Source organism: Lissotriton helveticus, chromosome 7, assembly GCF_964261635.1.
Source record: "Lissotriton helveticus chromosome 7, aLisHel1.1, whole genome shotgun sequence".
Classification (NCBI taxonomy): domain Eukaryota; kingdom Metazoa; phylum Chordata; class Amphibia; order Caudata; family Salamandridae; genus Lissotriton; species Lissotriton helveticus.
In genome coordinates this window covers 1,291,630,097-1,291,702,185 of record NC_136068.1, presented here as the reverse complement: position 1 = coordinate 1,291,702,185, position 72,089 = coordinate 1,291,630,097, and the positions used below count along the sequence as shown (strand labels likewise).

General features: G+C 45.4%; 1 long non-coding RNA gene across 1 annotated transcript; it reads right to left on the bottom strand.

Moving 5' to 3' along the window:
- Positions 1–17,306: 17,306 nt before the first annotated feature.
- On the bottom strand, positions 17,307–56,511 carry LOC144767352 (uncharacterized). Its single transcript, XR_013598161.1, has 4 exons — positions 56,205–56,511; positions 23,776–23,894; positions 18,657–19,035; positions 17,307–17,946 (listed from the first exon to the last, which is right to left on the bottom strand). It is a non-coding gene; the product is annotated as an uncharacterized LOC144767352 (long non-coding RNA).
- Between the last annotated feature and the right edge of the window lie 15,578 nt (positions 56,512–72,089).

Here is a 72,089-nt window from a genome sequence, read left to right as displayed (position 1 = left end):
TGCGTAAGTTCTTCCCAATTTTGCAAGCTTTTATCATAGCAATCAATTCGGCTACTTGTGCAGACTTGATGTTATATAGGTAACCTGCTTCTTCAATTTTTGTTAAAGAGACTACTGCATAAGCAGCACTCAGGCCTCCTAGTTCATGTCTTAGACAGGAACCATCCACAAATAGTTCTTTATCATGTTCAGGCAATGGCACTTCTTTTATGTCTGGGCGTGGTTTAGTACTGAACTCTGTCAGGTCAATGCAATCATGTTCATCATCATCCCCACCTTCCATTTCCAAGGGGTCGGGGAGCAAAGTGGCAGGGTTCAGAATACCGCACCTAACAATGCTTACATTTGCTGCACCCACAAGAATCCTCTCGTATTTAGTCAGCCGACTAGGGGTGAGATACTGCGTTTTAGTTCTGGTCAATAGAATTACTACTACATGCGAAACATACACAGTCACAGGATGTCCCATGACAATGGACTCACTTTGTTCTAAACTTGCACAGGTAGCAGCTACCGCTTTCAGACATCCTGGTAACCCAGCAGCTACTGGGTCCAAAGTGGCAGAGAAATAGGCCACAGGCCTTCTGGTCGTGCCATGTTCTTGAGTCAGGACTGACAATGCGCAATTATCGCGAGTGTCACAGAATAAGGCAAATTCTTTGGAATAATCAGGCATTCCCAGCGCAGGGGCTGTACACAGACAGTTTTTCAGTCTTGTGAAAGCCATTAGGCTTTCATCGTCCCACTCTACAATATCTGGCATTCCTCTCGTGGTCATTTTTATTAAAGGCCTGGCTAAGGCTGCAAATCCCAGAATCCACTGCCTGCAGTACCCTAGTACACCCAAGAACATTCTGACGTCTTTTTGAGTACGGGGCAACTGCATCTTTTGAATTATTCTCACTCTTTCTGATGTGACTTTTCTGACACCCTTTTCTATCTGGTGTCCTAGATATTTCACTGATTTCGCGCAGAACTGTAGTTTGTCAGGGGCCACTTTATGCCCTTTCTCACACAGATGATTTAGGAGGGCAATGGTGTCAACTACACAGTCCCTATGACTTTTAGACGCCAGTAGAAGGTCGTCTATGTACTGCACTAAGACCGAATTCCCAGGTAAGATCAAAGTCTCTAGACATTTTTTCAAGATCTGATTAAAGATAGAAGGGCTCTCTGTATACCCCTGAGGGACCCGGTTCCAGCAATACACGTGACCTTCGAAGGCAAACGAGAAAAGAAATTTGCTGTCGGGGTGCAGGGGTATCGAAAAGAATGCATGACATAAATCAATCACAGTGAACCACTCAGCATCCCAAGGAATCTGGTACAATATCACTGCTGGGTTCGGGACAATAGGGCAGCAAGGAACTACAATTTTGTTTACCTTTCTTAGGTCTTGCACTACCCTATACTTGCCACTAGGCTTCTTGATGCCCATAATCGGTGAGTTGCATGGGCTGCTCATTACTTCCTGTATGATGTCTCCTTCTAATAATTTTTGAATTTCCAGAGTGACACCTGCTTTCACTTCAGCATTCATTCGGTAGGGCTTAGTGTTAGGATATACTGCATTGTCCTTGATGGCTATCTGTATGGGGTCCACATCTTTCATTAACCCCACATCTTTTCCAGTGAAATCCCACACCTCTGGCTTTACTACTTCCTGGAGTTCTTGGGGCAAGTCCTGCAGGGTCAATCTTTTAATTTCTGAGTCAGGTCTAAGTAACAATAGTTTATAAATGCCATCTTCATCCGGGGTCTGTATTTCAACACCCTTTGGTGTGCAAAAGATGGTACAGTTCATTTTGCACAGCAAATCACGACCCAGTAGATTCACTGGACTGGTGTCACAGACGACAAACCTATGCATCTGTTTAAAATTTCCAATTGAAATCTCCATTGGTTCGGTAACAGGAGTACTAATCAATTGATTAGATACACCCACTACTTGGATATTTTCTCCCGAGAGGGGTAGGTTTGGAACGTCCACTGTTCTTACAGTAGAACGGGTAGCGCCAGTGTCCAACAGAAAGGTGACATCATTTCCGTCAACCTTTCCTTCAATGTATGGTCCAGACTGGTCTACCGGCAAGGAAGCGCCAAGTACGCACTCCTCGTCCTCCCCTCTCAGGCCCCGTCAGTCCTGATCATTACAAAGGAAGGTATCATTTAGCAGATACTGCGAAGTTGCTGTATTTCTGTTCTCCCCGCTTTCCCAAACTTCTATCTCCTCACCCTCTGCCTGTCTTCCCCTGTATACCTGCTTGGGTGCTCGAGGCACCTGGACTGTTTTTACCTGGGGTTGAGTCTTTCTTGGTCTTTCTTTCTGCGTCTGTGGAGTTAAATCAGGAGTTTTTGCATTATCATCTAATAATTGGGGACACTCGTTTCGCCAGTGTCCAATTTCGCCGCACTGATGGCAGGGAAATTTCTTTATAGCCTCTTCCCTGCTAAATTTGGGCCGGGGCTTTCCTCCACCCCCTCCCCCAGGACTTTTGTTCTCAGCATTCTTAACTATGTTACTCAATTGTTTTTCCTGCTGTTCTGCGAGCTTCACCTGAGCCCACATCACTTTTTCCTTAAGGGCCTTTTTCTTTTCTGCCATCTCGTCCTCGCAGTACTTAGCATACCGCAGGACCTCATCCATCTTCTTTGTATGCCAACAGATTTTATTATCCTTTATCCACTGACAAATTTCAGGTCTTAAACCATTTACAAACCTGTAAATAAAGTGTGTCATGTCCTTCAAATCGATGTTATCAATACCACTGTATGTTTTAAATACCTGCAATAACCTCTCATAGAAGGAGTGCACTGTCTCGTCCCTTTCCTGTGTTGTTCTATCTATTTTTGTCCAATCAGTTTCCTTTGCGGGCACCTTTTCTTTCAAATGCTGAATTACCTGCTCATATTTTCGCATGACATCCTTTGATGGCTCCCCTGTTTCCTTATTTCTTGGGTACTCTTCAGTAGGCCAGTCTATGTTTATTTTACACTGGGTCCATAAATCTACCGGAACCACAATGTCGAAAAACCCATCCAGGTCTTTCCACAGACATTTCTGTACCTTCACGAACCTCTCCACCTGCCTGTACCAGTCTACTGGTTTCTCTCGTAATTTTGGAAAATCGTTCGTAAAGGACACAATATCCTGTCTAGACCAGGGGACATGCACATATTTCCCTCCTGGAACTTCGCGCATGGGGCATAACTGCTCAGGTTTTTCTACCTCCCTTAAAGCAAATTCAGGAGTCACTTGTCGGGAACGAGCCTCTTCCCTCTTTTTCGCCCACCTGCTTCTCCATCTTTCCACATCCCCCCATTTCTGCAGTACCCCCATTAATTCTTTAATCTGCAACTTTTTCCCCGCCACATTCAGGTGCTCTATATCTTTGTCTGAGAAGTCTGCTCTGTACGGTTTCTGTAAGGGCTTGGATTTTGAGATATCTACCCCCATACTAACTGCTGTTTCGGTCAGTTTTTCGTGGAGCACTCTGGTGTTCCTTGTAAAGCTTTTACATATGAACGACAATTCTTCTTCAGAGTAAGTGTTCAATCGATCCAACCCCACATTCCCTGCCATTAATTCTTCTATTTCTACCCTCAGCTTGTAAAGGTCTAAAGGTTTCGTTTGCGGAGTTTGTTTTTCTAATTCACGACTCCAACTCTCAATTTCATCCGGAGTTACCAGAGAGACATTCCTAGTACCTGTTGCTGACTCTAATTTAATTTCTTTTGTATTAAAAGGGTTATGCCTCTGCTGCATTCCCTTTCCGGTCTGTTTGTTTGGCAAGTCCAAGAACGCAACTTCAGACTCGCACTCACTGGACTGATCATCTATGATTATCGGTTCCTGTCTCGGGGGTGCCATGACTGGGGTCATAACTGGAGTAATCGGATTTCCCTGACCATTTCCGTATAACGGGACCACCGGTCCAATAGTTACTGGAATAGTCAATGCCTCAGGACTGGTATTTAACTGGGAGATTTTCTGAATTATTTCTGTCCTTTGTCTAGCTAGAGCCTCTTGCTCCTTTTCCACTAGTATCCTTCTTAAAGTTGTGTCATGTAATATCTGTGGGGTCAGTGGAGGAGTAAAACTCGGGGCAGTGGGATGCGTTTCACTTGGTCCTCCACCATAATTTGGTTTCGGGAATAAAGTTCCAGTGTTAAAGGACCTGCGTTCTTCCTCATATGGAGGCTGAACAAAAGGCAGTCCTGAATTCAATGGTTTCTCTTCCTTTTCATACAGGGATCTGGGAAGGAACATTTTTGTGCGTGAATATTTTTCTTCCTGACTTGCGGGCACTTTGGGATATATATCCCTTGTTTCCGTTGGTTCGGGTTTCTCAAAATAGGGTAACCCTTGACCACCCCCTCCCAGTCCTAGGGACCTGTCTTCTTCCTTGAGGAAGTGGCGTCGGGGAGCATCTCCTACACTGGAAGGTCGGGTTCCCTCATTATAAGGTGGCGGACTCCTGGTACAGATGTCATCTATTAATTCATCATCTGATTCCCCCGGACCCCCCCAATGTTTACACTTTTCGGTGCTTTTCTCACCTGCTCCAACGTTATGACATGCCGGCATCATGGGAAACAGACCCTCAACAATCATGCTCTGCCTCCACTGTTTCATCCTTTTATCCCTGGACTCCTGTTTCTGCCTGGGGTACCACTTGGTCAAACCCTTGTCCATTCGGGGTCTTTCTCTTTCAAAAGCCTCAATCTCCCATTCCTCTAATGCCTCATACTGCGTTAGTCTCGGTCTGGGATGCAGTTCATTCATTCGGGTTCTTAAATTAAATAAGATCCTACCAGTGAAAGTACCATCTAACGGAAAAGCCAATACTCCGTCATCTTTTGTGTACTTCACCCAATTCTCCAACCACACACAGGTATTGTACCCACGGTCAAACATCATGAATGAGGCGGGAGTATTGGGTGGTGGGACAAGAACACCTTCTCTAGATTTGATTGGTTTGTCCGTTTTAAAATAATTTTTCACCTTACTTACAAGGGACATTTTTCTCTTGGTTCCGTACATAATATCGTATCTATTAGTCTTCCACTGATCCCTTTCAAACCCTAGGTGCCTTGGATCAGGTCGAGTTCCTGTAGTCTGCGAGTGCCACATACGACTTCTACGCTAAACTTTGTTTACAAACTACCTCCAATCAGAACGCGCTTCAGAAATTCGTGCAACCAATGGGTGTACGAGCTTAAATATTCTCCGCCAATGGGTGCGCGGCCCCTTCGTGAGACAGTTCCCACGTTCTGGCGCTCACCCCTCCTTTACAAACTCAGCTCCGCTACCCGCCCGCTGCTTCTACCAATCCCAGCGCGGCACAAAGTGACGTCAGAGGCGCTTCGCGGCTGACCCCCTCCCTTCACAAGGTAACGGAAACTTTCTTTCTTTCTAAAGTGCTCAGTGCTTGGTTATTTTACAACAAAAACACATTCGCCACAGTGCTCAAGTGTCTAGACAGAGAAAGAATTGTTTTACTGCAAGTAAACTACTTCCATTTACTTTTCACTCGCTGCGGGCAGATCTCTTCCGCCTACCCTTCACTCTAGCATCGGTGAACCTGTTATTCCCCTAAACTCATCCACTTCTTTCCGGGATATATTCCGAGTTTAAGGTTTCTCAGCGGACCCCTCTGCTTTCACGCTAGCTCCGAGGAACCTGCTACTCTTCCGATGTGACCCTTACTAGGTTACGCCACTATGGGAATTTTGCCAATGAACCCCGTTACTGTCATTTATTCACACATGTATTCAGAAAACCCTAGTTAGTGCTTCCCGGTTATCCTAACCTGCACCTAACTTTCCTCGAGCCTGTGACCTCAGGACAATGGATTCTATTCACCACTTGCCCTTTCAATTCCCCGGGGAGTTCGGACAACACGAAACAATACGGTTTACAAATGCATGGATTAGTACATATAACAATATAAGAACAAGAATAATAACAATGCAAAAATTCATGAGTTTCAGCAGCGTATTCACAAGAGAATGATCAGGTCTCTTAGAACAGCCGCTCTTCTAGCAGCATCAATATACTAGCAGCTTCCGACTCAACTTGTCCAACTAATCCCTGCCTTACTCTCAACTAGTCCCTAACCATCCTCTAGCTACCAGTAAAACTGATAGAGCGCGCGAGGCCACCCGACCAATAGTTTTCGCCGTTTCCGGCTTCAGGGCCCATATACTTTCAAATCACCATATACATCGATCAGGTGACTTCACGAGCTCTACCAATTTGTGTGTGTGTGTTCCCTGCTAATATTTCTCAGTGCACCCGACTTACCATCCACCGATGCGGGTACCTAATGACCACAATGAATCAGGGAGCTAGCTGTAAAAGAAAGGCAGCAAAATACAAACCCAACCAATAACATTCAAATACTGTTTAAATGACCACGGACAACTGGAAGTTTTAAAATGTTTATCTAAAGTTCGTTTTCTTCATGCATCAAGTATACAAGAATAAGACAATCAATGACCAAGATAATGTAAATTATGTAGCTATATAAAAATAATGATAGGGTAATCATTGAAATACTGATATAAAATGCAAGAGAAAAATACTATGCAATTCAGTAATATCTAAACATGGGCAGACTAAGTATGGATAACTATAGGAGGGCCTATAATGAGTAACACGCTTCACTTAAAGTAAAGGGGCCTTTGAACAGTCTAGGCAATGAAGTTCTAGACCATATAAGAAAATTACAAACTGCAATGCAAAATATAATTTCTAACCAATGAGAAGACATAGGAACAAACTTATGAAAATATGTAGTTTGACTTTCAATAGTTGCGGAAAGGCATGGAAAATATAACATATGCAATGATGAACTTTATTAAAGCAAAAGTTAGAAATTCAGAAGGTGCAAGATTTTAAGAGTTTCAGAGCAATATTTACCTAGAATGGTGTGGAAACCAAACCCTGGCCACGGGTCAGTTAAGGACAGGAAACCCTCAAGGAAGGATAACCCTCAAAGGACAGCAGGTGCAGAATAGACACCCAAGACAGAACAGGATACCCTCGGAATAGGAATCAGGACAGGACCCTCAGGATAGGACAGCAAACCCTCAGGACAGGACCTCTTCAGGACAGGACCGGAACCCACAGTTCGGAAGCAACGCCTGCGCTCCACCCGCTCTGCAGCTATCGATCAAGACCCCGATTGGGTCAGCGAACTCCCAGCTAAGTGCTTCGCCAGCACTTTAAGGTTCAGTAGAACCTTAGTCTATGGTCAAATTCGGACAGAGTGCTTCGCAGCGCTCTGTATCTTCAGTCACCTATTGAGTGCGTTGGGTCAGTGACAGGTCAGCTAAACCAGACAAGTCGGACGACTCCCCAGGGGAACCCAGGGTAGATATACAGTTTGGGGACAGTGTACCACCCCCCAATGTTGCAAAGTGTCAGAATCCCTCAATTTCGATTGGTCCTAAGGTAGGATTTGGGTAACACACCAATCATAACAGTCTATTTGTATGCCACATTAACATATTTTGGTACCGCCTAGTAAGATAGGGGTTCCCATGAGAGACTACACGGCAAGCAGCAATACAATTACATTGTAACATATAAGGAGCCACATTCGCTGTTCTCGCAGGGCAGAGGTGACTTTCTCAGGAGCATCTCGCCCATCGCTGCCAACTGGCTATGTTCCATCAGTCAAGGTCCCCTGTGCTGCCGAATGTCGCGCAGGCGCAGAAGGGACCTCCAATATGGCTCTCCTCTCACTCAGACCCCCATTTCCCGCGGTACATGAAAAGTAAGCGAAAACAAATTAATACATAATAATGTCATCATGAAAACACATCACAGGGTTTGTACTTTTAACTCATCATCAAGAAATAAACTTATGCGTTTCTAAATGTTAGCTACATTGATACGGCACAAGAGCAGTGGCACGAGCAGTACCACATGATAAGCACAGCTATGAATTACGCATGCGCATAACTTTCCCTCCACTTCTGCAGACGCGTCAGGACACGTGAGTGTGGCTGACGCATGCGCAGTAACTAAATACAAGCGGCGGCCATTTTATAAACACGGATTAAAATAGTTAGAAATACACATAGGCAAGCGTCATAAACTTTACTCAAACTTAATATAAATGTTAGTAAGACGTACATTGATTACCTTGTTATACATAAACGAGGTTCTTGACTTCGGCAAGCCGCAAAATATGCGAAGCTTTGCTTCATCAGCATCAATTAAAAAACAACTTCTCCGACACATTACAGTGTCATTCAAGGTGTGGAATTTTGAGCATCTTATAAAAAAGCTGTATAGCAGACCAAAAGTGAACACACTGAGAGGTTCTCGGCGATACTGCTCCACACTTGTAAACCAGGTAGCAGCAGAGCATTTTGGAAAATAATCAATGGTGTAGATAACCACAACACCATCTTTAATGCTAATATACCCGAGAAGGCCCGGTACAGCATTTAAGAACGCATTACCAAAACACCTCAGTGCCATCAGCTCGAAACAATGAATACAACAACGCTTGTGTGGATATTAACCCCTTCGCTGCTAGGCCTTTTCCCCTCCTGTGCTAAGCCTTTTTTTGGCTATTTGGGGCAGTGCCCCTGTAACTTTTTGACCACATAAGTGACCCCCTCCCCTAGCAAAACCGAGTCGCTGTGACAAAATTAGTTGTTTAGTTCTGCAGCGTGACAATTTTGGCACAATATTGCAAGGAAAATGTGACAGACAATGTGAGTTTTGCAGGATATTGTTGATAAAATAACTTGTTAGAATTCACCGGAGAGACATCACCATGTACTCCCATGGGTTTTCAACAATATCTACAATTGGGGGCAGATGTATCATCCGTTTTTTTGTCACAAACGCTGCGATTCGCAAAAAAGCAGCGTTTGCGACAAAAAAAATCGGCAAATGCCATGTATGAAGAAAAGCGCATCGCAAAATGAAGAAATCGCTAAATTTGCGATTCCTTAATTTTGCGCAAGCATTTAAGGAATCGCAAAAAGCGATTCCTTAAATGCTATATAAGAAGCAATCAAGTTTTGCGATTTCACATTAAGAAATCGCAAATTTCCACCAACTTGTAGTTGGTGGTAATTTGCGATTCCTTTTACAAATGCACCTTTTGGCATTTGTAAAGGTGCCATGTGGCGCTCATACATGCCCTTGGGGTATGTATGTGTGCCATATGTGCACACATGTAAATTTCACGGGTGCAGCAGGGTGTCCTTAACCCCTTCGACGCTGATGACGAGCTGGGCTCGTCATGAGGTAGCCTCCTCGCACGCTCATGACGAGCCCAGCTCGTCACGTAACATGCGAATCCGTAAAACCCAGCGTACGGGCGGAAATCCTACCGCACGCATGCGGTTAAGACACCTTGCACCCTTGAAATTATTCTCAATTTGCAATTAGCAAATTGCGAATTGAAAATTGAGAATAACTTCTCATTCCTTCCTAAGGGCCTCCTGGCCCATAGAAATGAATGGGAAAAAATTCCTTAATTGCAATTCGCAATTTGCTAATCGCAATTAAGGAATTTTAAGAAATCGCAAAAAAAATGCGAATTTCTACATACATCCCTATTTGCTAATCTCAAATAGCGATTTCTAAAAAATCGCTATTTGGGATTCGCAAATCAGGATGTTGATACATCTGACCCTTGGTAGGTTATTCTTAGGTGGAATGTACACCTTGGTAGAGAGACTAAAAAGACAAAGATTCCTGCACAGCCATCTATTCCTCAAACACACACACATACTGGTTGGATTTGGCACGAGGACGAGTGATGGTTCAGTATATCAAATTGTATTAACAAGAGATTTCACAAAAATGAAATGCACTGTCAATTAAATGGACAAAAAAAACGAACCAATGACTCGCAGCTCGTGAGCTGTAAAGCCACTTCAAGGCACCAACCGCTTTACAGGCCCTTCACACACCTTTCATACTTGATACACAGAAGACCATTCACACCACCAGGCACAAAAGCAACACATCACAACATTCACAAAAAAGGGACAAGGGGCACCCTGCTTCAAAAATTAAAAATATATATATATTACTGCACAGCCATCGATCCTCAAACACACACACACATACTGGTTGGATTTGGCACGAGGGTGAGTGATGGTTCAGTATATACAATTGTATTAGCAAGTGATTTCACAAAAATGAAATGCACTGTTAATAATTGAAAGGACGAGAAACTGAACCATTGACTCACAGCTCGTGAGTTGTAAAGCCATGACAAGGCACCAGCCGCTTTACAGGCCATTCATACACCTTTCATACGTGTGACACATACAAAACATTCACACCGTGGGCACATCACATTACAACACTTCCACCAGCAGACAGCGCCATTCAAGGGCCCATCACTTTCACACGCCCACATTCCTGACACAGCAACTACACAAACTGATGGATTACATGGAGTGGCGCTCAGCTAGCAGTGTGTGCAGTGACCAGCATCAAGTCACTACTCACACACCGCCAGCCGATCGCCAGTCCAGGCACACCGCCAGCCAAGCACCAGTCCACGCACACCGCCAGCCAAACACCAGTCCACGCACACCGCCAGCCAAGCGCCACTCCACGCACACCACCAGCCAAGCACCAATTCATGCACACCGCCAACCAAGCACCAGTCAATGCACACCGCCAGCCAAATGCCAGGCCACGCATACCGCCAGGCAAGCGCCAGACCACACACACCGCCAGCCAAACGCCAGTCCGCGCAAACCGATATCACATTTAAGAATTTTTTTAAATATAACTGAGAAAACACAAATAAATCGCAAATTGATACAAATCTACTAACACAACAACTAAAACTAAATACACTACACAAATGCCAACTTTGAAACTGAACAAAAATTATTAAAAAATAGAGGCCAGGCAGTTCACTTTCCACTTGGATGCTCCCAACAATTCTTTTGCGTGTGGTACATTCTAAAACAAGCAGGCACGCACAGCCCAGGGTTAGAAGGACACTCGGGGCAGTACATACGAACCTCCTTCCACAAATCTCTTCGCCAACAGACTCTACATCTCCTACGGGGAAAGCCTTTTGAGGATGTAGGAGGAATGTGATCAGGAAATTGGCGCTCTTTCAATCTAGCAACATCCTCCAACACTCCAACTCTAGGAACACTTGCCTGTTCCACTAAAACAAGGCTGCCTATTACAGACTCCTGAAACTTTACAAAAGTCATCTTTGACTGAGGACAAGATTCCTGGAACACAACAAAAGCATTAAAGGTTGCCAAGTGGAAAAGATGGATAGCCAACTTCTTGTACCAAATGTAAGCCTTACGAAGAGCAGCATACGGTTCCAACCTCTGATCTACTCTGTCAACACCACCCATGTGCCTATTATAGTCTAAAATGCACACAGGTTTGCGCGCTTCAGCAACCTCACCCTAAACAGTCACCGGTTCAGTGCTTTCATCATGGATGGTAGTCAACATGTAGACATCTCTCCTGTCTGAAAACTTCACAGCTAGAAGCTCCTCGCAACACAATGCACTGCACTGTCCCCGGACAAGCTTTTGACAAACAAGTTCTTTTGGGAAACCTTTACGGTTAGAGCGGATTGTGCCACAAGCAAAAGTGTCCACTTTGGCCAATTCCCTGAACAACCGCACACCAATGTAGAAGTTATCTACATATAAATGATGGCCTTTGTTCAATAATCCTCTACCAGGTTCCCACATAATTTTCTCAGTCACTCCAAAAGTAGACGGACAACCAGGGGGGTTAATCCTGGATTCCTTACCGGTGTACACTCTGAAATTAGAGACATATCCAGTCTGACAGTCACACAGTATATACAGCTTAATTCCATAGCGTGCCCTCTTACTAGGAATGTATTGCCCAAAAACCAAGCGGCCCTTGAACACCACCAAAGACTCAATTTCTTTCCCTGAAGCATATATCTCAGAAAATCGATCAACAAAGTGATCAATTACAGGCCGAATCTTGAAAAGACGGTCACAATCAGGGTGATCTTGTGGCAAAGCCAAACCATTATCGACAAAATGCATCATTCGAAGCAGAAGCAAATACCTATCACGACTCATGACTGACGGAAATATAGCAGTTGCCATCAGGGGACTAGTAGACCAATATGAAGCCATTGATGGCTTCCTTAGAAAGCCCATCAAAAAAGTTAAACCCAAGAACTTCTTCATCTCTTCCAGATTTGTGGGAGTCCACCTGGTAGCTCTAGAGTGGGACTTAAGGCTGGCACTGTTCTCCCTCAAAAACTGTTCGGCTTACAAATTAGTCTGCTCAATAATCTCTGCCAAAAACACATCATCCATAAACAACTGAAAAAAATCAATCGGCAAAAAGTTTTCAGTGTTCACCCTACACCTCGGAACACCAGTAAAGTCTGGCAATGCCGGCTGCACCATGCCTGGGGCAACCGAGAGGTCAGCACTTTCAACAGGAAGCCTTGCAGCCCCAGGCTGCAGCCCAGATGCCTCTTGTCTCACTATACCAACGGGAAGTCTTGCAGCCCTAGGCTGCAGCCACAGATGCCTCTTGCCGCACTATCGCACATCAATGTCCTCCTCTTACACAGGCACTTCATCCACACCAAGAGTAGCTTCATATGCACTCAGAGTATCTTCATCATCAGATGATGCCATATGGAGAGAAAACTCACTGCCTGAATCTTCCCCTCCCACCTCTGCCTCAGAATTAGAGTCAGTCTCTGGACCATGGTCAGAGGAAGAATCAAAAAGCATTCCAACAACTTGCTGAGCTGTAATCTGGTGGCTAGCCATTATCCTTACTAAGAAAGGAGACTGCACAAACAAGTCAACAACCACCACTGTGCAAAGTAAGTAAAAAAATGTGTTCCTTTATCACAAAGATCTATATACTGAAAAACTATACAATTCACTTACAAGGGACAGCTACACTCACCAGCACCTACTCTGCAAAGACACAGCAAATAGTCAACGATATTCCACTAGAAAGTAGAGAAAAAAAATGAATCTACAGAAAACAAAATACAAATCAAGCACAAATGCAAATTTTTTAGACACTCAAAAACAGAAACCAAACATACTGGTATTATTACACACTTTGCAAAAAACACATTTACATTGAAATTGTACAAAAAGGTCTCTTACCAAACACATGCAACTACACAAACAGCAGAACCACCAGTAACAAAACCGCAACCTGCAACAGTCTAAAGAGCAAAAGCCTTGAACTAGAACAATTCACAAGAAATAAAAACAATACACATTATAACAGGCTATGTCACAGGCTATGTCACTACACAAATCGGGGAAGAAAGGCCAAATAAACGGGCTGAATACACATAAACAAATATATGTCCCCTGGAAGCAACCAATTTATTTCTCTTTACATACCTGGCACAAGTGGGCTTTTCTGCCCCCTCCTCCACCCCGGGGCAGAAATGCCAAAAATATAGGTAATCTGTCCCCATGGGGGGACAGAAAAGTCTAACAAACTAATTAGGCCCATAAGGAAGTGACCCTTGCCCAAGGGGTCGCATTCCATTTCAAATTTAATACACTCCCTGGTGTATAGTGGGGTTTTCTGCCCTCCTCTGGGGGCAGAAAGGCCAAATAAAGAAACCAATCTGCCCCCGGGGGGCAGAATATACTAAAAAAATAAAATGGCCCCTGGAAGCGACTGGTCAATTCCAATTTTTTATAAAAACAATTCCCTGGCTCTAGTGGGCTTTTCTGCCCCCCCACTGGGGCCAGAAACACCCAAAAATCTGGCTATCTGTCCCCAGGGGGGCAGAATATATATATTTTTAAATCGGGCCCCCTGGAAGCGACCCTTGCCCAAGGGGTCGCTTCCATTTTAAAAAAAAATGTATTCAGTGGTGTCTAGTGGGATTTTCTGTCCCCCCTGGGGGCAGAAAGGTCAAATAAAAAAACCTATCTGCCCCCAGAAGAGGCAGAATATACTTTACAAAAATTTAGGGGCCCAAGGGGTTGCTTCCGATTTCTCAAAAAACAAATTCCCTGACTCTAGTGGGCTTTTCTGCCCCCCCCCCCCCCCCCCCCCCCCCCACGGGTCCAGAATCAGCCAAAAAACGGCCGATCTGTCCCCAGGGGGGGCAGAAAAGTTAGATTTTTAATGAGCCCCCTAGGAAGCGACCATTGCCCAAGGGGACGCTTCCTTTTTGCAAAAAAAGACATCCCTTGTGTCTAGTGGGGCATTGCTGGTGCACGATCACGACGCTGTGCGCGATCGTGCACCGGGAATGCCCTGCATTGGGACATCAGGGGAGAGGAAACACTGTTTCCTCCCCCCCGATGCCTCAAGGCACAATAAAATGCCCAACCATAGGCCAAAACTTACCTCCTGATCCTGGATGCGCTGGAAACAAATGGTTTCCAGCACGTCCAGCGCTTCCTGATGACGTCGGCGCGTGCTGTGAGCGCTGACGTCATCAGGAAGCGTGGAGGGGTTTGGGGGTGGCAGCGGAAACCCTTCCGCTGCCATCCCTGTTGCTGTGAGCACGATCGATGGGGCGGGGGGGCGTTGGCTGTGCTGATGATGGAGCGGTTCCGTCATCAGCACAGCCCAACCGATGCTGATGAAGGAACCGCTCCGTCATCAGCATCGAAGGGGTTAAACAAGAAGAACTTCTACCAGTGTTACAGTACTCCCCTGGGGTCCTGGAACAGGCTGCTCACCAGGTCCCACATGAGCAAAACACACGCTCCCTAGACGTTGTAAAAAGAAGAGCAGAGCCAATAGTGCCCCCAGGCCCAAAGGGATACCATCTGCACTTTTTCGGTTATATACCAAGTTTTGGGGGGAAAAAACTCCTAACCCTTTACAGTGCAGTGAGTTTGCAAAAGACCATACCCAACTCCTGACGTGGAAGCATAATCCATCGAATTTTTAAAGAAGGAGAAAGAAGCGACGCTTCAAATTACCATTTGATTACACTATTTGACGTAGAATCCAAGTTCTTTACCAATCTGGTACTTTAAGACCTGACTGCCTGGGCAATTAAAAGGCTCAGCCCCTGGTATCCATCTTGTGAGATACTGGTGTGTCACCCTCTATGTTCAAGAAACAATATCATCACAAAAATTCAATCTCTGCAAGAGGACAAAGTAACTTTAGCAAAGAGAACTTATGTGTGGCAGGTCAATAACATCAACAGTGCTCTCAAGCCACAGGCCTATTTTGATAACGGGTACTTGTTTCATACAAAGCTCATGTTTGTTCGCCATAGGCTAGGAGTCCACCCAACTTTGGATGCAAAACCCCCTTGGACAAAAACGGTCAACAGAAGCTATGAGTTGCATCCTCTGTATCTGTCCCAATATGATGCCTGAACGCAGAGAGCTGTTAAGAGGAATTTGTAACTAAAAAATGATATGATCATGCAGCCAAGCTCTGATTGCAGCACGTAACCCCGAATTCAGGTAACTAAAAGTGTGATTTGTCAAATTCATGGCAACCTTCAGTTGAAAGGTAAAAACCATTGGGAAAAACACACAATCACCTTAAACGCCAGGCGGAAATGACATCATATAAATAAGTACTTTCACTTTAATCCCGGCAAATCGGATAACAATGAGACTATATCATCATGCTCATCCCGCTAACATCTATTTGTTTGCATCTTGATCTTTTTCTGGATAAGACTTTAACCGCTCACACCGTCACTTTAATACTCACTTGCACTTTAGTTCCATTGTTTGGACAGCAAAGTGATTATATTGGTATGCCTATCCATTTTAGTATTATTTTTTTTTAAAGTTTTAAAAGATACTTTATTGAATATCACAGTAAAACATAATAGCAATTGAATACAATATATAAACATCACGTAGTGCAAAAATATCATATAGAAGAAAGAAACAGAAAAGAGGAAGGGGAGGGAGAAGAATATATCAAATGTTGCAACAGATCTTTGCACTCAAAATTTAACAGTTGGCACATATTAAATCCTCTAATAAAAACTTATGAAATAATCAAGATATAAAACACCATAGATAACAAACAATCATCATTAACTTCAAGGAGGTTTGGATACTTCTTCATTGCAAGGAGTATGTAAAGGTAAGGATTGAGCAGATATGTTCAGGAAATGAGTAACGGGTAACCATAATAAATCTTGTCTAATAGCAAGAGTAATTGGGTGAACATAGCCCTATGTAATCTGTGGATATAACAGACTCCGTACCACCAGGCTTGGAAAGAAACATTTGAGGCACTTTTCCATGACTTAGGGCCAGATGTAGGTAAATTCTGTTTTCTGACTCTTAAATACTGACTCATACCGAATCGGTATTTCAGAATCGGAAAACGGGATGTAGGAAAATATTCGGAAAAAATTACCGATTCGGTAACACTCGTTATATGTAATCGGTATTTACCGAATCATTTTTTCCGAATCGGTAAATACAGAATCGGTAATACCCATTCATTCCTATGGTCCTCCTGGCCCATAGGAATGAATGGGAATTACCGAATCGGTATTTACCAAATCGGTATTTACCGATTCGGTATTTACCGATTCAGTAATTTTAAAAATAACCCATGTGAGCCTGTGAACCAATCAGGAACACCCACCACACCCCACAACTAAGCCACAGAGGAACCAACCAATCAGATGCAACCACCCCTCCCCAGTACCTGGGAGTGGCCACACCCATGCAGGTGCAGAGCAACTGAACTGTTTAGAGAGCAGGAGGAAACAGAGAGGAGCAGGCTTCCCTGAGCATACCGGATTTGCAGAATGGAGTCCCAGGATGGCCAGAAGGATGCAGCTGAGCGCAGGAGGAAAATCAAATTCAGCCCAGCAGAACTGCAGGTGCTGGTTGAGGAGGTGGTTAAACACCACACCCAAGTCTTTGGAAAACAGTCTCTGCATGTTGCAGAGTCTGTCAAACGTACCACCTGGCTTGACATCCAGTCCAAGGTCAATGCCATTGGGGTCATAAACAGGGACATAGATGACCTCAAAAAAAGATGGTACGATCTGCGGATCATCACCAAGAAAAAACTTGCAGCACAGAGAAAAGAAGCTGGAGCCACAGGTGGAGGGAAAAACAGAGCACCAAGACTGACAGACCTTGAGGAGCTGGTAGAATCCACCCTGGAGCCGGAAAGTATCCATGGGATTGGGGACGCTGACAGCTCTGCCAGAGCTGCAAAGAAACAAGGTAAGATGCATGGACATTAATCCCCACCCATTTCCCTGTCCCCCTCCCCCACTGTGTGTGTCAGCATCACACTCCAGAACAGGTGTCACTTATGTCCAGCAATGCATCATGGGAGACGTAGTCATAGGTACATACATCAATGCAGACACCATAGTATTCAGCAAGGCATGCCACACATTACTTCCAGAAGCTGATGAAGACTAGGTAATTGTGTGATAGAAATGTGATTTAATTATTACACACAGGTGAACTACACCACTGACCCAATGTCCATATCTGTCCATAGGAGAGTCATCGCGCAGTAAAGCACAGGAAAGGGAGGAGAGGGCACCGACAATTGAGAGGAGGGAGAAGACAAAAGAAAGAGCAGGTCATAGCGCTGTTCAGAAAGACAACATCACAGCGCAGGAAGCCACTACACCAGTGCGACCCACCACACCACAGCCTCAGTCACCTCTGTTGTTTGGGACACAAGCAGCACTTTCACCCACACCAACATCACGGTCATCTGTGCAGGGAAGAGCAAGGAGGCTTGATGTGCCCCCTCTCAGGATTCTGCAAACGTCAGATGAGGAAGATGAGGAGGGTGTCATTCCAAGTAATCCACCTGTGTCTGACAACACTGGGCAGCAGACTACCTCAGGAGCTATGCGGGCCAGTGTCCCAGGCCGAAGGGCACTGGAGAGAGGCGAAGGCCAGGATGGAGAGGGGGTCTTCTGTGGTCTTGAGGCCACCATGGTAAAAGTCCAGTGCCTGCAGGCAAAGGCAAAGGCAATGTTAGCAGTTCACAGGCAGTATAAATTGCAAGATGTCAAACATAGACCAGGGCATTGGCAACATGAGTGGGAGCATGCAGTCCACGGCAAAGGGGATGACAGACATGACACAGTGCATGAGTGCTCTCTGCGACAAATTAGATAGAGACCACCCCAAGAGGCGCAGGGATCGTCAGTGTATGCGGCAACAGTCAAAAGCCTTGAACCGCTTTGCTACAGCAACCTCTCTGCTGTGCCGGCGTTCCGTCGCCATGCAGGATGCAATTGTGCACTGCTGCATGGATTTGTCAAGGGGGATGGGGAGAGTCACCTCTGCCATGGAGCTGATGCTCACAAACCAGGCAGCCACTGCTGGAGACACAGGTGTCGGGGAAACAGAAGACTCCACCAGCAGGAGTGGCTCTAGCACTCCTGTCCCTGACATGCGTAGGAGCAGCAGGCGCCAATCTGCTGACCCAGGCACCACAAAAGCGTTGAGATCCAGCCTCGTGCATCCCGCACTGTAGTGCGTCGGCGCAAACGTTGAAAATGCTCTCACCCACAGGACAGGTCACGGTGAGGTTAACTGTGACCACCCAGTCAGAAAAATAGACATTGTAGTACCATGGTGTGGTATCATTTAAATGCCGTAGTGACAATTAAACTACATACTTCAAATACTAAGCCTGTCTGTGTCTCCTTACTTACTTAGAAATATCGGCGTGTGATCTCTGCCCGTCTCAGTCTCCCATCTGTTGCTGGTGCTGCTCCTGTTGCATAGGGCTCTGCCTGTTCTGTGTCATCATCAATGTCCTCATGATGTGTGATCTCCCCTCTGTGCCTTCCTTGGTGGCAAGATTGTGCAACATGGCACAGGTCGCTATCATTTTGCAGCAAAGGATTGGAGTATACTGGCGTGCACCTCCGCTCTTGTGGAGGCAGCGGAACCTCCTTTTGAGGAGTCCAAATGTGCGTTCAACAACGTTGCGAGTCGATCTGTGAGCCATATTGTAACGCCTCTCACTCCTGGTAGATGGATTGAGGTAGGGGGTGAGTACAAAGGACCGCAGGGCATATGCGCCATCGCCTAGGTGGAAAAGAGAGTGCCATTAGTTACATACTCATGATACATTCATCTGCTATAACTATCAGGGTGTGTCACAGCCATTTACCTAGCAGGTATCCTTCCCCAAACTATCCAGCAACAAGGCGTGTGTATATACCACTGTTCTGGAATATGTACGAATCGTGGGTACTCCCAGGGAATTTAGCCACAATGTATGTAATGATGTTGCCAGCGTTGCATATCACCTGCACATTGATCGAGTGCGTGGACTTCCGGTTCCTGTATATGTGTTCTGTGGCTGCAGGTGGGCAGAGTGGGATGTGAGTGCCATCTATGCAGCCTATCACATGAGGGAAGTGTGCCAGTTGATATAAATCTGTTTTGGTATTCGCAAGTTCCGCAGGTGTGTCAGGGAACCGAATATAATGATGCATTCTGTGCATCATGGCCTCAAGGAACTTCCTAAAGAAACGGGACAGGCAGCTCTGGGACACACCACCTACTGCAGCAATCACACTCTGGTAACTACCAGAGGTAAGCAGGTGTAGGCTACACAGTACCTGCACATGGGGTGGGATGGCGTGCGCCCTTGGTGTTGGGTGATCCAGGAGTGGGTGCAAGTCCCTGATCAAGTCCAGGATGGTTTTAGGGTGTAGCCTGTACCTTTGCAGTATCTCTGGCTCAGTCAATTGGAAGAGTGTTATCCTCTGCCTGTACACTTGCTCCTCCCTTCTCCATACCCTCTCTCCTGCTGCCTGTAGCCATAGCCGCCTTGCTATGACGTAGAATGCCGCCATTCTGGTTACACTGTTGCATTTTGGGGCCTTATTTTATAGCCTGCACCTGGTTTCCACCTGCTTTCAATCCATGGTAAATACCGACTCTTAAATACCGAATTTCATGGAATTCGGTATTTTTTTGGTTTTCTACATCTCCATAGACATTTTTTACCATTTCTTATTTACCGATTCGGTAAATAAGAAATCGGTAACTAACAATTTGGTAAATTCCGATTCGGTAAAATACCGATTCATATTTTTCGAATCGGTAGATTTTTGACTCCTACATCTCCTTTTCCAAATTCCGGTCGGTAACGGCCAAAATTACCGAATTTCGGCCGTTGCCGTCCGGTATTGGGCTACCTACATCTGGCCCTAAGTGATTTGTTGGAACGCTACAGCTATAAGTAAATTAACAATGGATGCATTAATAATGGAGGAGGACCATATCTCTGAAATACTGCCTAGACAAATATGGGAAAAAGAAAAGGGAAAATGTGGAGAAAAAAAATTATTAATTTGTTTCCACACTCTGACCCAAAAATCATGAAAAAATGGACAAGTAAATAACATATGTTTAAGATCTACCGAGGCCCAAGAACAGGACCAGCAGGTAGAGGTGGTAGAGACATCAACTTTATGTAATTTGGCTGGAGTGATCAAAAGTCTATTGCAAACAAAAAATAAAGTTTGAGTCGTATTCGCTGCTCTAGAAGACTTCCTTATTTTGGACCAAATTTTGTGCCAGGTTAAAACAGAAAAAATTCCTCTAAGTCAGATTACCAGTCACATTCTACTTTAGATTTATCTTGAGTATTAGAGGTAACTCATATTTTTTTATAAATTTGGGATGTGGTGGATGAAGAGAGTAAAAAAGGGAGAGTGAGAGGAAAGGATTTGGTATGTGTGAAGGAGGGTGTAAGGGCATCATAGCTACTTTGATCAGCTGTACTCAATGACATATATTTGGGGTAAAAGGACAGGGGTAGAGAAAAGTGGGATTGAAGTCCAGAGAAGGGGATACAGGATCCATCTTGTGAGTCCAATTAAGACCGAGATCCATCCAATCTTTCCAAAAAAAGAGTCTTACTTCTGATTTTAATATGTTGATTATACCAAATAGGAGAATGTAAAAATCATGAGCGATCATCCAGACCATCCAGGAAAAGGGGAAGAAAGACTTTACGGTAATTTTTAAGAATGGGGAGAGAAAAATTCTTTGGAATATGGGATAACGATACAAATTCTTCAAAAGTGAAAGGATGAAAGAAGGAGGATTCACGCTCTACCCACAATGGTTGGGAGGCGGGTTCAGTCATACACTCAGACATCAGAAAGGCAGAATGTGTAAGAAAAAATGAAGTGTGATATGAGGAGAAATCTGGAAAATTGACTCCACCCAAATGTTTAGGAGATTTAAGTTTGGAAAAGGACATCCTAGCTTTTTTGTTTTGCCATAAAAATTTTGATAAAATAGAGTAGATATTCTTGTAGCAGGATTTAGGGATATTAACTGGAAGATTAGATAAGAAAAATAAAATGATTGGGACTGACATCATTTTAACAGAATCCAATCTACCACACATAGATAAGAACAAGGGAAGCCAACAAGTTGTAGAATTAGTTGTTGTAGGTTTTTTATATTTAGTGTTACAGTATCTTTAATAGAAGGTGTGAACCAAAGGCTTAAGTATTTGATCTTAGTCGGACTACAATGAAAAGTGGAAGTCAAGAAGTCAGCATGAAAACAAATTTAATTTAGAGGGAGAATTTCACATTTATCAACATTTAGGGGCCTATTATGATTGCGGAATTTCCGCAAGGATGCGGAAAAACCGCAGCGGACCCACCAAAGACCCACGGCCACATTAGGATGGCTGGTGGGTCCTGGTTTTCGTCCGCCGCTTTTCCGCCGCGGTTGGCTTACAACCGCGGCGGAAAAGCTCTAATATGGTGGCGGTGTCTCTCAGACACCGTCCGCCATATTAGGATTTCTGCCAAGATATGCTTTTCCGCGGTGGGTTTACCGCCGTTGAAAAGCATACGGATCTTCACTGCAGGGGCCCGTTGCGGGCCCCCTAGGTGAAGGGGGGGTGGGGGGTGCACATGGTTGTATGCAGAAAGCGGCAGGCACCGCGCGGTGCCTGCCACTTTCTACATACAAATGCAATGCGTGCATTTTTAACATTGCTGCGGGTGCAGCTTGAAGCTGCACCCGCCGCATTGTTAAAAATAGAGGATGTGACCGCCAGGGTGGCGGTCACATCCTAATAGCACAGGAGGGAACGCCGCAGCCCATGCGGACGTTCCCTCATCCTCGGTGATCGCGGACGGACTCAAGTCCGTCCGCGATCATAATCGGCCCCTAAGTTTGTATCCTGATACCGATGCAAAATCTGAAACTTCTGATAGAAAGTTTGGAATAGAAGTTTGAGGGTTGGAAATAAATAAAAGAATGTCGCCTGCATATGCAGAAAGTTTCAGATGTTTATCTCCATAAGGAAAACCAGTAATATTTGTATTCATGCAAATTTTTGTTAGAAAGGGTTCTAATGCTAAAATAAATAGAAGAGGAGAAAGTGGACATCCTTGTCTGACACCTCTGTAGAAAGGAAAAGAGGAAGAAACAAGGCCATTGGCTAGAATAAAAGATCTAGGAAAAGAATAAAGTAATAAGATATAAGAAGGAAATTTAGGACCAAAACCAAACCAAACAAGAGTTGAGAATATAAATTACCAACTAACCCTGTCAAATGCTTTTTTAGCATCTAGTGCAACAGCAGCTAATGAAAGTTTATTCCATTTTAGTATTATTAATCAGATCCAAACGCTTGATGGGGCGTAGTGTATTCAATAGGCATGACCACACAAGCACTCAATGGCGGGAAAAGCCATTTATAAGCATGACCCGTCACTTTAGTACATACTAGCACATTAGTTCCATTGTTTGGACAGTAAAGTGATTATATTGGTATGTTTATCCATTTTAGTATTATTAATCGGAAGCAAACGCTTGATGGGGCATAGTGTAATCGATAGGCATGGCCACACCAGCACTCAATGGCTGGATAAGACATTTATGAGCATGCACCGCCACTTTAGTACTTACTAGCACTTTAGTTCCATTGGTTGGACAGCAAAGAGATTATATTGGTATGTTTATCTATTTTAGTATTATTAATCATGTCCGAACATTTGCTGGGGCATCGTGTCCGTGAAAGGCATGGCCATGCCAGCACTGGCCAGCAAACAGGGTATGGATACGTTCAGTCACTTTCTGTTCTACAAGTGAGTACTGTTATCAGTCCTCGTATTATGATAAATCAGTCTTTGTTTTTATTGTCTGTTTCAAATAACGTGAGAAATGTTTTTATCAGGTAAATCATGGGGTTGTGTAATGGTTTTAATTAACTATGCACTTTATTGAAATAAATTGAAATTGAATTGAATAAAGGAAGGGATCATGTATGTGTTGAAAAATGGAAAGGTGGATGGATGGAATGGTTAGAGAATCGACCCATACATGGATAGATGAATGTAAGGAACTCTTGTAGGAGGGTTGGGCTCACTCAAAGTGGATAGAATTTTAGTTTTATAGCTACTCTGTTGCAGCAAGCTATATTAGTATATGACTACATTTCTCATGAGAAGCCCTTCTAAAAGTGCCTTTGACTTCTTTGATAAGCTTTATGCACAAATGATGCCCTTTTAAAGGTAAAATTGTCAAAACAGACCGCACATCAACAGGACACAACTACCTATGGAGTAGATTAGAGGAAACAGAGGAAAAGCCAGAAGTGCAGTGTCCAGAAACTGTGACTCGCTACCTCACCCACCAACCATATGACATAGTTGGAGGCACTTTACATAAAGGTAGTCGAAGATAACCTTAGATAGATGGGTGTTAGCTACATTGTTGCTGTGGTAATACATTAGTTTAGACAAAAACCCAAACAAAGGTGAATAGAAAAAGACCACTTACTATTAAGAAGAAGATGTGGTTTAGTAGCTAAACTTCCGACTTTCAACCTGGATTCTAATAAGCCTCGTATACTTGACTCAAAAGTGTGAGGTTTCGGGGTAACCAGTGAAACTCTGTATCTGCAATTGTAAATATGCAAAATGTAAGTATGCAATTTAAATGTGCAAGTCTCCACTTGATGTACACAATCTTGTTTCTTTTTCCAACACTGCCCGCTCCCCCTGTCAATGTACACCACTTCTTGTTCTCTGGATTCTTTGGTGCCGTACCTATGACAAGTAAGATCTAATTCTGGGTGGAGAATTGCAACCACCAAATGCCATCGGCACTGGAGAACAGGGCCTCTCTTCTGTGACAAATGTTTTTGTGCCATTTCTCAAGGTTCTCAGACTGTTTCCCACCCAATTCAAGGAATGCACAGCCAATCTGGTTTTACAAAGAATAAACACAATCAACCCTTCTAGCTTAATTCAAAGAAATAGAATAACAGCGTTAATTGATTTACAAAGGTTAGAGTAAGTCACAAAGAGAAATGCACACAAATAGTCGACCACTGCAGATACTAATGCACCAAGCATGCACCATTGCAGGCAAACATAGGAAACATCTTACGTATAGATTCTGGAAGACAGCTCTAGACTAGGTGTGCAAAGTGAAATAATGATGGATGACAGAGACTCATTGAGAATAGGGAGAGCACAGTACTTCTGCATGCTATATTGGACAATGCCACTATATGTACTCTAGGGCACTAATATTCCTAGGAACCTGGGCCTCAGAACTCCTTTTCCCAGAGTATCAGACAGCAAGGACAGAGACTACTCAATGGACGGTTGCAGCACTTACACAAGATGTCCCATCATAATCCTTCCTCCACCTCCTTATCCCTATCAGGATGGGGTGAATCACTGTGAGTAAGAAAGGAAATCTGCTTTTTGCATTGGAACAACCCATTCTGTTGGGGATAATGTGGCTTAGATTGCAATAGCCTCTATGGATATCTTAGCTACTTAACCCTTTGCAGAATCACTTTTGAGGAGGCCACTCCTTATTTGATGTGAGATAGTTATGATAAGTGATTTGATTTTTGTAGAATGCACCCGATAGGTGTTTATAGCACAGATCGGGAGAAGAAAAACTGGTTTGTTTGCGCTACCTTAAGCAAAACTAGAAGAAAAAATCCAGGTCATCAGACACTCCCAACATTTATTTAGCACTGTAAAGCATAGTCCAGTTGGTTGTGTTGTACTGTGGTCGGCTGACTGCCCCGGTGTTACTGTGCTGGGGCCTTCTTCATGCAAGCACTGCCTTGGATTAATTGTTTTCCTATACCAAGAAGGATGTATAGCTTTCACCTTCCCCCCTCTAGTACCCTGGGTTGATCATTGATAATAATAATAATAATAATAATAATAAGGGAGCTTATAAAGCGCCTGGTTACGCCAGAAGGCATGTCCCCGCGCTGTAGTGAGTAGCCGAGTGAGCCCCCCTACCCTGCAATATCAGCGTGGTCCCCTATTTTCAAAACAGGTACGTTTTAAGCCCTGATCTAAAGCTGCCCTCCGAGGGCTCCAGCCGGAGCTCAACGGGTAGTTCATTCCACCTCCTGGCCGCAAGAAGCCTAAAAGACCTTCCACCCATTCGATCCCTCTTCACTCTTGGAACGAGTACCAGACCCGCTCCACTAGATCTAAGGGACCGTGCGGGCTCGTATAGGGTGATGAGACTTAGAAGATCTCTGGGGCCCCTGCCCTGGACAATGCAGTGGCATAAACAGAGCGCGTTGAACATGATTCTCTTCCTGACAGGAAGCCAGTGAAGAGTGTCCAATGCTCTTTTAGAGTCAGTCCGCCTCTGCTGTCTTAGCACAAACCGTGCAGCAGCGTTTTGCATCACCTGGAGCCGGTTCAGACTTTTAACCGTCGCACCCAGATATAAAACGTTGCCATAGTCCAGGCGTGATGTAACAAGTGCATGCACTAATGCCTTCCTGGCCTCAATCGGGAGGATATCGGGAGGATATCCATGGTTTTTCGCATGCTTTTCAAGACTTGGAACAGGACCCAGATTCGACGGCCACCAGACCAATGACCACACAGAGGGGTCCCCGCCCACCACAATCACCTCTGTCTTTCTGCCATTCAACTTTAGGCAGTTGTCCGCCATCCAAGTGGCATGCTCCTGCATGCATGCTCTAAAGTTGGATGTATCAACATCCGGCGCCCGTGATAGCGAGATGACCAGCTGTGTGTCATCTGCATATGACATAATTCTGACTCCAAAGCCCTCCACTAGCTCAGCCATCGGGGATACATATAAGTTAAATAGGGTAGGGCTAAGGGCAGATCCCTGTGGCACTCCCTGGTCCAGATTAACAGAGTCAGAGTAATATGAACCTTGCCTAACTTGGAAACTACGTCCCATTAGGAATGATTGTATCCACTTGAGAGCAGATCCTGAGACACCACCTCTATTCAGACGCTGTAGCAAGGTGAAATGTGCCACAGTGTCAAAGGCGGCACTCAGATCTAAGAGAATGAGCGCCATTGTCTGACCCTCATCTGCTTCCTGCCTAATAGTCTCCATGGCCATAAGTAAGGCTGACTCTGTGGAATGTAATGACCGAAAGCCTAATTGGGTGTGATGCAGGAGGTTGGCTTCTTCCATAAAAGCCATAAGCTGGGAGTTGGCAACCTTTTCTGCCACCTTTGCCATATAGGGTAGCAATGAGATAGGCCTGAGATTGTCCAATTTCTCAGAACTAATATTGGGCTTCTTCTGGAGTGGCACAACCACCGCTTTTTTCCAGCTAGCCAGCACCTTGTGCGTGTTGAATGAGACATTTAGAAGGTGCCTAATGTATGGCTCAAGAGTTAGAGCGCTTTCCCCCAGCAGTTTGGCTGAGGCAGGATCTCTAAGAGAGCCTGATTTTACGGCCCTGCAGATATTGCACAGAGCCTCGGGGGGAGGGATCATAAAGCCGTCTAGCCTTAAACCTTTCCCCAGCTCTCCCGGTTGTTCCTTAAATTCTGCCGCCGTTTTCCTGGGGCCCGGAAAGGAGGAATATATCTTTCCCACTTTATCAGAAAAAAAAAGCTGCAATATGATTACAAGAATCAACCGAGCCCTCGGCGTCAACAGTATGGGCTGCTAGTGAAGAGATCTCTTTATAGATCCTGAATAGTTCCTTAGAGGAACTACCCACAGCTCCAATTCTAACTGAAAAGTATGTTGCCTTAGCCTGCCTAATGGGCCTATGATATTTCCTTCTCTGAGTTAGATATCTAGTTTTGGCCTGATCGAGAAAACCTTTCCTCCATTGCCTCTCCAGGAGTTTACACTCAGTCTTGGCTAGGCAAAGGTCATCATTGTGCCAGGCTGCCGATTTCTGTACTCTGTTTAGAGTTTTGATCTGCCGCAGCGGGGCAACACTATCCAGTGCTTCAGGAATACGTCTGTCTAGGTTAGCGGAGGCTGTCTCACTATCGAAGCCCCCTTGGGCCCCCCTGAGGTCAATGCTCCTCTTTACTCTAAGGTTCCATATTTCTGCAGATTCTTTCCCTGCTTTGAATGACAGGTCATTACTAGATTCCGCGCTTCTTCCTTCAGGTAATTGTCCTGTTCGCTTTGGCTGTGTTTTGGGTCTGGAGATTGGTGTTCCTCCTCATTTGTTTGTTTTTTAGATATCCCTGTAGGAAACATCAGTGTTTCTTGGCAAGACTTACTTTTGTGCACTAAAACGTTTCACTCTTCCTCAACCTATATCTTTAGGTAAGCCTAATTTTTTTTTTAATAATTTTTTTTTATTTTACAACAAAGTACAATTGGTACATTTTTACAGAACCACAGGCAGTAATCATAATCATTCCACATAGGTATACAGTTTTGCTTTGTCTTATACATTTTTATGCTGTTTGCTAGTTTATATATAAGATATACAGTCAAGCGGGCTTGTCTCACAACATATACTCTTTCCATTCTAGTCTCCATTAGTCACCAACATCAGATAGTGGGTCCTCTAGGGGGGGCTTCGCATATATTGCCACGGAAGGTGTTCCGTTTCCCCCACACCCAGGCCCATTTTTTGGGGCATCCTCTATGCACATACACTGGTTTTTCAGTTACCATTGCATTGTCCAAGGCTTGGGACCAATTTTGCTGATTAGGAGTCTGCCGTGATCCCCAATTACGGGCTATGTTTCGCTTTGCCAGCGCCATACCAAGTGTTTCCCAGTCCTGGTCTGTGTGGTTATGGTCTGTTGGTTCCAATATATTAATTAGACATTGGTTCGGTTCCGGGAGGATTTCCATCCCGGTGACTTGTGACAGTGTGTTCATGACCGCCTCCCAGTATGACATAATGTTGGGGAATTCCCAGATGGTGTGTAGGAACGTACCAGGAAGGCCACATTGCCTCAGGCAAAGCGGTGTATCAGTAGTCCCCAGTTTATGAAGAAGTGTACATGTGTAATATGTTCGGTGTAGGATTGGCAATTGTAGCCTCAGCCTTGAGGGGATTGCTATCTCCCTGGGAGAGGTAAGCCTCATTTTTGGTTTGAACGATTTTACTTACAGGCTCTCTTACACAACATTTCTGATTGATTACTTCTTTCAATTTTCTTTGTAGGTTGCTCATTTTAAAATTTCTTCGGACATCTTGTCCTGATGATGGCCCCGGTCATGTTTACCATTGGGGCTGAAACATCCACATAAGTTTTCAATATGGACTGCTAAAATCATACCTCAACGCACTACCAATCGGTCAGAAAGCTCAGGCACCACAGAGAGATATTCTACATTAGTTTGCAGGGAGGAAGATTTGTGTAAAATGGGAAAAGAAAAAAGGTTGAAAGACCATAAACCGTCGCAGAATATAGTGGTTACTGCATTTGTGGCAAGACAACCAAAGACATGACCTTTTAAAATGAAAAAAATAACGACCCAGTATATAATACCATAAAGGCTCTACTCTCCAATTGATGGTCAGGCATTCTTTGCTTATTATGGCATATGACATTTTACAGGCCAATATCTTGTCTTAGAAAGAGATCAGGATTTAACCCATACTCACTTTCTTGAGATAGTAAGGCCCAAAGGTCTGTGCCAGAGGCTCCGCTAGAAGGGTGTCAAGAAAACAAGACAAGGTACTTTCACATGAGAGATTTTGGGAAACTAAAAGCTGCTTCTAGGAAGGACCACAATCAATATGGTTTGGAAGGTTTTTATTCAACAGTGAAGTTAAGCCAGTAGCCACCATTGAAACGTTGGGAACGAATCTACGATATTGAGCAATGAACCTTAAAAACACTCATACTTAATTTTTTGTCCGATGATGAGAAACAGTGCCAAGGGCCTCTATTTTCACAATTGGGGGTTACCACAGGGAATGGCTTGGTAAATCCCCAAATTGTGAAAATAGAGGCCCTTTTCAAAGGAGAAAATTATCAAATTAACATTTTAAGGAAAGCCCTGACAACCTCAAATCAGAGGTCCAAGGTCTAGTTATTCTCAGTTTGGACTTTGGAAGTGCAAACCTTTGTGGACTTCCTAGAACCAAGCGGGTACCTCTTAAGGGCCTCTCTTAACGCTGCTGCCAGACTCATCAAAGGAACAAAGAGAAACAAACACAACTCCCCGGATCAAAAATCCTTGAACTGGCTACCATATGAGGCAAGAATGCAACAAAAAAATATTTGCATGACTCACAAAGCCATACACAACAACACACCAAGATACTTGGCCCGAAAATGAGAATTATCTGGTGGCTGCAGATCCTCTAGAAGCACCAGCATCTTGTTGCTAAAACCGCAGATATTCCACAAAAAGAAAACCTGCAACAGAACCTTCTCGGGCATTGCCCTAAAGATTTGGAACTCCCTGACTCTGGAAATCAGACTGATCCTTTCTACTGCAGCCTTCAAAAAAGTGAAATCACTACTTATGAACACATTTCTGCTCTAGGTTCACACATTTTGACTCTTGATCTTCACCTATGATTATTATTTATCTGTTAGATCATGCATATTTTCCTATTGACTTGCCCTACGGAGGATACTTTCCTCAATTTGCTATTTTACACAATTTGTACCTCTCTAATGTATGTGGCTGTTCTCTTTTCCTTAGTTACTTCATATCACCCGTAAAGCGCTCTGATACCCTCACTAGTCATGTTCATGTTATATATATATTTCAACTTCACGTTCATAAAGTGTTATCAATAGGTTTCTTCATTGCAGCCTATTTGTTCCAGAAAAGCATATTTGGTGTAGTGAAATAAGATATTTCCATCAGGGTTGGCAGCCTGCTATGCACTCTGCATCTACCCTATTAAAGGTGGAGCTATATGATGGTTCCAGCATTCTTGGGCCAAGGGCCTTGTTACCCTTTTGAAGGTATTGAAGAAATATACAGGGACTTTCCCAGGGCACTACTAATGTAACCCAAGTTTGTCCGTGTCGTGTGAGGTCATTAGGTTCCCACACATTTAGTAGATCTCGTCGTGGCTCCGGTGTAAGGGACACCTTCATTGTTTGTGATATGGTGCGTAGGACCTGTCGCCAATAGGCAGTTATCTCCCGGCAGTCCCATATTGTATGAAAAAAGGTGCCCTCTTCCCCGCAGCCCTGAAGGCAGTATGGGTGTTGCGTCCTCTGCAGTTTAAATAGGGTGGTTCTAGTGTAGTATATGTGATGCAGGATTTTAAGCTACACTAGTCGACGTTTGGCAGAGATTCCCACCTCTTTAGGTGATGCCAGAGCTTCTAGCCATTCTGAATCGTCCATGTCTCCCACTTCTGCCACCCATTTTTCTCGCAATGTAGCTGTGGGGTCTGCTAGGTTATTTAGCAGCTTCCTCTAGGTGAGTGATGTGGCGCTTTTCTGCATGTGGTCAGTGAGTAAACGATCTTCCAGCGGGGCAGCCTCCGGGACCGCAGTATCTGGTGGAATGACTGTCAGCAATGCGTGTCGTATCTGTATGTATCTGTACATTTTATTCTGGCCCAGGTCATATTGCTGCTGGAGCTGGGTGAAAGGTATCACTGTTCCTTTGTCCCATAAGTCTTCCACCCTGGAGATGCCTATATTATCCCACGGCACAGTAAAGCCCTTACTGTGCCGTAATAGCCCCAGTTCCTTAGTATCCCAGAGTGGGGTAAGTTTAGTTATTATCCCTCTCCACCCCAGTTTTGCCTGCGCTTTGTACCATAACATGGTTGTGTGTTTCGTTGGCCCTCTCAGTGTCGAAAGTAGCCTTCTGTCGTAGAGCACTGCTAGCATGTTACTCGTTCCCGTATGCGCTCTATCTGCCCTATATGCTGGGTCTTCATGGGCGCGTGAACCCACTGATTAATAACTTTAAGTTGTGTCGCCCAATAATACAATTGCAGATTCGGAAGCGCAATCCCACCCTCGTACCAACTTTTGTATAATTTCGCCTACGCTATACGCGCCGGGCGGTTTCCCCAAAGAAGAATCGAAACCTGTGCTGCTACTTGTGTAAAATAGCGGGGTGGAACTAGATAGGGTGTGTTATCGAGGATGTAAAGAAACCTAGGCAAGGCCATCATTTTGTATAAGGCCGCTCTACCCAGAAGTGTTAGAGGTCGGGACGCCCAATGTGCTACATCGCACTTTAAACGCTCCAAGAGGGGCATCAAATTTTTGTTGGTTATGAAGTCCGCCGGGTCCTTAGTGACATGGATTCCTAGATATTTAAAGGAGTCCTTTGCTAGTGTTAATGGGCAATCGGCTGGGAGTACCGGTTCTGGTCCCTGTAGAATATAGATAACTGATTTGGACCAGTTAATCTTGTAGCCCGAATGCTTCCCGAGGGTGTCACATGTGAAGAAGTGCTGGTATGCTGCGTTCAGGGTCTGTAAGATAAACTAACATATCATCAGCATAAAGCGAGAGACGGTCTGCCCAACCCTCCTTCCAGCAGATTTCTTTCAGCAGCGGGGTCTTCCTAATTACTGTCGCCAGAGGTTCCAACACCAATGCAAACAGTATTGGTGACAAGGGGCAACCCTGGTGTGTCCCTCTTGCTAGTGATATTTCGTCCGATATGTGGCCGTTGGCCGTTAGCCGTTACACGGGCCCGCGGTTTAGTGTACAGAAGTCTAATCCATGCTCGGAACTTGGGGCCAAAGCCCATAAACTTTAGTACCGCAAAGAGGTATTGCCATGACACCATGTCAAATGCCATTGTCGCGTCTAGCAATAGTATCACCGCTAGTTCTGACAAAGTGGGGGCCAGTGCTAGTGCCCCATGCAGGCGTCGGAGATTAAGGGTCGTGTTTTTGTTGGGCATGAATCCCGATTGATTTGGGTGTATCAATTGCGGGAGTTGGGCCATCAGTCTAGTCGCTAATAGTTTAGCTAGAATTTTAGCTTCTGCATTGAGCAGCGATATTGGGCGGTATGAAGTGCATTTTGTCTGGGGCTTGCCTGGTTTAGGGATTGCTACATCGTCGCTATACGTTGGTCTAGTGGAAGTTCTGCCTTTTCTAGACTTTCGTTGTACATTGCTAATAAAGGTGCACTGACTGTCTCAGCCATTTGTTTGTACCATTCTATGGGGATGCCGTTAGGTCCCACCGCTTTCCCTGATTGTATCGAGTGGATTGCTAGTTGCACCTCATCCAGCGTAAGGTCTGTCTCTAATTCCATTGCCGCCTCCGACTCAAGGGTCGGCATCACGATACGTCTAATAGACTCCTCTGCCTCTGTCTCTGTCAATTCTGAGACCGGAGTGTAGGCTTCCCGGAAATATTCCGCCAGCGTATGGACTATTTCCTCCGGGTGTGTCTGGAGTTGTCCCGCCCGCGTCTGAAGCTGTTGTATGCCCTTGACACCGTCCCCTCGTCTATCTAACCAGGCCAGCATTCTACTAACTTTGTCTCCTACGTCATACATTTTGTGCCTGCTCGCTGTGATGTTCTCAACCGTCCGTCTTTGTAAATAGTCCCTATACTGCTGCTGTCGGAGGCTTAGTGTGTGTGTCGTGTCTGGTGATGGGTCCGCCACGAATGTTGCTTCTGCCGTTTGTAGAGCCGATTCCATTTCAGTCAGTTCTTTCTGCTGTGCCCGTTTATGCCCGGTGATAGAGGCAATTGCTTGACCCCTAAGGACCGTCTTGTATGCCTCCCATATAATTATCGGCGATTCCACTGATGCCGTATTTTCCTCAAAATAATGCTTTGTTGCTTTTACGAGGTTTTTCTTAATGCCGGGAATTTTGAGGTCGTTTGGGTAAATAGGGTATATCCGGTGGCGGGACTTTTCCCGATAAGAGTGGGTAAGTATTATCATGGAGTGATCGGAGATACCTCTGGGCTTTATCTCCACTTCCTCAACGTTGCGCAGTCCATTGTCTAGCATTAGGAAGTAGTCTATGCGGGACAGACTGTTATGTACTGTGGAGTGGAACGTATATTGTCGGGTACTAAGGTGCGTGTGTCTCCACACACCTACTAACCCCATAGCCTCTAGGAAGCCGCTGAATCGGGAGGAGTTTGGTGATTGCGGGCACATAGGAAATCTGTCTATAGTGGTGTCCACTGTAGAGTTGAAATCTCCCCCCATAATGAGGTCTCCCTCTGGGAGGCTTAGGAGGAAGTCACCTAGTGCCGGAAGTGCCACCGAGTGGAGTGCTGGTGGTATATAGACCGATACTACGACCAGGAGTCTACCTTCCCACTGTCCCTGTACTGCTGCAAATCACCCCTGGTCGTCTACCGTAGTCTGCAGAACTATAAAGGGAGATGGTTTTCTTACCAGTATTCCCGTTCCCCTAGAACCTGAGGAAAATTCTGAGTGTGCTATCATTTTGTACCCCCATCTGTCCATTGCCTTACACGCTGCTCCCGTGAGGTGTGTTTCTTGCAAGAGTGCTAGTGCCGGGCCATTACGCTTCAAGGCCTGTAGTACCAGACCCCTTTTTATCTTGTCCCCTAATCCTCGGACATTCCATGACAGAATTCTTAGGGGGGCTACTTGGGTCACCTGTAGGGTATCGGCACAGTGATTAGGTTGCGAGTCTAGTGCCATGAGTGTGATGTGTTTGTGGGGGGGGGGGGGGTCTTTGCTCCCTGATCTCCCCACCATGTCTGCCAGTTAAATGGAATCCGGACTTATCAATCCAATCTTGAAACTTGTCGTCAGGGATACACCTACTTGTTTTGAATGGGTGCCCTTTGAGTTCCCGTGAGGATCTGCCACTTGAATGTTGCGCTGCCCTGCCTTCATTACCACCATTAATCACAAAAAAAACAAACAAAAGAACAACTTCCCCTCCCTGGTTCCCACCCTCCCTGCCTCCCTGCTCAACGGACCTTCAACTGCCCGCCTCCCCAACTCAGCAGATTGCTTCTTCCCCTCCCAAACCGTAGTACTTGCTTATCAGGGGTTGAGGGTCCGTTGGGAGCACTAACCCTTCTTGCTCTCCAAGGCCCGCCTCAGTCCAGTGTCCATAGCCGGCACAACCGCAGTCCTGTGTAACTGTATGGTCTGCCAGGGTTCATTTAGGTGTCTTCGTTGTCTCTAGCCTTCCCCCTCCGTTACCGGTTCTGTCGAGTGTCCTTGATCGGGACTTCTTGCTGCTTGACTTCCTGGACAGTCTCTCTCACTACGTCGGCGGTTATTTCTGTTCCCTCGATTAGCGTTGCCCACTGTCCACCATCCTTTGAGCCAGTCGTATGCCGCTTCGGGTGTCTCAAAGAACCATGTCCGGTCCTCAGCTACTACGCTGAATCTCGCTGGAAAGAGCATGGAGTAAGGCAATTCCTGTTCCCTCAATGCTTTCTTGACTTCCAGAAACTGCGTCTACGTCTGGACACCGCTGCTGTGTAGTCCGGGAAGAAGGTGATCGTAGAGTTTTGGACTTTAATTGGCGGGGAGACTCTCGCTGATTGTAGGATTACGTCTCTGTCTCTGAAGTTGAATAGGCGAGCAATTACTGGTCGTGGGGGCGCCCCCGGTTTGGGACGGCCGCCGGGCACCCTACAGGCTCTTTCTACCGAAAAGAAGCTGGAGAGTCCCTTGGGTTGCAGTTTTGTTTTCACTAAGTCTTCCACATATAGGTCCATAGCTTGTGCACCTTCATTCTCCGGAACACCAAGAATGCGTATATTATTTCGTCTTGAGCGTCCTTCCTGGACATCAAGCTTTTCCGATAGTAGTTTGTTCTCTGTCTCTAAGCGGGATACGGTGGTTTGCAAGTCTGATGTGTCTGCTACTAGAGATTTGGTGACTATTTCTACTTCCTTGACCCTGTCCGCCATTTTGTGGAAGTCTGCCCGCAATAGGGAGACGTCTGTAGAGATCTGCCTACCGTGGTCTAGACACTCGACAGTGCCTTCATAATGTCCTCCAGCGTGACCTTCTTTGTCGTACCTTTATTGTCAGCTCCTTTGCCTGAGGAGGTGCGGCCTTCTGTTAGTGGTGGAGAGTTTTTGTCATATGCGAATTTGTCCAACTTTGCCTGCGCGGATTGATGTTTCGGGCCTCTGACCGACATGGTGTTGGTCGGATGTGTTGTGGAAGTAACGATGTTTTCACTTCCTAGGATAAGACCTCTGAGTTACTGCACACTGGTCCGCGTTTGCGTCTTAGCTAAGCGTGTAGGTGGCTGTTGGTGTGAATCGCACCCTACTCCAAACTTTGGAACTGCTACAGATCTAATTATGTATCAGCCACTTGTCTCCTGGTGCGGCCGTTTGTTGTGGACCTAGCTGGCACTCACCGACACCTCCCGTGTGTTAGTTCTCCTTCTGTGATGATATGTCAACCGGTTTATTTCCTCTAGAGTGGGGTGGGGGTGGGAGGGGGTGTCGCACTTGTCTTCTGTCTCCCGTAGTATAGCGCCTTCTCACCGTCGGCGCGTGTCTTGTGTCCCAGTGCCCCCGCAGTGCTTACTCAGGCCGATGATGTTGGGCTTCACCCAGCAGCTTCCCCGCTGTGTGCTGTGCCTCTCATCGTTGCCCCCTCGTGATAAGCTGCCACCACACTATCCCTTTTTTGATTTTATTTCTAAGGGCATCAACATTTCAGTTACGCAAGTAACTGTGTAATTCTGGCTCAGTAACTCCGTAGGTGCATGCAGACTCAACTCGAGCACCCAATTTCATCGTCTTCTATGCATTCTGTCATTGTTATAATTCGCATCGCGTGAAAAAGAAAAAACAAAGCTTACCCAAATGTCCCCTTCCCCACCTTATCGTGGCACCTTACCTAAAACTACCCACCCCTCAAAACATGATGTGTCTTTCATGCAGACATTGTGCTCTTCAAACCTATGATATTTAAAGTATCATGGTATATTTATATCTGACCCTCGGATATGAACCAAGTGTTAATGTAATGCCCCACAATCCATCCCCCACTTCTAATCCCATCCGTGTGGCAGAATACATACTCATATTCCGTCTGAGCTACAGTTTAGCAGTGCCTGAAACCTGGTGTCTAGAGTGTGCGGGGCATTCATACCATCTAGAACATATCTTTGGTTCGCTTTCTTCATCCTATCGGACTGTCTCTCCCTTGTATTACCAGTCTCAGGGCATGTATGCATAACTTGGCGATCCTCTGTTTTGAAGCATTCTTTTCATGTTGCGATCAGGTTTAACTTTTCCCACTCTCCTTCCGTTCAACATTTGTTGAGATCTTTTGTAAGAGGGTCCTGTTTCCTGATTTGTGCTCTCTTCAACACCTCAGCAGTTCCAGAGCTTTGTATTGCTTGGGAGGGAAACGTGTGGGGGAGGGGGGGTTCTTGTTACTCCATCATCTGAGAAGGAGGGTCATCAGTGTCTTCAGACCGATGTTGGTGCTTCATGGCACTTCCTTCAGTCATCTCCTTAGCATTGTTATTCCTGCAGTCATCTCCTTAGCATTGTTATTCCTGCTGTCCCTCCATTTCCCTCAGATGCCTTGTCACGGGGCTGTGTGATATGCCTGGATGTCAGCCTTCCAGCCAGTCTCCCACTTCGATCACGGTTATAAAATGTCAGAACTTTCCGTCCTCCACTATTATCTTCAGGCTTCAGCATGTAGGATATCACATCATGTACTTCAATATTCTTTCCTTAAGGATCTTTTGATGTTTCAAAACTAGACAATAGTTGTACAACCCTGTCCATGCCCTCCTCATTGCAAGTGTCGAGCACCTCCTCAGAAGCACCAAGTAGAGGCATTTTGTTCAGTGTGGTTGAACTGAGGGCATTTTACCCGTTAATCGCTGCCACGCACACACGCTCCCTAAGGACCGGTAGCTAGCTCTCTCACATATAGACATCACAGTTTACGCCACTCTGGAACCCATCCTAAAGAGAACAGGGAACTTACCCACCCTTTTCATCATCTAAACACCACTCCGATGGGTAGCCATAATTCCACAACGGAAACAAGGACAGTATCAAGGGGTTTATGGTGATATACGTCACATCTAATGACCACAGTCTAATTTAAACGTTTAGACACTTGGTTAGGGATGTCTGTATAATTTAAAGTTTAAAGGGGATAATTGGATTAATATCCTTATGAAAGGTCACTCAAGCGTTATACCTGCAGTAACATTGTTTTTAATGATCAATAGCTTGCACGTTTTACAAAAATATGTGCTTTATTAGGACTTAAAACATTTCGTTCAGGATTTGGTAATGTATACATTTTATAAATTATTTGATGTCCAGGTTCTCTTATGTGTCCTTGTGGCCCTGCCAAAAGTATCCTGGATTAAGTAATAACCATTGTCAGATCCCTGTGGAAAAACGGTCAAAAAAAGATAACGCGTTACATTAATGACCCTGTTAAGGAATAACTCCTACAAAAAATCGTTTTTGTGAAAAACCTTTGTTGCGGATGTTTGTTAATGAATAACATTATGAAGTATCAACTGAACCTTCATGCATATCCTAATTCAATTAACAGTGTTACAATAAAAGTTATGGATGCACTCCTTCCAGGTTATTAATGGCTCTTATTTTATGAGTCTTGAATGAAGCCACATCATTTTACAGGTACAATTTCTATCCTTTCGCTTGGTCGAAGAATGATAGGTAACGTCTCTTTTACCTGTTTGATTTAACTTTGGTACACCATACAAAGTGCATCTCTGTAAGTTATTTGGTAGGCATATGAAGTTACTGAAATAACTCTACAAAAAAATTCTCAACTCTACAATAAAAATCCTCCCTCTCTACTAAAGCCTGCTGTCAGTAAGAGATTTTTGCGCAATTTCTACATTGCTTTCCTCTTGTGAGGTGGCCATACTTTAGAGAGACGTGAACATTGTTTAGGTCAACGCCTGAACCAGAGGGTACTTCATATTAAGAATCATGCATTGTTTTTCACTGTCAAGGTGGTTCCTGATAACAGTTAAGCACCTTGCCACCCTTCCTTGAAGAGTTCTTCAAATTTTCCTGTCGACGAGCAGATCATTACTTTCCAGGTGCTTCTCGGGTTAAGGAATAATCCTCAATCTTTATACCAACCATGCTTTTAGGGCTAACATTAACTGATGGAAGGAATTTAGGGGCTTATTTATAAGAGTTTTGCGCCACCAGAGTGTCGCTTTTTATTTTACACTCCAGCGGCGCAAGCCTCTCAATCATGTCTATGAGGCCACGCAAAGCCACTTTGCGTGGCTTTGCATTGCCTCATAGATATGGTGTAAGACAAAGTAGCGCAAGGCGTTGTGTTACCTTACTCTGCACCAAGGAGGTGTTCCATTGACATTGCGGTGGGGTTTCTCACACATCTCTCATGGATTGCTGCCCCAGATTGTCTTAATCATGTAAACCTGGGGCAACACCAAAACATTACGCCTCCCCAGAGCAGGCGTAACGAGGAGAAATATTTTTCTTTCTCCTCATTATTTGTTCTTTCCATGTGTCTGAAGCACACATAGAACGAGAAAAAGGCCTATCAGGATTGTTTTTATGCACAAAGGTGCCCCCTCCTGCACAAAAACAATCCTGCATGCAACGCAGACCCCCTTGCACCATGGTGTAAGGGTGCATGCATTGGCGTTGGGCAGCAAATTGTGCACCAGCCCAGGAGGAAAGCATAGGAATGCACCGTATTCCATCAATATGGTGCATTCCTGCCCATTCACATTGGCATAGGGAAGAGCAGCAAGAAGCCCTGCTGCGCTTCCCTACTCCAATTCCCCTTAAATTAGTCCCTTAGTTTTTTCTGACTTACAATGGATATGCACCTGTCCTGAAGACTTCCAATATAAAATTACAAAACGCCTGAACTGTAGGTCATATTGGGCATCTTACCACATGCTGGCATAGATGAAGCGGCCATTCCCACTTGATCTGAGTAAAACTAAGTGTTGATGCACTTTAGAGACACTATGTTAAATGGCATAAGAGCAGTCTCTTGGGCTATCTGCCGTGCAATATGTGAACATTACTCTAGAGGTTATCTAGAGAGCAGAAGCTCTAGATCTCCAGACAGTCCTCAATCAGTACCCTGCTTGCTCGATGCCGGGACTAGCTCAAGCTTTTACTACTTAAAGCTTTCTCCTGGGCCACCTACTTCAAATGCCCGGGGCAGTAAGACACAGGAGCCTAAAGACAAGTTACTTATTTTCGTACTGTTAATACATTGGCTTGGTTTGCTAGTTACAAATAGCAGCACAACATCCCTGTGAAGGTATTCGCAAGGAATGGGCTTTTCCTGTAGGAACTGGGGATTTAGGTACTCTTCAGACTTGACTATAGTAATTTGCTCCTTGCAGGCCTCCTCAAAATCCACCTTTCTCCTTTAAAAGCCATCCGTCCTTCGGCGGGGAGCTTCGTCTATGGGGCCAAAAGAAACAACCATATCACGCCTATGCTGATAACTCTTTGTTGGCTTCCTGTTGAAGCCAGATCAATATATAAAACTACTCGTATTATCCATAGAGCCATTTATACTTCCACCCTTTACTACCTTTGTAACAAAGTAAAAAATTCAGGTGGCTCCAGACCTTCAAGTAATGCCAAAAACCAACTGCTCAAACCTCTTATTTTCAGATGTGAAAGACTTATAGTGCAATCTTTCGCAGGAAAAGCGACCAGAATTTGGAACTCGCTTCCTCCATACCTTCGCACTATCACCTCTTTCTGCATCTTCAAAAAGAACCTTAAAACTCTTCTCTTTCAAAAACACTGCTACCAATAATTTTTGACTGACTGCTTCATGTTCCTCACTGGAGAACAAGTTTGATCTTCGAACTGTGGAACATGTACCTTTGTAACCCTAATCCCTCCAACTTTAGTTTGCATTGTGTAATGTTTAGTATTTTTTTACTCTGTAAATATGTAACTATAATGTCTGACCTATATACTTCGCTCTATTGTAAAGCACTCTGACACCTCTGGGGAAAGTAATCCTGCTATATAAAAACGTGTAAATAAATTAGGTATGCAGGGGACATAAGGAACAGGGACAGACACATAGTGTGCATCCCCTGTTTCCATCCCTAACACAAGGTGACCTATGGATGCCAGGAGTTGTTAAAAGGCAGCTGGTCACGGATGGATGCATACGTCTCAATAAGGACAAGGGTGAAGGACAAAGTAAGATAGTGGGGTAGATAGAGGTAGCAGGCACGGGGGCCTAGAGGGTAACAAGAGCCAGGGTTCTATTGTGAAGCGCTCCGACACCTTTGGGTAAAGTCTGCGCTATATAAAATTGCATTAAATAAAAATAAATAAAATAAATAAATAAAATGGATTGTTAAAAAGGGGAGGGTTTGAGGAAAAGGTAGAGGAAATAGAAGCGAGGGTAGATAAATGAGAGAGGAAGAAGAAATGCACATAGACAGACTTCTGAACTGTACTAATAGAGCAATTTGAGCCAGGACAGAGGCGCGGTTCATGAACAAGAACCCCAGGGAGGCGTTCTGACAGTGCCTGTAATCCTCGTGTTTCCAGGCCTCATGTTGAGGGGTCGGTGACAGAGGGGAAATGCTTCAATGGTTTTCATCAGTTTGAAAACAAATTCCTCACATCGACCGAGCCCAGGCCGCGCCGAACGCTGCAGAGTGAAGTCACCGCTCAAAGCGGGTCTGGATTGAGGAATGCAAATAACGGCTAATCCCGCCTAATCCGCCGAATAGCGCTCAGTAGGAAAGTGAGGCATTACCACACCGTAAACGGGGGTTATCTCTTCACATTAAAGAGATAATCTTTCACCGAAGCAGGCGACAACCGTGACTCGGCCTTCAGCGGCTTTCTCCAGACACACGGAGGGAGGAGGGTCAGAGCAGACGCTGCAGCCAGTGGCGTAGCACAGAATGATGCCCCCTGCCGGATGTGACGGAGGGCCCCCGAGACTGCCATGTCTCATACGCTGTATTTTAAAAAACAAGCATCGGCAAAGCCATTTATCCTGTATCGCATATCCGACAGGGGATTGTTAGAACGCTGTTATGTGTTCACTGTGAAATACTAATGAAGGTGGCTATACAAAAACAACGGCAAAGTCAATGGACCTGGCGTTGACTGCCAACGTTTGGCTTTGCCAATGTCTGTGAGTGTTTTTGTACAACTATAATTGGAATTGCGCAATTGCAAAATACCATCATTCACAAAGAGGTGAGCCAATGGCATAAGTGGGCTTTCCCTGTGTGCCCATATAAAAGGTATTGGGTTAATGCGAGAGGCAACTAACAACCGCATCTATAATGGTCACAGTAAAAGCATAGTATTCTCAACTCTAGCCAATTGACTTAGAGTGGGGAGATGCGTTGGAGGGTCAGTCTGGGGTTATACCTGCTCCAGCATTTTGATTACAGGGTCACCTTATAACCTCAGCCCCTCTATCAGCCGTATGCCATCCTGCCAAACTCTACAGGCTGACCACTGGGCATTACCTCTCCTCAAACCACAGGCTGACCACAATATATTGCACATATTGTTTGCTATTCAGTGCTTTCTGAAGTCTGGACTCTTGATCCTTTACCAATCACTCAGGGACGTTTTAAGGCATGGGCACATTCGGCTCTAACCCAGGACCCCAGCTTTTCATGGGGCCTCCTGACAGATCCAGCTATGTTCTGCAGAGAGCCTTGCCCTGGAGACCTTGAATAATTCTTAAACAGATTGTTGAAAATAGCGTTTCTGTTTTATTTATTATTAATGTGTGAGAGTCTATTACAGACATTTTTCAGACAAAATGTGTTTATATCTCATGCAACATCCATATAAAAAGTTTGTTTTAGATCAATACAGGACCTCACATATGAGAAATGGGCGGGTGCAACACAGATTATTTGCAGTAATATTAATGAGCTGCCGCTGTGTTACAATACAAAAACACACATCACTATGCCTGAATATCAGATGCACACACACATTTAGAATTTGACTTAAAGAGGGCATGAAAGAGCTGAAACTTGATCATAAAATCAGAGCTGTTCCGAACACGGGCCCCAAAATACATCTAGCCCAGGGCCCCCAAAATCCTTAAAACGCCCCTGCTGAATCACAGCTTGCCAACAGCATCAGGCCTGGTCACTGAAGCAACTAGGCATTCTTTGAAACAAGCACTTCCTGTTGTTGCCTTTGGAAACTGTCACTATTGTGAGCTCACTAAAATGCCGAACCACCCCCACTGAGGACTCTCAGTGAGGGTGGGGGACGAGAAGGGAGAGTGAATGCGAGTAGCCAAGTAAGTGTACTGCTAGAAGTGATGCAGGTTTAGAGATTATTTCGGACACAGAGTTTATATGTACTAGGAGAGACGGCGTGAGAAGGTGCAGCATATAGTCAGATTGGGTCTCAGCTTGAGAGACCCGCAGCAGCAACTCTGGCAATGCAGAATATGCCTTTCAGGCACAAACAAAAGGAGGATGTCTACAGAATGTGTGGGGTGACCTCTGTGGTAAAGCAGTTGCTGGCCCGCACATGGGAGAGAGCATGGGAAGCTACAGCATTGTGGCTACATAGACCATATCTGACATGGGCTGCAGGGCTTGAGAGTGCCACACGCAACAAACTCTTTTCACCGGTCTACCCCAGCGCCTTCCCGAGCTCTTCACTTGCAATTCTCTTCTCTTTGGTGACTTATTTGTTTATTGCAGCTATAAAAGCATAAACAAATACTAGCAGTCAATCCAGATTCAAGGCGGCATATAGCATAGAAAAATACAATACACAAAATGCAACAAAGTATGAAAAGAAACCTATTTTATAAAAAAAAAACTGAAGAGTTTTAAGAGCTTTCCTCATGTGGCAGTCCTTGGTTAAGGGTAGGCAGTGCTAATAATATGCCTGTCAGAATTGTCTCTTAGGGAGCAGTCTTCATGGGAGCACTCAAAGTGGCCTGGCTCACAGTTCCTCTGCGGATTCATGGATGTTCTACACATGCAGGGAAGGCAGCTAGCTTCCTTCTTGGTGGTCACGAAAAAAGCAGGGCGTTGTCATCAGTCATCAATTGTGGCCCAACTCTGGGAGAGAGAAGTCAAGCTTCCCATCGCTTGTTCAGTCTTTCCTTTGGGCTAGTGCACAGACCGAACCTCATGTTGTCAAAGATGAATAGGAGAACCTAGTTCATAGGGCTAGGTTACTCACAAACAGTAGTATTTGGGGCCTGACCAACCAACCCCTTAAAAGTAGCATACATTTAGTGGGAACCAATTGAACTAAAGACTGCTTAATATGAGCTGATGGTTGCAGATGAGACCCAGGGACACTAATTATTGGGTATACTTACTTTCCTCATCAGATATTGATTGCAAGCAAGAGAGGGAGAAGACACGAAGGGGGATGAGACAGTCAGAAAAAGTGGCACAAAGGTAGAAAGTAGGGCTTGGCAAAAGGGAGATGGGGGGGGGGCTCTCTCTGGTAGTGGATTAAAGAGGACTGATGTGAATTCAAGACTATGTAGCTTTGGTATTTAGAGCAACAAGCTGAGTTTTGGGAACCACCATTCATTCTTTTACAAATTAAGCATTGACTGAAGGGTATTTTTCTTCAGGAAGAGTAGTCTCTAGGTAACGTATATTTCAATGTTCTCCGATTCCTTGGTGGAAAAATAGGTATCGCAATATTAAGATTGCATATTTTTTCCAGACATTGTGATCGTTATTTAGGGACTGATGCAGTGCTTCAGCTTTCTTATACAGGCACTGAACAGAAATGGGAGGTATGAGCAGAGCAGGCAACACAGTCCTTGTTGAAAAACCAGCTATGCAGGAATCTAGCTACAATAGGTTTGGTAGGTTGGGGAACAGGAGTAAGCAGTGCTGGAGCACACATTGGAGGGCTGCTGCCTGAAGGTTCTAAGTGCGAACCAACCTTCTTGGGTCTACACGAACACTGTCCCCAACAGCTTGGGGGACTTGACCACAAAATACTGCCCATCTCACACCTATCAGGAAGAAGTGAGGTGCCCCATTCATGACACAGTACTGATTTATAATGAAGGTTCAGAAGTCAACACGACAACATGAAGTTCAGGAAGAGAGGTGGGTACCACCTAACTCAGCCTGCAGCCACCAACCATTTGTCATGCCCTTATGTGGATCTGTAGACTGTAGTCGCTCATGTTAAAAGGTCGCTCAACAAAAGGAAGATGCTGGCTGCAGAATTTAGAGGAGTTAGCCTGGTGTTCTTCCACAGGCAATGGAAACACAAGGTACCTCTGTGGCCTTACATAGAACAGCCGTCAATGACGCAACTGCCTCCTCTGGAGGCACAGAAGAGCACCCCAGATCCACTACAGGTGAGGTGTCCATGCCACCGCCATTCTGCAGGGCCAAACTATTTCACAATCTGTGTCTACAGGAGGGAGAAGATTGCCCGCCTCACTGCTTCCGTCATCATTGTGATAAGGATATCGGGAACCGATATTGAACACCTAAATGTGGGCCGAGTCTGATGCAAAAAGCCTGTCAAGCCTGTCATAATACACATCCCAAGGCAAAGGCCTGTAAGAGGATTCATCTTACATCAACTGCTAACCTCGCATCTGGTGCTGATCAGGATGGCTTTAGTCTTTGGAAAATTCATCACATTTTGCTTTCAGCAAAGGAAAAGGTTCAGCCAGGTCCTGATCAAGGCAGGAGAAGGCAGAGGAGGGATCCACCGGTGCTGAGGTTGGAGCTGCCAGCAGAAGTTCTGTCGAGGGTTCCATCAGTTTCCTGGATGCAGAGCGCACAAAAAGAGGGAGCCAGACTCAAGGGAGAGATGGTAAGCATAGCCTGGACGAAAGACACAATTTGTGCAGGGTGAACGCCAGGGAATGGAAACTCTGAGAATAGAGCTGGGAACTCTAGGTCTGGAGCTGGCGCCAAGGCCAAATCTAGTGCCAGTTGAATATCCAACAGGACTGGCTCAGAGAAAGACATTGAGGCGGGAGTTACAGAATGAATCTGCAACTTGAAAGACCTACCTCTGTATAGGGAGTAGAAGCATGAAGCACACAAGTCACTCTTGTGGTGCGTCATATGTTATTTCCTAGAGGACTTTACCCTGTCCTAAGAACAGCCCGTTTCAAAGACTGGCTGAATGAAAGTGAAGTAAAGTGGAACATGGACCTGGAATGACCACTGTCCTGGCATCAGTTTCACCATGAACAACTTTACCTCCCGCTCCTTAACGGCCTTTTGATGCGTTAGGCTACATTTTCACATGATCTAGAGTTTTGCTTGGGGCCCAGGAATTAAAAACAGAAATCATGTGGATTGATGTGTGACATCTGTTTTGGGCAAAATCAACAGGGATTTACCACTTTCAATAATAGGGAGAGTTGAACTTATTAAAATGAATATTCTATCATTGGTAGTATTTTTATCTTCCACATTACCATGTATACTATATAAAAAACTTCCTTGTTAAATTAGAAGGCTTAATTAGCAGCTTTATCTGACAAGCACGATCCCCAAGGATCAGTCTTAAAAACTCAATTACCATTTGCAGGAGGAGGGTTTGCATTACCTAATCTCAGGAACTATTACCACATCGCACATATTTTGATGTTACATCGATTTTATGATCATCCTCACAACCACATATTCGACAATTATTTCTGTCTCATAAAAGGGGAATGTTGGATATATCCTGCAAACCAAAAAATAGCATATATTTAACCACAAATTAGTTTGCTTTAGACTGTTGTCGATGTATAGGGAAAGACAAAAGCAATTATTTGGTACCTAGCACTACCCTGTATCCACGCAGAACACACTTTGTTTCATTGATGGATAGTAATCCTAGTGAATGCAATCGTTGGTAATCAATAGGTTTAGGGAAAGTGGGAGATTGGGTTTTCAACCAACAAGTGATCACTTGTGAAATGGTTAGTGCAAAATTATCTGTAAATAAGGGCTGGTATCAGTTTTCGTATACGCAAATCTACAGAGTACTAAACAGCCCCTTGTGTGAAATTGAGAATAAGAGAGAATTAGTTATATATCTGTATAAAGAGCGCCTAATTCAGCCAGGGATCAGCTACTGGGCCTCTTATATGAAGGCTCCTTGAAGAATAATTCCACAGTGATACAAAAGCATATTTTATTATACATGGGAACAGGAAACATCATCCAAAATTAACCTTGAATCCTGGCACGAAGCCTCGGAACATAATATGACAACTTGACCAGGCGAGAATTTTAGGGGGATGCCAATGTATGCTCAATGGCTAGCATATTATACCCAAATATTTCGGAACAATGTCCTAAGTGCGCTGAGCCCGCAAACTGGGCACATATGATATGGCTTTGCCACAACCTAAAAGAATTCTGGAGTGATTTCCATAATTTTGTGCTAAGATGTCTGAAAATTCAGATACATCGAGATATGCGTTCAATTTTGTTTAGTAGTTCCAATGAGATAGTCATACTTTCCCTCAGCCACATTCTTATAACTTCACACTGTGATTGTATACTTGTGTAAGTTTGCTAAGATTATGTTTTTTTTGGGGGGGGGGGGGGGGGTTCTCTTTCTTTTTTTTTTTCTCTTTCTTCGTTTTTTAAACTTATAATTTCTCAGGTGATTTTAACGTTGTTTTTATGCTGACAATACGATGCACATGTTGCTTGTATGGTGGTAAGACCCACCCTTTTATGATTTTTTTATAAATCAAATAAAAGTACTCAATGCGTTCAATTTTGTTTGGAAGTACAGGTCATTGGGAGTTAGACTCAAACCAGTAAGATGCTGGTGGTTTACTGTAACTTTAGTCGCAAGGTCAGTGATAACTACACATTAGCAGTCAAAAACTGCACCGCCCTTCTCAGCCTGGCTTCTTAAGATGCAAAATGTATATAAATGAGAGTGAGTTTATGCAATATGCACAGGTGCAGGCAATACATTCCTTAAGAATTGAAAGATTTATGAGAGATTCGCAAATATAAATGAATTGACTCTGTTCAGATAGATAATGTTACCGTTCGGAGGGAAACATGTTTTAATGAGGAAGAGTAATAATCTGATTGTTTCTCCTAAGGGGCAAGGAAATGGTAAGGTACAGGGAAAAGAGAGGAGTGGGGCTTTTTGTATTTGTTATATTTCTGCACTACGTAACAAAGGGGGTCAATCAACGAGAGAGAGATCTGATATATTGATTACGAGTTATGTAATATATCTTCTGATCATATTAACTTGAAAATGATGTAGAGATTAATTCAATCTGAAACAAAAAAAGAGGATTAAAGCCTGACATCTTTAAGAATGATATGCTATACAAAACACTGAAAAAGGACAACTCCATATCTGCGTTGAAAGGCACAGAAAACAAAAGAATGACGCCAGTGCGGCGCTTTATACAGCTTTACGATGTCATATCTGCGGTAGCTCGTAGAGCCGATGCGCCACCTAATAAGTAGGAGAGCTATTTCTGTTTTGTAAATCTGGTCAGGAAACTGGAGGAGATTCAAGAGGGGAGAGATCTGTAGGTAGAGGTGTCCATCAGAGTCTGAAGGTATGGGATGTAACACAGGCAGGCGGTAATACAAAACTAGATACCACTGAGAGAACAGAAGCCTTAGCTTTCTTCCCTTTGCAGTCTTGCTTAGATGTAAAGGGAGAAGGTGGGGAGTTTGAAACCTTACCTTGGAAGTACACCTTAAGCTCACCTCTAAAAACGTTAAGGTAGCATGAACATGGATAGAACTATGTTAACAAATAACAAGATCAGGTAAAAGTAGAAATGACCCTGAAGAGCTCTAGGCTGGTACAGAACAGTGCTGATGCAGAAACTCCTCTTTGCAATCAAAGGTACAAATAGGTGCATACGCCTAGAAAAACGTACTCCACAGATCAGGACAATAATGAGCAAGAACTTAGGGTGGCTAGTCTTATTGGGTGAAATTTACAAATGAGAAGCACACCTCTTTTGATACGAAATATTTAGAGAAATATATAATTTTTGTTGTTTTAATAACCATGCGTGCAGCAAAAGTGGCACGTTTGTCCTAACACCATGCCTCTGAACTGAGCAACCTATCTAGAGTGGTGAGACCACTCGGCTTTTGCGCACTGTTGCACCTGGTCAGTGGGTCAGACCAGAGTCACCTTCATGTTTTTATAATGTATTGTACATTCAAACTAAACATAAAATTTAACGCATGAATCTCAACACGTCAACATAAATATTTGCTTTTTAATTTGCAAAGATCGACAAAAATAATTAGTATCATTCAACTGTATTATTGACAATTTATAACAGTTTCACAACAGAACTACATAATCATGCTTAGTAGTGAACAGTTGTAGTAGCCCTTGTAGTAGCCCGATGCATTTCGAGTCCCTTAGGACTCTTCCTCAGGGGCCTGTAAATGGGGACCAATTTTAAAACATGAGTAAGCTTAATTCACTTTTAACATTCCATAATATCAGGCAATATAATACGGAGGCAACAACGTCCAATTAAAGTGTCAGAAATATTGTCAGAAACCATTTTAGAACGGATATTCACAGTGTACCTGAACAAACAGAAAAACCGCCACCACACCACTGTGTAAAAAAACTCAACAACCTCAAGGTACCTCATACTCACATTAATGATAAACACACTCCGCCCTGCCTGTGGACAAGATAACAATTACTAACCAGCTCTAACCCTGAAAATTTAAACTGTAACCCTACTCCGTGAAAAACCTTACCTCGGTTGCTTTTTACTGCGCACTACCACGTTACTCCCCTCTTTTCCAATACCGAATCGGATCTATAAACAAACATGAAAAACCATACTCAAAACCTTACTCCTCTTGGTTTTTTCTCCGCAGTGAAGGCGCACATCGCCAAAAAGCTTCCTACCTTACTAGTCGAGTTCGTGTTCACCGTGTACTTCACTTATTCTCCACGAAACAATCTATGCCACATGGATGGCCCGTGGCGTTTTTAAACAACCAAACTCTTTCTAAACGTAACCGCAGAAAGCGAAACCGGACTCCACTGTGTGTTCCAACCTCGAGATTAACAACATAAAAGACGGACTCCCGCCAACTAACGGGGCCGCCATATTACCACTATCAAGAAATTCTATCCAACGTGCTTAAACATAAAAGAAAAGAAAATGTGTGCAAAAAACGGAAGACAATGTCACAACCGGGCTGTAAAAAAATATAATATCAGTACATAGTACATAGGTGATCACACATATAAAGGTACTAACCTCTCAACAGAGTACTATCACATATTTACAAAAAACTAGTGTAATAATATCGGTACACAATCCATTCGTATGCATAGATGATTACTCATATAAGAAGATGTAATGCCTGCCAAAAACTTACTGGCATCTCAACAGGGTACAGTAACATATTTACAGGAAACAAGTGTAATCAATTTTTTCATTGAGCCCTTTAGGTTCTTGTGTTCCTAGGAACCTAATCCAGAATATTTCTCTCTGAAGGAGTGATCTGGTGAGATCACCTCCTTCATAATTTTCCGTTCTCTCCAGAACTGAAAACTTCAGTTGAGAAATGTTGTGCCTATTTTCTAACCAGTGCCTGGCTAGATTACTTTTGACGTTAGCATTCCTGATGGTACTTTTATGTTCTGAAATTCTAGTCTTTATTTTCCTTTCTGTTTTTCCTATATATACTTTGCCACAAGGGCATTTGATATAGTAAATAACATTTTTAGAATTACAATCGCTATCGTGATACAGCTCTATGGTTTTCCCAGTCTGAGGATGGTTTAAGGTAGTTCCAATGATTGCATTGTGACAGTGCACACAATTTGAACAACGTTTCATCCCTTTGTACGTCTGTCTTCTCCTAATTGGAGGTGCTTTCAACAATTCCTTCAGATTTTTTGATCGTTTATAAGCAAACATTGGCTTATGTGCAAAAATACCTCCAAAATCCGGTTCGTGCTGTAAAAGTTCCCAGTGTCTTGTAATAATGTTCTTAATTTTTACAGAACTCGTGGAAAATTTAGATACAAAAACTTGTCTCTCCAGGGTTTTTTTTGGTTTTTGCTCCAAAAGATGATCCCGGTTGAATAGTTCAATCTTCTCCTTAGCTTTATTGAGTACTGCCACAGGGTAGCCTCTCTGCGCATATTTCTGTTCTTGTAGGGTCAAGTGTTTTCCCAAGGTATTAGGTTCGGAACAAATGCGTTTAATTCTCATGTATTGCGACAATGGCAAATTGACTTTTAGGTTCTGTGGGTGAAAACTCTGAAACAAAAGAGAATTGTTGACATCTGTTTCTTTTCGAAATACTTCAGTTTGTAATCTGCCTTGGTTAACCGTAACTAGAACATCTAAAAATGCAATTTCATGATCGCTGATGCTGTGTGTGAATTTGATTTGGTCTACATGGGTGTTTAAAGTCAATATTTTCTGCTCCAATTTCTCTCTACTTCCAGACCAAAGTATGAAAATGTCATCAATGAATCGTTGGTACAATAAACTGTTATCACGCCATTCTTCATCAGAATAAATGAAATCAGCTTCAAATTTTGCCATATACGTGTTGGCGTATGCAGGAGCTCCTGAAAAAACCCATACTAGTCCCATTCTGTTGCAAATAAAACTTGGAATTCCACTGAAAATAGCTATGGTATAGACAAAAATGCAACAATTCTAGTATGAATGTCTTTTCCGCTCTGATGTTCTCAAGTTCCAACAAAGCCCATTCAACGGCTTCAAGTCCTGCATGGTGTGGTATTGAAGTGTAGAGCGATTTAACATCAATAGTACATAGTACTAGATCGTGGGAAGTCGAAATATTCTTCAATTTCAGTAGAAAATGGTTGGTATCTTTAGTGTAAGATGGCCAGTTTTGAACGAATTGCTGCAAAAAGGTGTCAATATATTGCCCCAACGGTTCAAAAAGGGTTCCACAACCTGTCACGATAGGTCTCATTGGCGGGTTTAGTTTATCCTTGTTGAGATGCCAGTAAGTTTTTGGCAGGCATTACATCTTCTTATATGAGTAATCATCTATGCATACGAATGGATTGTGTACCGATATTATTACACTAGTTATTTGTAAATATGTGATAGTACTCTGTTGAGAGGTTAGTACCTTTATATGTGTGATCACCTATGTACTATGTACTGATATTATATTTTTTTACAGCCCGGTTGTGACATTGTCTTCCGTTTTTTGCACACATTTTCTTTTCTTTTATGTTTAAGCACGTTGGATAGAATTTCTTGATAGTGGTAATATGGCGGCCCCGTTAGTTGGCGGGAGTCCGTCTTTTATGTTGTTAATCTCGAGGTTGGAACACACAGTGGAGTCCGGTTTCGCTTTCTGCGGTTACGTTTAGAAAGAGTTTGGTTGTTTAAAAACGCCACGGGCCATCCATGTGGCATAGATTGTTTCGTGGAGAATAAGTGAAGTACACGGTGAACACGAACTCGACTAGTAAGGTAGGAAGCTTTTTGGCGATGTGCGCCTTCACTGCGGAGAAAAAACCAAGAGGAGTAAGGTTTTGAGTATGGTTTTTCATGTTTGTTTATAGATCCGATTCGGTATTGGAAAAGAGGGGAGTAACGTGGTAGTGCGCAGTAAAAAGCAACCGAGGTAAGGTTTTTCACGGAGTAGGGTTACAGTTTAAATTTTCAGGGTTAGAGCTGGTTAGTAATTGTTATCTTGTCCACAGGCAGGGCGGAGTGTGTTTATCATTAATGTGAGTATGAGGTACCTTGAGGTTGTTGAGTTTTTTTACACAGTGGTGTGGTGGCGGTTTTTCTGTTTGTTCAGGTACACTGTGAATATCCGTTCTAAAATGGTTTCTGACAATATTTCTGACACTTTAATTGGACGTTGTTGCCTCCGTATTATATTGCCTGATATTATGGAATGTTAAAAGTGAATTAAGCTTACTCATGTTTTAAAATTGGTCCCCATTTACAGGCCCCTGAGGAAGAGTCCTAAGGGACTCGAAATGCATCGGGCTACTACAAGGGCTACTACAACTGTTCACTACTAAGCATGATTATGTAGTTCTGTTGTGAAACTGTTATAAATTGTCAATAATACAGTTGAATGATACTAATTATTTTTGTCGATCTTTGCAAATTAAAAAGCAAATATTTATGTTGACGTGTTGAGATTCATGCGTTAAATTTTATGTTTAGTTTGAATGTACAATACATTATAAAAACATGAAGGTGACTCTGGTCTGACCCACTGACCAGGTGCAACAGTGCGCAAAAGCCGAGTGGTCTCACCACTCTAGATAGGTTGCTTAGTCTTATTGGGTACCTAGAGACTTTACCAACTGCAATTTATTACCCATTATGAAATATCGTTAACTAAAAATATCCTATCCTGCATCTAGTTGCAGGACTTGAACCTTGTCAAAGAAGCAAGAATTGCAGGCTCTTTAAGCATGAACCAAAGAAAATTGCCTATCACAACAAATGTATTGCTTGAAATTAGTTGAATATTGCATACGGCATGACCTGGAAAGTGTTTTGATTGAACACAGTGGTGTATGGCATATGGCCGGACCGTACAACAGCATCTACCACAACCAAGTTTGAACGGAAAGACTGATTGGAGACATCCATTCTGTCCTGTATGAAATTCTTTCTCTTATGTTCAATTAGAAGTTGAATATCCAGCTTCACTATATTACTCTAGAAGACGTGAGCAGTAAGGAAAGCATTCACGGCCAAAGAGCTATGCATAAAAAGGGAATCCCTCCTACCCTGACTAACATTTTTTAGACTCCCTGACTAAGGATACACGTATGAAAGCTTTAGAGTGGTTTCTCCATGCTGACTATATTACATCCAGAAGGCCCTTATTAGACAGCAACAAAGGCTACACTTGATTAACACACATGCAAGCATTTATTTTAGTCTTCGCTGCCAATAGTAAGCGCTAAGGCAGAAGGTCTGCTGCCTTGCAGACCACACTCACAAAAATGTTTTACTCTTCTGAGAGAGGTAAAAGAACCCTTAGGAATGTCCCCTTCTGTGGAAGCATTCACCGCACTGGCACGATGCAGGTCTCTCAATAATCCAGTGTCAAAATCCAAGAGAGGAAGAAGATTGTCCACTTCATAGTCACCATCTTAATTACTGGTGGGGTAAGGTTCAGAAAACACAAATGCATCAGAGTCAAATCTCAAAAGGGCCTTCATTGTTACACATTGTTTTCTTAACTTAGAACTTAGCAACAACGAGAATGCCACAATCACTGCTGCCCTGTACCGCAAGCCTGTTTTTCCCTCTCTTCTTCCAAGCCAGCTTGCCTTCCCGTTCCCCGCAGCTGCTTTCCTCTTCTGGGGCCGCTGCCTAGGCCCCCATGCTGACTTCCCCATGACTACAACGACCTTAGAACAATCGGCAACCTACTGACTTTCCCTGCAGCCCTGCTCCGGGGGTAGATTTCCTTGTTGGATTGTTAACCGGATTTTTTGTTCTCCCACCAATTTGTTGCAAAATTAATGGGGTCCATTCCTGGATCCTCCATCTTGCAGTATTTTCAGTTTCTCAAATTTACTTCTACCTCCGGTCAGCGCCTTGTGCTCTCCATTCTGACCATTGCCTAAATCGATATCCCCGCTTGAACTCCTACACCTCGCTTTACTCGTATCATCACTTTTAAGCTCCCCTTCTCCCCCTCCTCCCTTCCCATGGCTAATCCAATCAGACGCAGTCGGGCTCTGGCTGTTGCTGATCTATTTGACACTTACCGATTTTGTCGACTTGCTTTCCCCCAACCTATTTGGTGTTCCCCTGATTTTCTATCCTCCATGACCGTTTGCCTAGTTCTGCTCTATATTCCTATTCCCTACTTTTCCCCCACCACTCTCTACGTACCATTGGATTCGTTTTCTATGTTAGTTAAAGCTCGAGCAATGGATGTAATATTGCAACTCAGTTCTTCTCTATGCCATGATTTGTTTCTTGTAACTATGTACAATGCAACTGACATAACTATAAAAATGCTTACCATATGTACAGCGCTCTGATACCTATGGGTCTAGCCAGCGCAATATAAAACTCCTCAAATAAATAAAGCTGTAACAACTGAATCAGGAGGAGGGTCCACTCTGAGGAATAGTGGATCCTGGTCAGGAGGTTTAGATTTCTTAAGAAGTGAGATGGGCATACTTCACTGATGTGGGTGTTAGAAATAAATTGCATCGATAGCTTCAGTAGGACAGGAACCAGGGGAAGCAATGGTTGTGTAACTATTCTGTGATGCAGTCTCTCACAGACTATGATATTGATGTCTTATGGATGTCAAAGTTTAATTTCACGGCTCCTTTTATTAAAACTTAATTGAAGGTAAGAAGATCATCCACAGGGGACACTAGTGCAGGAGGTGTATCCGCAGAGTAGGAGAGTAATCTCAGACTGAAGAGCAAGAAGTTGTAGACCAAGATGGAGATCTCCTTTTTCTATGTCTAGATCTACGTGATCTTCAACATCTAGATGCTGATCCCATTCTGGATGTTACCTTAGATCTGGAGTGGTGGCACAGTGGACTCCTTGATCTTTAAGGAGACTTATGTGCCACAACTGGAATATGCAAGCTACTTAGTGGTGCTGTTTGAGTTGCAGGGAGCACAGACAGTGTGCCTGGAGAAAGGTGAGGAGATGGTGACAACCCCCCCCCCCGATATGTGAACCTCAGGTGTGACTCTTGTTGAAGAATACGTCTGAGAATATTTAGAGTCTGCCGTATGGGGCACAGATCTACGATTTAGACTTTGAAGCAGGCATAGAGAAATATTCAAAAGTGAGTGTGATTTGGTCTTAGATGTGGAGCAAGTTTTTGATTCCGCTGTAAGCATTGGTAAAGGCTGTGTCTTGTCCTTTGATGTTGAATGTCTTTCTCTCAACGTCGACGGTGGCTTTCCCACTGGGTGCTATGTCGAATGTTTTTCTCTCGACTTCGACAACAGTGTCTCCGCTGGTTTTGACGTCAATATCTGCTTCTTCAATGTCTTTGTGTGAAGGACTGTAGCAGTCAACGATGACCTTGACACCAATGTGAGTATAGATTGTGAACGCAGAGGATGCTTTGACGTCGAGTGGTAACTTGCCCCCTCCTTTGACAGAGCTTTCAACAGCATACTTGTCGAAGACTAGCACAATGACATCATGCCTGTCGACTGGGAACATCTTCTTTGATGGTGTCTTTTATAAAATCGTCCTCTGCGGGCGTCCTTGGAGCGAGACAAGGGCTCTTTGGAAGAAGACTGACAACCCTCAAGGCCTCTCGATGAAGCAGTTATCCCTCTTTCTTGGAGACAATGTAGTCTGACTTTCTCTCTGTCTTGCAGAGTACCCCTGGAGAGTTTCTGGCAGTGATCAGAGGTCTCATGGTGATAGGACTCCGGCAAGCAAAAAATGCAGACAGAATGCGGGTCTGTCTCAGCCTTTTTCTTACCATAGGAAAAGCACTTCCTAAAAGTGAAGGCATTCTTTACAGGAAATCAAAGTATTTTATGTTAACAAATTAGTTATCTGCACTCTAGGTGCTGAAAGATGGCAAAAGATGTACAAATGGAAAGAATTTGGATAGATTATTCTGACTAAATTGCCAAGAAGGCAGAGTTGAGTTCCAGGATCCTAACTGTAGGAGTCGGAAAAATAAACTGACCTGTCACCTGTGAGGCATGATGGAATACAGGGGGTGTTGCAAGGATCTTAAAGACATAGTGACAGTTTTCTCAACTATTCTTTGAATGGCAGCCTGTTGGCTAACAATGTCTTATATGCAACTTCCTTTTAATAAAGATTTGTGAAAGATTTTCTATAGTCATTTTCTATTAATGACATATTCCTATGTGATTAGACTTAAAACAAAATGAAAACTCAATGTAATCTGGCCTTTTTTAGCCTCTCTTTGGGACAATATATATATATATATATAGTACTGCACAATACGTTTATTACATATATATAAAACAAAGTGTAATATATATATATATATATATATATATATATATATATATATATATATATATATAGTAGAGCAAATTGCGAAAGCGCTTCGGGAGGGCTCACCGCTTCATCCGACCCTCCGGTCTGTATTAGGCTCCTCTGCAATGTTCACAGGTTCCCTTGAATTAAAATTGGGTCCGACGCGTTTCGGGGCCACAAACGCCCCTTCCTCATGGACTGTGCGCAGTTCAACACCAAGTTCTCTTCACGCTGGTCAAACGCGTTTTAGTTTGAACAGCTGGCGTCGTCCTCCCTGAGTGGGTGGAGTCTGGCAACACCGGGACTCTTGGTCAACGTAGTCCTGTGAAGTGAAACAAAATAGTGACCTTAAGTAGGCTGGCGTGTCTGATGTTTGCTGAATGTGACTGGATTGCATTCTGCACGATCGCGCACGAAACCCCGGCTTTTGCCTTAGCATTGTGCTTGAGAAGGAGGGCAGGGGCACGCACCACCCTCCTGGTGCTCTTGCATGTTTCACAAATCACGGCTCCGATCGGAAGCAATATTTATACGTCCTTGTGCCACTTGTGTCACGATAATAAACATGCGTGTAGAGGGTAATATAGGAGTGTGCGCTGGAACAAAACATTCAGCAGTAAAATGAGTTGGACGGGCGGGTTAATGGCCAACATGTAATTGTGGAGAACGTGCACGTGTAATTGTTAATTTATGAGCTCACCCGTTAATACATGCAAACTTGTATTGGGTAAAATTAGAAAACACGTAGGGGAAATACTGCCATGTTTACTTTCAAGAATATACATGCTAATGTGCATGTGCGGGATCAATCAATCAGGGATTTGTGAGGTGACCTACTCGCCCGTAAGAGTCTCCAGGCACTGGGGTGGGGGATATCGGGCTAATGTGGTTAATTTGTTATCTTTTTGTGATAAGTAAAATGATCTTCGCATCAAGTATGTCCTCTTCCATTCATATATGTGTATTGGAGACTGGAGAACATACCTATTGGTGTTGGCTGATAGAGGTGTGTACTTGTACATCTGTCTGCTGGGTTATTAGTGCATGTCTGCTAATATGTAAGTGTGTATACTGTGAATACAGCTGTGTGTTAAAATAATATGTCTGTGCGTGCGAGGCAATGAGGCATGAGTGCGGTGGAAGTGTATTAGAGGAGTGGAATTGGGCTAACGGCCAGAGCTGCCGACTTGTGAGCTGGAGAACGAGGTCTGGTTTCCCGGCAAATCATTTTAATCTCCCCGTGCCTACCAAAAAACAACCATTTGCAATGCTCAGTTCAGTTCAGTAAATCTTTATTTCGATGATTAAAAACCATCATAAAAATTCATAAAAATTCATTATACAAAAATCATCAATTACATTTCTGAACCGTGAAACATTAAAAACCAAGTTTATACAATTTAAACGTATACATTATAGCTCAGCCTCTCGTATTTCTTAATTTTACTGTAACTTAAAAAAAAACTCATAATAGAGCATAGGGTGCGCATATCATTTGCTCTTGTAAATAACAATGCCTTTTATTTGTGTTTTGGTTTTTAAAACCTAAATAAAAGCCATTGTCATTTACAATGCCAATTGCTTAAACTTGCGCAAATGCGAGACCTATTGCATTGCAAATGCTTGTTTCTTTTTGTATGAGCGTGTTTTTTCAGCAGTCTTTGTTGTATACTTCTCTCATTTCCATGTTCCTCCATAAGTCCTATCCTCCAACTCTCCCTCCATTGTCCCAGCCCATCCCTTCTACCCTCCATGGTATGTCTGCTTGCCCCTCCTGTTCACTACTCATTTTCTGTCAAATTGGCTCCAACCCAGCCTTGGCTGTCTGTGTGGTGCCCCTGACCAATCTCTATTGCTCGTGTGTTGGACTCCAGCCCCTCCCACTCACCTTCCATTGACTGTCTGCTTGCCCCCAGTTTCCTCCTTCCCACTCTACACAGTCTGTGTGCTTGCCTATGCCTCTCCCGCTCATCCTCCGCTGTCCGTGTGCATGCCCTCAGCCCCTTCTGCCTACTCTGTTGTGCGAGTGCCGCTCCAGCCTCTCCCAACCACTTTATCAGTCTGCTATCCCTCAGCTCCTCTCACCCACACTCAGTTCTCCATGTGCTACCCCATGATCTCTTGCCTGTCCTTCACCTCACCCGCAACCTTCTCTCCTGCACTCCCTTCCTATGTTTTGCTTCTGAAGCACACAACTTAAGACCATAAAACTTATCATTCGGCCAACACTAATGCACTGTTAAAAAAAAAATAACAATTACTGCTTGCAGTATCATAGCCTGTTTAAAAAATCTATATACTTTTAGCCATGCTGTAGTGCATGGCTACAAAGCATTGCCAAAGCCAATACTCTCATAGGTGAGACCTCTTAACACTTCTAAAGCTCATTTTCTCTAGTAGCCTCAAGAGTTGCTTCAGAAATAATGAGCAATCAAAAGACATATTTTGGACCCATAGTTGTACCACTGCTTTGAAAATAGATATCTTATTTTTTTTGATAATCAACTTTATTGAGTATATGAAACAGCAAAAGAAATTCAATGGTTGCAGCTCATGAATCACCACATACATCGGATCGGAGTCAATAAGACATATAGGCAGGGTCAGTCCATTCCAGTCCAGCCGCTCATCCTTTATTACAACAACAGCGGAACATAAAACAATCGGTACATCGAGAATCATGGCGGAATCATGTTGAACCATTTCCCCCATATTTAGTGGAATAATTCTGGAGAGCCTCGGGCTTCGAACAGGGCCTCCTCCTGGGTGCCGCACCAATCAACCCCCCTCCTCCACCCCTTCACAGTGGGTGCTGCAGTACGCGACCAGTACCTCGCTATGTCTCTTTTGGCCACAGCCACCGCCTTCCCCAACAGGCGCCTGTCCATCCTGAAACCATCCAGGCCATCAAAGACTCCCAGCAGCATCCGCAGTGGGTCATGGGGGATCTCCCATCCCAGGGCTTGTGTGAGTTCCCGCTCCACCCCCCTCCAGAACCTCACTACCACCAGGCAAAGCCACACAATATGGTAAAAATCAGCGGGGGCTGAACCGCATTTCGGGCAGTCTGGGGAGGATCGCAAGCGGGCACGGAAGAGTCGCTCTGGGGTGAGGTAGACCGCGTGTAGGTAGTATATATGCACCTGTGAACGGAGACCCTGCCGCCGCGGGCAGCGCAGCTGGGAGAAGACCGTTGGGCCCGCCATCTTGAGTACCCGGGCCTGGTGCGGCGCTTGCCTCCCTCTGTGTGGATTGGGGACACCGGGACCCCTCCCGGGAGTCCCTGAGGAGGTTGGACGGGACCCGGGGGCCCCCTGATGCGGAGACTTCCACAGGGGCTCCCCGCCCGGGAGAGGTGACGGCCTGGCTGACGAGGACAGACTACGAGACGAGGCGCTCGCCATTATCGTCGCCCGGAGCCCGCGCTGCAATGCCTCCCCCGCATTTGTTGCTCCGCTGTGCCGGGACCTGCACCGCTGCCCAAGGCCGCGTGAGGGTAAAGTCAGCGGCTGCACCTTCCCTCACAAAGCGCCCGCCGGTTTTGGCACCCGGGACCCGTTCGGCGCTATCGGCCCGGTGCCGCAGAGGTGCCGGGGGGGCAACGGAGGCTTGCTCGGGGTGCGCCAGGAGGCCTGCAACAGACTCGGGGCGGTGGGGTTCCCCGCAACCCCCTTCTTGAGGTGAGGGCATAGGCGGCTGCCTGACGGGAGAGGTGGCAGACTGAGGATTGAGGCGCCCGCCCCTATCGGCGCCCGGAGCCCACACTGTGCGGCCTGCCCCACATCGGATGCCTTGCTGTGCTGGGGGCCTGACGCGCTGCCCAGAGAGACGCGAGGGGGCCTGCGGCTGACTTTAAACAGTACAGTTAGCGTCGACCCCCTCCTCCACAAAGCGCCCGCCATTTTTTGGCACCCAGGACCCGCTCGGCGATATCGGCCCCGCTCTGCAGGGGTGCTGGGGGCGCCGGGACCGGCTGGCGCATCAGGGCCTGCTGCACGAGTGGCGGTGGTTAGAGAAGGCCTGCCATTTTGCACCCTGGGCACTGCACTGGCCCTGCCTCCTCTTTGGTGACTGGACTGCGACGGCAGGGCTCAGGAGAGCAAGCCCTTTACTGGTACAGGGGCAGGGGGTGTTGAGGTTGCCGCTGGGGGGGGGGTCAGCATCTTGGCAGGAACTGTGTAGGTCCCCTGAGCCCCCGATAACCCCCCGGGCCCACCCTTGGGCTCTAGCGGCGACACCCCTCCCCCACTGGAAGAGTTAAACCTAGCATTTACAAACTGCCCTGGGACACTCTGCTTCTGCCATTCTGCCTGTGACCCTTGATGGAGTTACACGCTCCCCTCAGCCTCCTAACTATCGACGTCGCCTTGTGCTGGTAGCCGGCAGCGGGAAAATAGCGCCACGGACGGAGCCCCCTCCTCCCCTCTTCCTCGGCGCTAGCCTGATTGATCTTTGTGGAACTGCGGGTAGTTGCATAAGTTTCCTGAGCACCTGCTTGTCTCAGCGGAGCAGATGCTTGGGGCTCACCTCTTGGCTGACAATATTGCTGTTTGCGCAACTAAACCGCAGGACACAAGGGTGCCGGTTCCTTCATAGACAGAGGGGCTGATCATTAGCCCAACATCGCTGCAACCCTCCTTCCACCTTCCCCTCTTTGGGCAGAGCCCTATCCCCCGCTGGCCGCTATATCTGGACTGTGTACACCCGGAGGTTGTGGAGAGACTACCTCGCTGTGAGACTGGTGGGGCACACAGATACAATAGTCTGACAGCGGCCTCCAACGAGGGGGCGCCTCTTCTGCGGTCTGCGGTGACAGGACACTATTTAGCCACGACCATGACTCGGTCAAGGAATGGGAAAGACCGTTCAGTCACCCCTAAGGAGGCTGCAAACAAGGCCCTGAGGAACAAACCGGGAACGACACCGGCTACTGGAGAGATTCTGGCGATTGGAGGCCCCTCCGAGCCGGTCACACAGGGCTTTATGGCGCTTTTTATGCAAGAACTTAAAACCGAAATAGGGTCCCTGAGGAATGAGGTCCAGGCCTGCGTCAAGGATCTCCGGAAAGATGTGGGAGAGCTGGGCGACCGAGTGGATGACCTCGAAAGAACCATGGACACTCGCACGGAGGATCAAGAACACCTATGGCTGAGGCTGTCCACCCTAGGGAACAGCACATTGAGTTGCAGATCAAACAGGAAGATTTGGAAAACAGAGGGCGCAGGAACAACATACGCATAAGGGGGGGGGGTTCAGATTGGCGCAGAAGGTACAGATATAATGACTTTTGTAGCTGACTTGCTCCGTGACATCGGGGGAGACGATGACGCCCCTTCGCCTGCCTTGGACCGTGCGCATAGGGTGGCTGGACCTCCTGGGAGGCCTGGCCTCGTTCCGGACATCTTGACTCGAGTGCATTTTTTCACGGAGAAGGAAGACATCCTCAAGGTGGCTCGAGATAAGCCTGAGATCAGGCTCAACGGTGTGCCCATTCAGCTATATCAAGAGCTGGCACCCACGACTCTTCTACGCCGCAGAGATTTCAGACCCATCACGGACAATCTTCGGGAGCTCAACATACGCTACCAATGGGGGCACCCCTTCGCCCTCATATTCCAGTGGGAATCAAAGCGGCGAGTGCTGAGGTCATATATGGTGGCAGCCCAACTCCTTCAGATTCCTGATTTCCCCCCGTCGAGCCCCACCCGAGGGCCCGCCAAGACCCGATTTCCACTAAAGCCACAATGAAACTTGGTGCACCGCTCTCTCCGCCCCTCTTCTAGGGATCGAAGCAGCTCCTCACAAGAGAAGCAGAACATCATCCGACATATCAAATCCCTAGAGGGGGGCCAATCTCCTTCGGTCTCGCAAGCGGCTCCAGCTAAGTGAGTGAGTGTTGCAGAAGTCGATCACTTCATCAAGACATATCTTCCACCCTGCGAATATCCCCCCCGTTGCTACTTGTGTAATCTCTTGGAGGCCTTTACGCCACATCCTGGCAATGGAAGCTACCACCGGACCAGCGCTTGACTAAAGTGCCCCCTTGCATCACGCAGAGCGTCACTCCAGAGTCAAAGCTCCTAGCCACACAAAGAAACCACGTCACTTGGGAGTGTTCCTGCTTGGCCTGTCGTTCTTGCGGTCTGCAAGTTCATGTTCCCCTGACGCTGAACACTTGGCGGCCACCTGCGGTGCTACACACTATGTGCCTGCTAGGGTCCTCCGGAGGGACTGCATCATAACTGGCATGGGCACACACCTGCTGGATTGGATGCTTCCTCATACAGAGTTGTGACAGACCTTTTCCGCTCGGTCGGCAGGCTCCCTGTGGTGCGGAGGGGGCCCTGACGGAGTCATGTCGCATGTGTGCTTGTGGGTGCCCGAACCTCATTGAATTGCTCTGTCCCCGAGGGTCCGACAACAGGACCTCCCTGCGCTCCAAGGTAGGCTTTCATACATCAGCGAGGACGACCAGCGCTTTCTCCCTGCCTTCTTTGTTTCACTCCAGACGGTGCTTTACTTGATATTGGTTATACGCCACAAAGGTGGCGGCCCAGGGCTGCATCCCGGACTTTACAATCTACTTTGCAGAGCGATGACCGACCCCCACACCTATTCCTGGGAGAGTGACATCTCTGGGACAGCTTGTGCCGGTGTGCCTGGCTACTCCCTGAACTGGATTAGGACGTTGTTGGTCATGTTGGCCATTACTGTTACTATTTTATCATCTTTGTGTCTATCCTTCCTTTTTTCTCCTATTTCTTGCCTGTCCCCTTGGCAGGGGGGGGGGGGGGACATCTGAGCACTGGGGACGCCCTCCGGGGGTCAACCACTCCCAGTGGCAACTCGCTAGTCGCAGCAACGTTATCTGACAGTAGCTGCCTATGACCTCTGTTCCATGCTTGAAGATCCTTTCTCTCAACGTGAAATGGCTTAATTCCCCCAATAAGCGCCGCCATATTTGGCGATACTTACTATTGCAGAATCCGCACATCATACTCTTACAAGAGACCCACTTCCTTAAGCGCGATGTCCAGCTCATGTCCCACCTAAGCTTTCCACACCAGTTCTGGTCCTTGGCACCCACCAAGACAGCGGGCGTCGCCATTTTTAGTAGAGCAGGCCTTTCACAGGGCCGCACTAAAGTAGTTCGGGACATGGAGGGCAGATTCCTTAAGGTGTAGGTAAGGAGAGGGCATCGCACACTCACCCTTTGCAATGTGTACTTGCCAAACCAGGGACAGGATGCTTTTCTGTTTGGCAGGATGCTTTTCTGTGTAGGGTTCTTCGCGAGCAGGTAGGGCCGGCGGAGGGGACTTTAACTTGGTTTGGGTTGCGGAGATGGATCGTAGCGGGGGTGCCTTCCATGGGGTGGGCAATGACAGCCGCAACGAAAAACTCCCTCACCGCTTTGAATCTTATAGAGGTCTGGCATTACCATTCGCCGGAGGATCGCGGTTACACTTATTACTCGCACCGCACCGCTATTATTCACGCATTAATTTTCTCTTCCTCTCCCACTCGATAATTGGGGACACCCTCTCGGCTGACATCTCCGACATCTCAATCTCCGATCATGCACACGTGGAGATACTTCTTCATGAGCGTTTCGTGCATCCCAAACGGCCAACAAGATGGCGGTTTCCGGCCTATATTCTTAGGGAAGAACTCCAATCAGCCATCATATCTTACTTCGAAAATAATGACCTCCCTGACACGCCCCTTCCTGTGTTGTGGGAGGCTTTTAAAGCTACGATACGGGGCGTGCTCACATCCCTTGCTATTGCAAGGGCGCAAGAAGCTCGCCTGTACGAAACCAAACATGCGCGTGAAATCAAAACGTTGGAAAAGCTAGACCAGGAGCGGCTCTTGGCGAGCCATAAGCGACGTTTGGCGGTCCTTAGGGGTCCACTTAGGGCTCACAGGACAAATGCAGCAGAGCGTGCTTTGCTTGCATACGATAACGCTATTATGATGGAGGGGACAAAGTGGGAACAGTGCTGGCGCGTCGCCTGCGGGTGCGGTCGGCCAAGGCCCACATCGCGAAACTAAAACTAGGAGATGGATCATGGGCTACCACGGAAGCTGCTAAGCTTCGAACGTTTCAGGATTACTATGCATCACTTTACGCCCGAGACTCGCCCTCGCCAGCCCAGATATCCGCTGCCTTGGATGCCTGCGATTGGGGTCCCTTGGACACCTACCACTCCGAGCGTCTGGAGGAACCAATCACTCTGGAGGAACTACCGAGTGCCCTGAAGGAACTTCCGCTTGGGAAAACGCCGGGCCCTGATGGGCTCCCGGTCCTGTTTTACCGCACCTTCTTGCCGTATCTCCAAACGTACCTGCTGCGTCCTTTTTAATTCATTCACGGACACTGTCGGGCCATCCCCTGATATGGCAATGGTGGAAATTGCCCTCATACCGAAGCCTGGTAAGGACCACATGCTGTGCTCTTCTTATCGCCCCATTGCCTTGTTAAATACGTACCTTAAACTATACACTAAAATTCTGGTCAAACGGCTCAGCGTCCACCTTCCTTATCTCGTCAGACCAGATCAAGTAGGCTTTATCCAACAACGCCAGGGGGCGGATAACGTGCGGCGAGTGGCGCATCTCGTAGGGAAGGCGCGACATTGGGGGACTCTGGTTTGCCTGCTCTCGTTAGATGCCGAGAAGGCGTTTGACCGGGTGGACTGGGGATTCCTTTGCGCTGTTTTGCAGAAAGCCGGTCTAGGATCGCATATGATAGCGCGCATCATGGCCCCTTACATTTCTCCCCTTGCTAGGGTACGCGTTAATGGGCAACTCGCGCAGCCTATTTCTATTCTTAGGGGCTCCAGGCAGGGCTGCCCCCTGTCGTCCCTATTGTTTGCCCTGGAGGTAGAACCACTTGCTATTATGGTGCACGGGTCGCCCAACATCCGGGGTATTGCACTTGGGGGTGTAGAACATAAAATTGCCTTCTTTGCGGGCAACTTACTCCTTACCCTGACGGACCCGTTGCGATCGCTTCCAGCAATCCCAGCAGCCGAGATTGCGGCACTGCAAGCCCTTGTTCCCTACCAATGGGCGACCAGTTCTGTAAGCTACCTGGGCCTAAGTCTAACACTGGATCTCGCTATCTGGACCCAAGCCAATTGGCAGGAACATAAAAACTCAGTTATCGCCAATTTGCCAGCGTGGAAAGCCTTGCCACTCTCTTGGTTACGAGGACTCAACATGGTTAAAATGTCTCTCCTGCCTAAAACCCTTTATTTGTTTCAAACACTGCCGACACCTATCCCAGAACACCACATCCAGGGGCTGCAACGCAAACTCATTGCTTTTATATAGGGGGGAGCGGGAGGGGGAAGAAGACACGATTTTCTAGTAAAATGTTAATGCTTCCAAGGGATAGAGGGGGCTTGGCCTGCCCTAACCTGCTGGAGTACTATTGGGCATCCCACCTTCACTTTATACCGGAATGGGCGGCATGGGAAAGCGAGAAATTGTGGTTTCACATGGACAGGGCGGTCACCGGTCGCCCTCTCTGGGATCATGCGTGGTTGCCCCGTGAAGCGCGCCATCGCAGCGCGTACATGGCAATTCCTACCAAAACGGTCCTTGAGATTTGGGATAAAGTGGCGGTCCGCAGAGGCCTCACTACCTTCCCGTCCCCGCATACCCCAATTGCCCGCAACCCACAGTTCCCCCTGCATATCGCCCGCCTTATTTTGCAAATTGGACAGATAAAGACTGCAGAATGATTTGCGATCTATTTATTGGGAAAGACCTTGAAACATTCGCTCAGTGTAAACAGGAGTTTTCGGCTTTCAGTATATCCAACTTAGGCACTGGCTACAAGGGTGCTCTCTATTGCAGGCGGCCACGCGTCCTTTCACGTCATTTGAACAATTGGCGTGCACCTTTAGCTCTACTAGGGGGTTAATATCCCGTATATACCAGATTCTCCAACACTCACACCGCGTGGAACTCCTCCCCTACCAACGGCAGTGGCAGTCAGGTTCGGATGCCGACATCACTCCATCTCAGTTGGCACGTCTCTGGCCAGGGCCGTTTCTAGGTGTTTCGCCGCCCTAGGCGAGAATTGAAAAGTGCCGCCCCCTCACTTGCTCTCATTAGTTCCACCTTATTATACCCACTGCCCAAACCTGCCCCCTGTTTATGTACCTTTTTAGACTTCACTTCTTTATCTCCTCTTCTTCCTCCCGCTTTCTGCTAGTTTGGATATTTTCACGCATCTCTTACCGCAGGTAACTGGTTTACTTTAGTTCTTAAGTGCTGGTATTTCAAATTCTGCTGTTGTGTAAGAGCACCAACACCTTAGCTGGGTAGAGTTGTGCTATAAATGTGAAATAAATGCCATTTCAGGCACAGCTGCCTCCCCCAGTCCTCAGACCAGGTTTTACTCACTTCATGTGCTCCTTGCTGGCACCTTTTATCATTCAAAGGCCCAGTTTTACTATTCATGACAATTTCAATTCTCACCTGGAAAACTCCCAGGACCCAGTAGCTACTAACCTTCTAGGCTCCAACAGGCTTCCCACAACTTTTTAAAGATGCCACAGATCGGCTGCACACACTCTCAAACCCATCGCTACCAAGCATAATTTGATTAGTGTCGAAAGGCCTTTTCCTCCTTTATGGTCACATCATGCAGCTGTCCCTGTCTTTTAAAACCCTTATCACTCAAAATACATTTAAAAATACTATTCCCCTGTCTCTAACCGGCTCATGGGCTAAAATGAACCGAGATAGCTTTACTTGGGCGTCGGACCTAGGTATCTTGTTTTACTCTGCTAATGTTATCGCTAAATGCAAATGCATTTAATAATTGGATATCGAATACCCATGAGATCATAGCGCCCAAAGACGTGGCCCTCTCTGCTCTCTTATTTACTGAAAAACTTAGAACCACCAAGAGAATCTTTTGGTGAATCTGAGTTTTTCAGTAAATAACGTTAATGTATTTTTTTTATTTTTTTTTATTTAATGCTCTTTCTAAAGCGCGAACTTTACCCGAAGGTGTCAGAGCGCTTTACATAAGAACCAGTTGCAAAACATAAGGACTTAGGATTACATGCGTTACATAAAAGATACAAACAGAAAAAATTGCAACTATACAAGATGTAAAGTCACACAAGGAAGAGATACAAATGGATATACTCTAAGAGTCACATAGGAAAAGTAGAGAGTACAAAGGTCTACTGCATATACTAGTGATTAGAGTTCTCTATACACATATATAAACACATAGTAGATTTTCTCAGGTCAAGACCCCAAAAAATAAACCAAGAGAACAGAGTTCTATTAAGTGGGGTTGGAGGGGGCACGCAGTCACAGAACCAAGCGAGATTGGGAGGTATACAAGGGTATGGGGAAAAGGCAAAACAGAAAAGGGAAGAAACATTTGAGGATCGTCAAGGGGAAACGAGAGAAAAGGGTAAAGGACGAGGGAATGACAAGATGGCGGGTCAGGGTCCAGAGAAAAGCGGGCGAGAACAGCAACAAAATGGCAGCCAGGACAAAAGAAAAAGTAAAGAAGTCCATGAGAGTCCGTGGTGGGACAGGTGGCTCCGATGAAGAGTGTTCTCTGGGGGCCTGGGGTGGGCATGTTCCGGAAGGGGCTGCGGTGTGCAAAGCAATATAGGTCGGGACTGGAGTGTGCCTAGCTTAAGCATGCTCTGGTGGTGCCCCCTTCTTCACAGTTACACGCAGCAGGCCCCTCTCTTTGCTGTCACGTTAGAGTGTTACAAGGGTTCTCCGCTCTCTCTTCCTTGAGGCTACTTCACGTTGTCTCCCGCTCCGATACATACTGACTTTGCTTTCCTGCCTCAGTGCCGTGACGGTCACTGTCTCAAAACCGTTTAGCTCGGCGGCACGCTCTACTCTGTGTTCTTCAGCACACACAGGCACGCACACTGCTCTCGTCTCGTTGGTGCAACACTCCCATTCCATTCCATGAGCCTCACTTTCCTGGCCCTTGGCTATCTTGTCAGGTCCCCTCTGTTACTCGGACCCCGCGGGAAGCATCTGCTGATGCGTTAATCGCATGCCGCAAAGATGCTGCTTGAAATGTTTCAACCATTGAAAAGTAAAGAGTGGTAGAATGAAGAGTCAATAGCGTGGGCCTAATATGTGCAAAAAAGGCGGTCAATATATCAAATTGCAAAATTCAAGGCAAAGTAATGAGGAATAACTGATTAGCTTGAACCTCCATCCTATTTTCTTCTTCCCGCCACCTCTCGTGCCCCTCCCCTTAAACCATGGCCTGCGCACCTGTGCCTGCACTGCAACCTTCTCTTTTGCAAGCTCAGCTTTTTATTTTATAGATCATGACGTGCCACTTTCTCCACAGCTGCCTCACTAGCGATTGCTACTGAAACAACCTAAGTAAACGTCATTTTTCGCGTCCAAAACACTTTTCACATTGTGGGCCGAACCCAGTTCCAGGCAAAAAATCTGAGTGCACTTATGAGGCAGAATCGCCGAGGACGGATTGGCCATTTATTTCAGCAGGCATTTTCCGGCAGGCGGGGTGGAGTCTGGGTCACGGGAGGCCAGTTTTTGAAGGTCGATGACCGGTGTGTCTGTCCACAGCTCCCCGGGGTATATGGCAGCTGGCAAAAAGAAAAAGCGTGGAAATGACATAGGAAGAGAGAAAAAAAGACAGGAACAGAGCGAAAGACAGGAACAGAGCGAAAGACAGGAACAGAGTTAGAAAGACAGGAACAGAGAGAGAGAGACTGGAACAGAGAGAGAAAGGCAGAAACAGAGAGAGTAAGACAGGAACAGAGCGAGAAATGCAGGACAGGAACAGAGAGAGCAGGACAGGAACAGAACGAGAAAGGCAGGAACAGAGAGAGAAAGGCAGGACAGAAACAGAGACTACCGGTGAATCTGTCCACAGCTCCCCGGGGTATATGGCAGCTGGCAAAAAGAAAAAGCGTGGAAAATACACAGGAAGAGAGAAAAAGAGAGGAACAGAGAGAAAGACAGGAACAGAGAGAGAAAGACAGGAATAGAAAGACAGGAACAGAGAGAGAAAAAGTCAGGAGCAGAGAGAGAAATACAGGAATAGAGAGAGAAAGAGAGGACAGGAACAGAGAGAGCAGGACAGGAACACATAGAGAAAGACAGGAACACAGAGAGAAAGACAGGAACAGAGAGAGAAAGACAGGAACAGAGAGAGAAAGACAGGAACAGAGAGAGAAAGAAAAATGGAAGTGTGTGCTTGCATTGGGAACATCGCATTCAAAGACATAGGGAATCCAATCCCAGTCTATGCCTGGCGCCCCCAGCTGAGAGCACTTTACCGTCCAGAGTGGAACATTGCACACTAGCCATAATATCTCCCTGGTGGTATATGGGAATATCCATAAAGTTAAAGTTAAAACCTTTATTTACTAGAGCCTAGATACGTAGAAGTGCACTGTGAAATTCTACATAAAAACAAATCATTTCCAATAATACAGAAAAGGCTGTACTGTCACGCTATAATGCCATATTCCATGGAAGAAAGCTTGATCTTTTATATGCCTGGAACGCTGCACCTGCAGAAGCCTAATGCAATGCCACGTCACAGCAAAAACGTAAACACTATGAATAAGGCAGGTTACAAGCAATGTCTTTACAGACTTTGTCTATACCCTTCCTTCCTAAAGCGCACAAAAGAAGCAATGTGTGATGAGGAACACACCGCCTCGATATTGTTGCGAGTGTGCGGAGAATGTTGATTTGCGCATTTTCTCCCAGCCTCTGTAAATGTTCTGTCAAATGCTTGTTTAAATACTTGGATAGGCAGCACATGCCAAATGTGATAAATAATGTCCATTATATGATCCATAGACGTACCCTGGCAAAGGTTCATATTAAAATCACTGGGTAAAAGAATTTAGGTCACTGGTTAAACCAAACCTTTATCGCCCGTACAGTGGCATGTTTTTTGCCGCCCTCCCCCTTTTGCCGCCCTAGGCGGCCGCCTAGTCTGGCCTAATGGTAGAAACGGCCCTGTCTCTGGCGTGACATTCCAAAAACTTTCCGTAGCATCCCCCAACAAGAATCCGACTACAAGGTGATGACCCAATGGTACTATACTCCATCTCGACTTCAAAAGATGTTCCTGAATGCATCGTCTCTGTGTTGGCGATGTACACAAGCGGTGGGAGATTTCTTTCATACTGGAAAGAGGTCCTTAGCCACATTAAGCGGGTGTTAGGCTACCTGCTACCTGAGAATCCACTCGTCCTCATCCTGGGCCTCAAGCCAGTGAACCTGCGGGCAATGACCTGTCAAGATCAGCACCTCAGTGTTCACATGCTGGGAGCTGCAAAACAAACTGTCGCACTATACTGGAAGAAACCAGAAACGCCGTCCATCAACGTAGGGTTCACTCTCTTGTAGCACACAGTGGCAATGGAGCTGCTCACACCGCGCCTACAGCTTCGGGAAACTAAATTCGCAAGGCTGTGGAAGCCGCTGGTGGATCACCTGGGAAGCCTGGAGAATGCTAGACTACAACCGCAAAGACTTTGAGCCCTGCAACTTTTTGATGACGCAATCTCTCCCCCTGTCGGCTTTTGGAACTCCGCTGCCTAGTCGCACCCCGCATTGCCCCGAGGTGTACCTCAAATTCAATCATTCCCCCCATTGGCGCGCTGATCAATATTGTCACTTATGGCCCCCCTTATCGCGCACTCAGAGACTCTGTTGGCTAGTTGTAGAGTAATGGTCCCCCGTGGTGTGACTGGCCCTGGGGGTTTCCTCAGGGTGCTCCTCCTTCTCCCCCCACCAAACACTGTCCCTTTTCTACCCCTTTTCCACATCCCTCTCTTTATCTCTGCACTCTGGTTATGTCTTTGCTCTCTTTTTCCTCTTGGCTTCTCTCTTGCATCTTTCATTCATGATTTATAGCGTATGGATGCATCACTGCACTACACTACACTTCCCTTTAGGCATGTCTATTAGAACCTAAAATTACCTACAGGTGTTTTTTGCCATGTAGCACCATAGCGCTACTCCTCGGCGACTGACGATCTATGACCCCAGCCATAGACACGAGTTTAACTGTTGTAGTGGTGTACCGCTGACATGATAAGTCAGGTATATGCGAGGCGGGGATGCCGGACAGCTCGGGACTGCTACGCTACCATTAATTAGGATCATATGGGGCTCAGGTGCTGTTGTTGTTGTTTGCTTTATTGCGATGTCTTAAAATGTCTACTTAGCAGTGCATCGAATGTTATGATGTGTTTGCAATCTTCTTTTGCTATCCCTGCTGAATATTAATAAAAAAGTTTTGAAATAAAAGTAACTCTAGCCTGTTAGGGGAGCCAGTGTAATTTCCTCAGAGCCTCTCTGACCGAGGCCTGTCTAGGAATATTCAAAAACTAGGCGGGCTGCAGCATTCTGAACCTTCTGCAAGATGTACAGATTTTTTTGGGTCACTCCTAGGTACAAGAAATGACAGTAGTCTAAACACGACATAACAGTGGCCTGTATAATCGTCCGTCTACCCTCTACTGGGAGAAGATCCAGAATTTTTCGCAGCATCCTCAAAATGCCAAAACAGGCACCAGCCACCGCTGATATCTGTTCGGAGAATGAAAGGGAGTCATTAAACCAAACTCCTAGGTTCTTAACCTTGGCCTTGGGGGTCCGGGATGGTCCCAGCTCCTCCGGCCACTAAAGTGTGACCAAAGGGAAGGCTGCTTACCCACTACCATCACCTCCATCTTGCCCGCATTCAGCTGCAAACAGCTGAGCTTCATCCAGTTGGCAAGCTCCCCTAAACAGGCCTTGAACTTGGCAGCCGTTCCTGCCTCCTTTTGCTCCAGGGTGATAATCAGCTGTGTATCATCAGTATATGATACCAGTTTTACCCCATGTCTCAACACAATGTTTGCCAGGGGCGCACATAAATGTTAAATAAGGTAGGGCTAAGAGCAGAACCCTGCGGCACCCCTT